The 72,089-nt window shown below is 44.4% G+C and overlaps 1 protein-coding gene and 1 pseudogene across 1 annotated transcript; one reads left to right on the top strand and one right to left on the bottom strand.

Moving 5' to 3' along the window:
• The first annotated feature begins 1,015 nt into the window (after positions 1 to 1,015).
• On the top strand, positions 1,016 to 46,865 carry RNF125 (ring finger protein 125). The gene is made up of 6 exons (XM_004606047.2): positions 1,016 to 1,590; positions 20,367 to 20,520; positions 24,329 to 24,423; positions 27,952 to 28,042; positions 38,132 to 38,239; positions 40,249 to 46,865. Exons 1-6 carry the CDS (start codon positions 1,427 to 1,429, stop codon positions 40,333 to 40,335), a joined length of 699 nt encoding a protein of 232 aa, XP_004606104.1. The 5' UTR covers positions 1,016 to 1,426; the 3' UTR covers positions 40,336 to 46,865.
• Positions 21,301 to 21,404, bottom strand: LOC129402712 (U2 spliceosomal RNA; annotated as a pseudogene).
• Positions 46,866 to 72,089: the final 25,224 nt, after the last annotated feature.

Genomic DNA, 72,089 nt, shown 5'->3' on the forward strand with positions numbered 1-72,089 from the left:
ATTTGGACTGATTCAGTAGCTTCCTGACTGGGCTATCTGCCTCCTCTCCTGTATTGTTCCTATCTCTTGAAGCGGCACAGCCGTCAGAGTAAACCAATCATGGCACATGGAATAAAAGTCACACTCTTGGTACTGACCTGTGTGTAGGTAAGGCTTTACAGGGTGCCATGTCCTAGCTCTGCTCACCCCACCCCTTCTGCACCCTGGCACTCCATCCAGCCTCCCTTTGCTCTTTGTTCTGGCTTCTCTTGCTGTTCCCAGTGCTTAGCAAGCTTTTCTTCAATCTTTGAATGGTTCCGTCTTTTTCATTATTTATGACTCTGCTCAAATGTCATCTCATCCAAAATATCTTCTCTGACCTTATTATCTTCTTCCAACTCTGCTTTCTTTTCCTCTTAATGGCTCTTATCATCCCAAACGATCGCAATCATTTATTTTCTCATTTTTATAGTATATCCTCATTAAAAGTGAAGGTGGAGGGGACTGGGTGAAGTTGATGGGAGTATTAATATTGCCTTAGTTACTATTGTACGTGTCTTACGCACTACTGTGTCATTTCTAATAAGTTATACATGTGAGTGTATAGCTATCTCAAAATTTAAAAAAATTCTTAGTTCTGTGGACTAAGATTCGTCAGCTTGTGGGAACTATGTCCTCATCCTCAGAAAGGATACGGTTCCCAAGGCACGCAGAGACACCAAATAAGTTTTATTAAATGCATGCATTATTAAAGGAAAATGCGAGCGCCTGAGCAGAGGAAACTAAGGACCCTCATTCCTAGCATCTCTGTCCTGGACCTGAGAGCCGAATTCGGATCTCCAGAACCCTTTCCCTTCCACCCCTGCTGCTTGCCTCCGTTATCAGTGGAGCTCTGGCTATAGCGGATCCCCCGGACTGATTGGCACCAGCGTAGGCGATAAGCCCTCCTCGACGGTCTGGTGGTTGCAACAGCGCAGGGCAGATCGAACCACCTTCACAGCGGGCGTTCTCGGGCTGCCAGAAAGCATGACCCAGCTCCCACTTTCCTTCACTTGCTAACAGTTGGGTAAGAGGTGGCAGGCGTGCGCGGGCCTGGAAGGTTCCCTGCTCGCGCAGGTCGTCCTCCCCTGCAGCTGAGGTTTCGGGTTTCAATCCTCCCCGGACCTCGAGACGTCGCGGCGTGCGCTGTGCGGCTGCCGCCCCCTCCCCGCCAGCCTCCACCCCGGCGGTCCCAAAGCTAATTCCAGCGGCGCGGCGGGGCGCTGGCCGGCGGGGACCCGGAGGCCGGGCGCCCGGGTGGAGGCTGCTCGGGGGCCGCGCGAGCGGGGCGCGCTGGGAGGCGGCGATCACAGCTGGGCCGGGACTTCCTTCCTCCACCGCAGGACAACAAAACAACCCGGCAGCGGGCGCTGGGCTCTTGGCAGCCGTCTGGGCGGGAGGCGCCGCGATGGGCTCCGTGCTGAGCAGCGAGGGCGGCAAATCCGCGCCCGCCGCGGCCACCCCGCGGGCCCTGGAGCGCAGGAGGGCCCCCGAGCTGCCCGTCACGTCCTTCGATTGCTCCGTGTGCCTAGAGGTGTTACACCAGCCGGTCCGGACTCGCTGTGGCCACGTGTAAGTGCCCCCCGGGGAGCTCGGTTTGCGCGCCCACCCCGCGGCAGCGGTCGAGGCTGGGAAAGCCCCGGGGTGTGTGTCGTGGGGCGGCGGGTGGAGGGGTTCGGGCCGGGATGGGGGTCGTGGGGGGGCGTCTCAAAATGACAGAGCAGGAAGGAGGCTGCTGCAGATGCCTGGACCCCTTGGGGGTGGACCCCTAGGGAGAGCTGAGCCTCGGAGAGTGGAAGCCGCCGAGACCCCGGGCTCGCCTGCCACGGGGCGGGTGCCCTGAAGCCAAAGCAGAGCCCTCCTGGGCACCAAGGCAGCGGGGCTGCCCCCTCGCCAGCAGCTGCAGCTGAACCCCGGGTGGCCGCGGGGTCCCTCTCTGCAGCCCCGAGGCCGGGTGGGTTTTGTTTTGCAGGCTCTGCGCACGTGTTGCAGAGCACCCGCCCGAGCGAGAGCAAAACAGGAATCTGTGACGATTCCCCCGCCCCCGCTTCCCAGGCCCTGCTCAGAGACACTCGGACCCCTCCAAGGCCACCCTACAAGACCCAAGTGCTTCTCTGTAGTCGTTAGCGTGGGTGGGGTCTGGGGCTTGAACCTTAGCCCCGAGCGAGGAGGATGTTGCTCTTTAAGACCCAGCCACAAAGTAACAGGAGATTGCAAACTACCTGCTTCACTGCACCGCCCCCCACAAGTCTAGAGTCGAAATAAAAATACCTGTCTTTAAAAAGATGCACCGTTACGGGAAAACTCGCTGCTGGCACGAAATGTTGGTAGTCTGCAAGAATTGTAAAGAACAAATTCTCAAAATCGTCAGGCCCATCGCGTGTGTTTAGGTAACTTCGTAGCGAGGAGTTGGATCTGTGCATTTATTTGAGTTGCCCGGTTACTCAGAGCTTTCTTGTTACGGATGTACGGGAAGGGGGGCTGAGTATGTAGTGGGGGAGCCTGTGGGGGAGTTGGATCGAGCTAGAACGGAAGCCCACTTAATGCCTTCTTTGGAAGGCTGACTAGTTTGATGCAGTGCCAGGCAAAAACCACAATGGCTAGTAAGTGCTCATGCCTTTCCAGGAAAATGTACCATATTTGAAATGCAAGTGATGCACACTGTTTTGGGAAAGGGCTTAAGTGTTCCAGACACCTATAGTCTAGTAAAGGAGAAGTTTTTTACCACTGAAAACCCATCAAAAAAGTCAAGGAGACACGTCCACAGCCCATACAATGTTGAGTATCCAGGGTATTATTTGGTGGCTGTATTTTCAGGTCTGTCCTTTTCGGTGTTGTACTTTAAACTCAGGGCTAATTTACCTTCTCTCTGATGATTCCTGATGGTGTGTGGCACAACTGACCAGCTGCAACTCATTGACATAATATCCAACCAAGGCCGGTATGAATGCCAAAGTACTGTTGTGTAACTAGGAAATGTATTGATTGGTTCAGGGGAGTAATGACCTTATAGTCACACTTAAATTTAGTCCATATTAACATTAAACTTTAACGTTGAACCTAGGAGGCACAGTGGGTTTCAAGACTTGAAGATTGTTTTTGTAGAACTGAAGTGGGCAGTTTCGCTGTCAGAAATTGTTTCCTCTGGTTTGAATTTAGTATGCCACAACTCACTGTTTGGGCTTCTGCTAAAGGACAATATAACTTTGCAAATGTTAAATCTTCTGTTTAATCTTTTTCTTTGTTAGAATGAATAGGAAACCAGCAACTGGAAAAATTGTCATGAAGTAACAGGACAAGGGCAGGACAAATTGCCTTCCCTCGTTTTACTGTTCTTTGTTTTGACAAATCTGTGTCCATTGTTCTGATTGTGGGCAGAATTTCCATATTCCTCCTTTTGGCAAATTTACTTGGGTCCCTTCCACTTTATAAATATTAACTAGAGTCCTTTCTGCACTGGAGGTGAGGAGTGCTGTTAACTCCACGTGTGCTTCCTAAATGAATTATTCTTTTCCATTGAACATCAATTGGAAAATGAAGAAATACAAATGAAACCTCTGATATTATTCCATATTGAGACTAATTCCGGATTTGTTAGACTAGACTTTATGTTAATAAGTTCATAAACCTATTTCCTGTTAAATGCTTGTAATGATGGCAACAATACCTTGTATATGCCACTTTATATAAATTGCATAAAGTAAAAAACAGTGGGCTTGATAGGGCAAGATTTGATCATTAACTCTGCCACTAGCCAAATGTGTGACCCAACCTTACTTAATCTCTTGAATCTCAGTTTCTTCATTTAAATAGGGTGAAGAATGGAGTTTTGAATGTATTTAAATGTAATAGTAACCCATAAAAATGGCTCAAACATAGCTTCTATTTTTGTTCAAAGTAATTCAACAAAACAAAGACTCATGAACAGATACTTTTTTTTTTCTTTTTGGGTCACACCCGGCGATGCACAGGGGTCACTCCTAGCTTTGCACTCAGGAATTACTCCTGGCGGTGCTCAGGGGACCATGTGGGATGCTGGGAATTGAACCCGGGTCAGCCATGTTCAAGGCAAATGCCCTACCCACTGTGCTATCGCTCCAGCCCCGAACAGGTACTATTTCTTATCTCTAGATGTGTCTTATAATAAAACTGGGCCTCAAAAGATTGATCTATGATGTTACTACAATGTCCCAGATTGCCTTCACTGTGCTTTTGGTTATGGACTGGAAGTAGCATGACTAAGCAGGGGTCGAGCTGCCGTTTGTCCAGAGGCTGTAGTTATGGATGTATTTGACCCCATCATTTTTCTTGATTAGCAATTTCTCAGCCATCCTGTCTTCAGCGCATCTACATTAAACTTGGTAAAGCTCCACCCACATCTTGGAGATTTTGATCTTAAAGCAGCAGAGACCCTGTCCTGGGCTTCCTTAGGGTCTCACTCACATGCCCCTTTTCTTGGTGTGGATGGATATCATGACCTCACCAGTGTGGACTCTGGTAGCAGTGCCCTCTGTGGAACCTAACGTTGGGAGTTGCAAGGCCACTGTGAGGTCAGGCATGAATGTCCCTTGAGAGAGACAACCCGTACAAGCAGCCAGCCGCACACACTTCCTGAGAGGAAAGGCTGCCATGCGGCCGTTTCACACCAGGCCACACAAGAGGACATATAGCCTTGCTTTGAGATGAGTGACAGATAGCCTTGCTTTGAGATGAATTGTTTTGTTTTGTTTGGTTAACTTTAGGTTAAGAATTTGCATGTTTAGCACTTTATTAAAACTTACTTTCTTCACCCCTGTGTCAGATGTATAGACAAATCTGAGGTCAATGACTTCTCTCCCTGACATCTTCTGGAGTAGATATGTAGAAGCTCTATGATTGAAAATGGAAGGAACTAACTTCGCTTTTTTTTTTTTTCTGTGTGTTGTGGTGGTGGTGGGGGAGGAGGGTGGTTTGGGCCACATCCAGGGGTACTCCGGGGTTACATCTGGCTCTCCACTTAGGAATTACTCTTGGCTGTGCTTGGAGAACCATATATAAATTGAGCCCAGGTCGGCCCATATGCATGCAAGGCAAACGCCCTACATGCTTTACTATTTCTCTGGCCCTTCTCCCCCCCCCTCCTTTTTCCTATACCTGCCTGTACTTAGGACTTTCTCCCGATGCACATTTCTGATGCACTTCTGGTAGAGTGCTCAGGGACCCACCATATGTGGTACAGGGATCAAATCTGGGTAGGCCATGTCAAAGCAAGTACTTTATCCACTCTTTCTGTGGCCCCAAGAATTTACATTAAAATAAATACTCAGAACCGTGGATGTGATTTAGCTATAGAGGACGTATCTCAAGTTGGTGAGGCCTTGGGTTCTATGTTGGCTTGGCAACATTTTTTTTTTTTAATTTAAAAATAGGTGAAAGAACTAGGGAGTGCGAGATAACTCAGAGTTAGGAGTATGTGTTTTCAAACCTCAATACCTTGTTCCCCCAGGATCACTGGGTATTGCTCCGGATGTTCTCTGTGCACCATTTTCTGAAGTGTTCCTGGTGGGCCACTGAACCACAGAGCTTAAGAAGTACTGTGTTCCGGGACCTTAGCATTAAGCTGCCCAGCCTGGTTGGTAGAATGTGATAGTGACTCTCTCTCTCTCTCTCTTGGTTTGCTAGAGAGCTCCCTTACACTCTCTCTCTCTCTCTCTCTCTCTCTCTCTCTCTCGGTTTGCTAGAGACTCCCTTACACACACACACACACACACACACACACACTCACACACTCTCTCTCTTTCTCTCTCTCTCTCTCTCTCTCTCTCTCTCTCTCTCTCTCTCTCTCTCTCTCTCTCTTAAGTATTTGCTAGAGAGCTCCCTGATCAATCATGTTTGGGCCTGTTTAGTTGACACCCATCTGATAGAGATTTTTTTTTTTTTAATGAACTCACAATTTACATGCTTTAGGGTTACATGTTTTAGGGTTACAGTTTCACATCTCTTCATAGTATATATTACTACACAAATGCCACACCACACGCTCTACCTCCACTGTAGTCTGCTGGAACCCTGCCCTTCTTCCTTCTCTTTGGTGTCCTCAGTTCTGTGGTCTCAGTCAGTCCCCAGGCTTGTGTTCGTTGGTTTTGTCTATTTCCCTGCTTTGCTTCTTCGTATTGCATGTAAGAGTGAGCATGGAATAACTGTCTTTCTCCTTCTGACTTATTTAACTTAGCATGACCCTCTTCAGTTCCATTATGTTGGTGCAAAGACATGGTTTCATTGGGTTTTTTTCTCATAGTTGAATGGTATTCTACTATGAGTATAGGACACATTTTCCTTATCTATGCATCTGTCTTGAGGCACTTACACTGTTTTCAGATCTTGGCTGCTGTTAATAGCTGCAATAAACATAGGTATGCATATAGCCTTTCAAATTAGCAATTTTTGTGTTCTTGGGAAGATACTTAGGAGCAGAATTACTGGTTTATACTGTAAGTCTGTTTTTAACATGCTGAGAATTCTCCAATCAGTTTTCCATAGAGGCTGGACCAGTCTGCACCAGTAATAAATGAGAGTTCCTGTTTCAACACACCCCACCAACTCTTGCTTCTGGCCTTCTTGATGCAAGCCATTTTCACAGGTGTAATGTGGAATTAGGGAGATATCTTAATGGAAATACCCCAAAGTCCCTGGGAGAGTCCTTTAGATGTGAAGCTAAGAGAGTTTTCTTTAAAAAAATGTGAAGGGGCTAGAGCAATAGCACATCGGGTAGGGCATTTGCCTTGCATGTGGCCGACCCAGGTTCGATTCCCAGCATCCCATATGGTCCCCTGAGCACCACCAGGGGTAATTCCTGAGTGCATAGCCAAGAGTAACCCCTGTGCATCGCCGGGTGTGTCCCAAAAAGAAAAGAAAAAAAAAAGTGAAGCGGTTAATAGGCCTGTGTCATAAGTAGTAACAAAGCTGCAAGTATCATATTATAGGGCGCTAGAAGCCACTGAATTAAGTTGGATTAAACTTCACTAAGCCACATGATTTGTCTGATTTTTGGTTTTTAATTAAAAAAAATTTTTTTGTTGTTTCCTTTTTGTTTAAGGACACACTTGGCCATGCTCAGGGCTTACTCCTGACTCTGCATGCAGGGATCACTCCTGGCAGTGCTGGGGGACCCTGTGAGGCAATGGGGATCAAAACTAGCTGGGCTGCGTGCAGCTCTACCCTGTACTCTCTCTCCAGCCTCCTTTTTTGTATGATTTTTTAAGAATGAAATTGTTGAGCATTTTCTAAGTGCTTTCAGGTAAATGGACAAAAAGATTGCACTAGTTGTTAAAAATAAGCACCTAGGGGCTGGAGCAATAGCACAGTAGGTAGGGCATTTGCCTTCCACGCGGCCGACCCGGGTTCGATTCCTAGCATCCCATATGGTTCCCTGAGCACCACCAGGAGTAATTCCTGAGTGCAAAGCCAGGAGTAAACCCTGTGCATTTTTGAGTGTGACCCAAAAGCAAAAGAAGAAAAAAAAAAAAAGCAACTATCAACCAAGTTAGTACTTTTTGGATTTTGGAAGTAGGTTTCTAGAAGGGAAAGAAAGAGAAACAGCTCTGCCAGGGAGGAACTTAGTATAGGGCTAAGTTTCCAAATTAGTAGTTCTTAAGGGAGTTTCCTGGTGATTTTTATGATATTTTTGGTTTTCATTGTTTGGCTTTTGGGCCACATTACGCCCATGCTCTCAGCCTACCCCAACTGGGTGACAGCAGGATCCCTATGGCGCCAGGATTAGGCCTCTAACTGGCCTCAAATAGAGTCCTTGTTTTGTTTTGGCTTTGTCCTTGTTTTGTCCTTGTTTTGTTTTATCCCGGTCTATCACAGACCAATGCTTTTCTAATATGAATAAAAAGTATAGAAAAGATAAATGTTAAAATACCAAAAATGGGCTGGAGTAATACTACAGCATGTAAGGTGTTTGCCTTGCGCACAGCCAACCCGGATTCTGTCCCCAGAACCCCACAGGATCCCTGAGGCCACCAGGAGTGATCCCTGAGAACAGAGCCAGGAGTAAGGCCCGAGCACAGCTGCGTGTGGCTCCCCCCAGAAACAAAATAAAGTACATAATAAAGTAAACAAAATAAAGTAAAATGCCAACAATAAAATCAAAGTCCTTCATTGGTCATGAAATTACTCTTTCAGGTAAAGCGCACTTGTACGCCTTCAAGTTCTCTGCCCAGAATTAGTTGATTTTATTAAACGGGTCATGAGCTGGCCAATATTCGAGCTAGCAGCTGGACAGATGGTAGAAGAGGGGACCAAGAGAACAGTACAGCAGGAGGATAGCTTGCCTGTCTAGCGTGTGGCTGACGCTGGTTCAATTCGCAGCGCCCCATAGACTACCCCGGAGTGATCCCGGAGCACAAAGCCAGGAGAAAGCCCTGAGCACAGCCCATGTGGCCCCCAAAACTAACAAAAGCAAGATGCTAGAAGAGGTTTCACAGAACAAAAGGTTTTTACAGTGAGAAATAGCAAAGGTTCTTCAGACAAGGCTGCTCTCGCTTGGAGGTAAGGCCGGAAGTTGGGTGGGGGCTTGTGGCGCAGATTACTTGCTATTGTAAATAGTGAGTGGTTGGATTTATTCCACCAACACCGTCACCACCTCCAAAATAATTCGACTGCTTTTAGATTTTGTGTTTGTTTGGAGGCCACACCTCGTGGGGCTGGGTGGATATTCCCAGCTCAGCTCAGCTCAATGCTTTTGGGCTCTCCCAGTGATGCCAGTGCTTGTACCCTTGTACCCAGTGCCTTTACACTATTCTACTCCCCTATCCCAACCCAGCATGAAGATTTCATTATTTTGTTGTGGAGGCATTGAACCCAGGGCTCCATACTGGATAGTGAATCTTGGGATGGAGCGGGCTTGACATAATGACTTCACTTTGGGTCTTCTGTTTGCTTTTCTTTTCAGTTTCTAAATATATCTTTTAATTTTCTTACTTAATTAGCAAACACCGTTAATAAACAGGGCCTCACTTTATGTTTGTTCTAGAGACAGGGAGTACCCAACCCAAGAGCCATATAAGGCCCATGAAATCATATAGCCTGGCCCTGGTACAGGAGAGGACAGGACACACATGCTTCTGGTTGGCTTCCTGTCCCCCGTTGCCTGTGCTATGTGGCTCATGAAATATCCAAATGTCCATTGGCAGAAAAAAAAATAGTGTCCCACCCATTATCCAGAGGAAGGAAGAGGTGAGGAAGCTAGGATGGAGAAAATAAGTGAGGGGCACAAGGTATACAGGGCATTTGTAAGAACTTTGGTTTTTTCTCTGAGCTTGTAGCATGATCTGATTAGAAAAGATCAGAGTTAGAGAAGTTAGTAGACCTGTAAAAATCCTGGTAAGAAAAGTCCGAGATTACAATGAGAACAGTGAAGGTGGTGAGAAAGGCAGGGTATTATAGATGATGGTGTTGCTAACAAGATGTATTTAATGTGAAGCACGGAAAAAAGTGAAGAATCGAGAATGACCGCCATGGGCATGGCCTGAGAAAAGGCCAGGTAAAGACTGGAAGTACGGCAAGGGTGGAATGAGGATCAGCGTGAATTCAAAAGTTCATTTACTGCAAAATCAAGTTGAGACAAGCATGTGGCAATGTTGGATAACTAGTTGACTCTGGACTGGAGAGGAAGCTCTGGCTCTGGGCAGATAAATTAAAAGTCATAGGCTTAGGACTGGATGAATTTATTAAAGAGCAAGTGTAGTTAGGGAAGTTGAGGCCCACAGATTGCTCGCACCTCTGCTTTTAGAGCTCTAGCAATATTTTCAGTAATATTTAGAAGCTGAAACATAAAAAGTTGAAAAGTTTTAGTCAAAGGGAGTCGGAAGAAAATCAGGAAGGTCCTGGAGGCCAAATGAGTATTTCAGGAGGGAAGAGGAATCCACTGAATCCATTGCTGCTTTAAAATCAAGTAGATGAGAACTGAGAATTGATCATTGGGTTTGGTAATATGGTCCCATTTGTCATCTTTAAGGTCCCTTGAGAAGAATAGTTTCAGTGAAACAGTGGATTGCAAAGACTAATTTGGAGTAGATTTCTAGTCAGTTGAGAAGCATGCAACAGAGGTTGGATAGAAATCCCTTTTGTGGAGGCTGGAGCTGTGGGTGACCATGTCTGACCCCCAAACCCCATCAGGAGTGATTCCTGTATATAGTGTCAGCAATAAGCCCCGAGCACTGTCAGGTGACCCCCTATCCCCCAAAACAAAAACAGTAACAATAAGAAACCCCTTTATTAAAAACTAAAAAAAAGAAAAATGGGGCTGGAGCGATAGCACAGCGGGTAGGGCGTTTGCCTTGCACGCGGCCAACCTGGGTTCGATTCCCAGCATCCCATTTGGTCCCCCGAGCACTGCCAGGAGTAATTCCTGAGTGTGTCTGCCGGGTGTCACCCCCCAAAAAAACTAAAAAAAAAAACCTTTCATGAAATTAGGAGATAAAAGGGATCAAGAAAGTTTTAAGAGGGGCTAGAGAGACAATACAGTTGGGCAGGGTGCTTGCCTTGCCTGTAGCCAATTCGAAGTCAAATCCTGGCACTGAATGTGTTACCCTAAGCTCCACTAGGAATGATCCCTGAGCACAAAGCCTGGAGTGATCCTTGAGCTTCACTGCATATGACCAAAAGTGATAAAAAGGAGAGAAAGTTTTAAAAAATAATGATATAGGGACTGGAACAATATTAGCACAGGGGGTAGGGCATTTGCCTTGCACGTGGCCGACCTGGGTTTGATTCCCAGCATCCCATATGGTCCCCTGAACAACTCTAGGAGTAATTTCTGAGTGCAGAGCCAGGAGTAACCCTTGTGCATCTCTGGGTGGGTATGGCCCTCCCCCAAAAAGCAGAAATACATATATGTGTGTGTGTGTGTGTGTGTGTGTGTATGTGCGCGCACACACATATATATGTACTATATACATACGTGTATATAGTATGCTAATAGAGGTGAACCAATAGTGAACGAGAATTTGTGCACAAAAGAATAGACAATTATAGAAACAATGCCCTTGAACATAGAAGAGAGAAACAGAAATTGACAGTGGGGGTTGGAGTGGGAGGGGTACCTGTCCTCAGGGGGTAGAACAAGTTCATCCATTGAGCAGCATGTGACGAGTTAAATTATACTGATGCAGTTAGTTGAATTTAAGGAGTAGGAGCATGCGAAGTTTCCATCTGACTGCAAGTTATCATTTACATAATATTTGACCTGTGGTTATTAAAAAATAGGGGCCACCTAGTAGTGCAGGAGAAGTGGGGAGAAGTGGGAGGCTCCAGTGGGTCCCCCTGTCCCCCCCCGCCACTGTCCTTGAGTGTCACTTAAAATGGAATGAGTGAATGGGCCTTGGGGATGTTGCTCAAAAGACTGGAGCACATGCTTTGCATGCAGGAGGCCCGGTTCTGCTCCCTGCTACTACCCTGGCACTGTGGTTTCCAATGAGCAGAACCCGGGGTGGCCCCTGAACGCCACTGGGTGTGACCCACAAGCAGACAGAGTAAAAGGCAGTAGTGAAGTCTTGTCCTAGCAAGCTCCACAGACCCTGGAGAGCCATCACTCACGTAAAGGAAGGCTATGTTTCCAAGCTGTCGCCTTGGTGGCTGTTAGCTACTCAGAGAATTAAAGAATAGATGTAAGCTGCAGTTTGGATACGAAGCGGAACACCCTCTAGTGAGGACAGCCACTCTAGAGTTCCAGCCACCTGTGGTTGTGTTGCGGGTTCGTTGGAGACAGAGAGAGGTATGTGTCTTGGAAGAGGTTTTGAGCTCCAATTCTTTATATAAGATTCCTTCTCTGTATCTGTATTACTGAGTAATTTAAGGAAGATGTAATTACTTTGACCTAAAATTTTGCCTCCTCGGGTGTTTGTGCTTACTTAGCAACTTTATATTGTAATAAAACAATTAAACACTAGTGTTCCATTAAAATTACACCTTCTCTAACAGAGAGGATCTAAATTATGTAGCGGGTTATGCCCATCAAGATTCTGTTTTGAACCACGGTACTGACCCCTTTGATGAGCAGCATTGTATAACCTTGGGCCCTTACATTGGAGCTACTGAATTGGAATTTGCATCTTATAAAGATGAGCAGGTCATTTAGAGTCACTTTCAAGTTTGAGAAGCACAACCTTTAGATAATAATCTGCTTGATTGATAGTAAGTAAAGGGCCTTGTTTGGGACTAAAGAGAAGCACTCCTCTAGGATTTTAGGTTACAAAAATAATTTTTTTCTTAGAGACTTCAATTTAATATCAACACAGAATATAATATGAAATGTGATTAGTTTTGGAGCTGAAAGAGTGCCAGAAATGGACTTTAAGTGCTTTCCTGACTATACAAACACATCAAAGGAAGACAGATGAGAGGCTTAGGTCATCCATTAGCAGAGACAAAAAAGAGGGTGTGTCTGGGGTGTGTGTCTGTGTGTGTGTATGTGTGTGTGTGATCATTATAGTGTAACATGTTAGCCTGAGGTTTCTGTCACATTAACACCAAATTTTCCTTTGGGGGGTTTTGGGTGTAACATGTTAGCCTGAGGTTTCTGTCACATTAACACCAAATTTTCCTTTGGGGGGTTTTGGGTGTCAGAAACACATGCAGTGGTGCTCAGGGGCTATTCCTGGTTTTGTGCTTAGGAGTGACCCCAAGGATGCTCTGAGACCATGTCTGGGATGTACTTATGTTAGGCACCTTACCTCTTGGACTGTCTCTCTGGCCCAAAGGAGAGAATTTGAAATTCAACCTCTTTTTGGTTTGTTGGGTGCGTGTCATAGCCAGCGATACCGAACATACTGCTGGCTCTGAGCTCAGGGATTACTCCGGGCAGGGCTTGGGGGATTATATACGGTGCCCGGGATCAAACCCAGATCAGTTTCGAGCCAAGTGAGCGCCCTGCGTGCTGTACTGTGGCTCTGGCCCATACCTTCAAAATCCCTTTGAATCGAGCAGTTCTACACGGTTATTTCTTCTGTAGCCCAGAAGGTGAGACTTAAGCAATAGTCACATCCGGTTACTTTGGGTTTTCAAAGTTAGTTTCAGAGTGGGTGTTCTCACAGCCAGTAAGTTGATGTGTTTTCTCCATTTAGTAATCACTTTTATTATAGTAAGTGCAGGGACCAGAACCTATAGTACAGTGAGTAAGGCGCTTGAAAGCAGCCTACCTAGGATTGATCCCCAGCACCCCATATGATCCCCTAAGCACTGCCGAGAGTGATCCCTGAGCAAGTCAGGAGTAAGCCCTGGTCACCTCCAGGTGTGGTCCCATAATCTAAAACAAAACACAGTTAGCTGACTTGCTGGATTTGCACATAGTCTCACGAGTGTGATACCATCTCTCCAGTGACCTTTTGAGAGTTTTATGCCACACGTGGGCTGGAGCGATAGCACAGCGGTAGGGCGTTCGCCTTTCACGTGGCTGACCTGTGTTTGATTCCTCCACCCCTCTCAGAGAGCCCAGCAAGCTACCGATAGTAATCGCGCCCGCACGGCAGAGCCTGACAAGCTACCCGTGTGTACTGGATATGCCAAAAACAGTAACAATAAGTCTCTCAATGAGAGATGCTACTGGTGCCCACTCGAACAAATTGATGAGCAACAGGATAACAGCATGTCACACGTAGTATCATGGCACAGACATGGGAGAGTTGTAGTGCGGCCGGGCAGCAGGAGCACAGCAGAGGCCTGGCCCGGACTGTGTGCTCCAGCCCTGCAAAGAAGCCCAGTCGCCAGAAAGAGCCGGGGCTCAGTGCAGGGGACGGCTGCTGCTATTTGGACAGTGGGGGCTCAGCAAGAACTGATTCCCGAGCCATTCAACTAGCCAAGAAAACAAGGCAGAGAGGACCTGGGAGCAACACAGGAGCTGCCGCGTCTGCTCAGAGAAAAGTCAGAGGTGGCAAAGCCAGTCCCACTCCCTGCCACGCTGACCAGAGCGGGTGGCTCTGCGGGAACCTGGTGGCAGCCTGCCGGGACCCGCCACAGCTGCCGGCGCGCCATGTGTGCAGGTCCAATCACCGCAGGATGACTCCTCAGGGGAAGGAGTCTTGCCGCTGGCCCTGAGCCCACAGCCGTCCACCTTCCACCCGTTCTATGCCGCCGCCGTGGACCTGCTGGTCTACGTGCTCCAGGAAGTGTCTCCCACCGCCGATGCCGCCGCTGGGCCTCAGGACCCGCTGAGCACTGGGAGCACCATTAACCTGCAGGACCTGCACTGAGGCGGCCTCAGGGCAGCCAGCCTGGGGGGACGCCCCGGTTTCCGCTCAGCCCGCCAGCCTGTTTTTCAGAGACTCCGGTGACATTCGTCCAGGACGCAGGGCTCACATTTAGGAAGCTGTATGGCAGGAGCAGAGCACAGGGAGGCGCCAGGCCCGCCTTGGAGTGCACCCCCCGCTCCCCGCTTGCCTCTGCGGACAGCCCTGGGCCGGTCGACCTGCTCCCGGGAGCACAGTTGGGACAGAGCACAGTCAGGGCTCGGCTCCAGACCCGCAGTCCAGGATGCTTTCTCCCGAGGTCAGACTGGACGGGGTCTTTGTGTCCCCGTGTGTGATGGAAGCATTTGCCTGGCCCACCGAGTGCGAGAGGGGATGTCTGCCCTTCCCGGACCATTTACACCTCGGGCATGTGGAATTCTGGAGACAGGTTTGCACTTGCCGCACCAGGGATCAGCAGCGGCCTTGTCACCGTGCTCATTGCAGGGCAGCTATGTCTAGTTTGGGTTCTGGGGGACCAGGTGGGCGCCTGATGGGAGGAGCCAGTAGTGGGACAGAGAGGGAGACCCTGTGGTGAATCTCAGCACAGACTTAGCTTAGAACTCACCCTCCAGAGAAGATCCAGTTCGTGCTTTAATAACCATTTTTGACGCTCCGTCTTTAGGTATTAACATTTGCTAGTGATCTGGCCCCAGGCCCTCGAGTTCCGGGTGCTATAAGTGCTGTGAAGAACTGTGGTACTGGCATCCTTGCTGAGGGTGGGGACAGCCCTCTCGGCTGTCCCCGCATACTTTGAAGGGGGAAGGTCTGTCTTGGAAAAGGAAACGAGTTGGATAAGCTTGCACGTCTGTGTCTTTGTTGATTCGACTGGTGCAGGTTTCTCCCTCCCCTCCCCCCTTTCGTGCCTTTTGAAGAAATGTTTATTCAGACACTATTTTGATTCTCAAGACTTGGAGTCATCCAAAAAAATAAAAAAATAAAATGGCCAGCGCCAGCCTCAAAGAATGCCTCAAAGGTTACTTTTCATGAATATTACTAAGAATTTCCTTTAGAGTTTTCAATTGTAGCTATAAAACCGTGCACAGTATTTACAATATGACAACACAGATGTAGTCTGTGTCAAGTCCTCGGTTTATGCAGGTAGATCGTGAGCCTCTATTTGTGCTGTTTCCACTTGTCACTGGAAGGAATTGGCAGGACTTGAAAAAGGAGACTAGATTTTGAGCCCCTTGGAGGAGCTGAGCACTGCTGCCTTCTAGTCATGTGACCTTGGAACATTCCGTTTTTCTGAACTTTGTTCAACTGTCAGTCAAGTATGGGGAAGCAAGTCAGCTGGGTAGGATTCCTGTGCGAGATCAGGGAGATCATGGGATTTGTGTCCAACACAGGGCTGCTTCCCAGTATTGGTCTGACATTTGCATTGACCTCAAATTCATTTAAGTACGTTCTGAGAAAAGGGAAAGACTTTCAATTGTTTAAAAAATAAAAAATAAAAGTGTTGGGGCCAGAGAGATGGCTCAGAAAACTGGAGTGTATGGAAGACTACCAGGTTCAATCCTCAGCACCTCCTGGGGTGATCCCTGAGCACTGTGCAAGGGATAGCCCCTGAGCACTGCCAGGTGAGTTCCCAAAACCAAAGTGTTGGGTCAGCTTTGTAGCTCAGCAATAGAGTTTCACGTGTGTGAGACCCTAGGTTCAAAAACAAAAGTTCCACAATGTGTGGTTTGTTTTTTCTTAAATTGTATAAGCAACTAATTCATGTTAGAACCGTAGGTGTTGTTAGAAATTCGATATTTTAATTATGACTTGAACATTTGAATGAGCTGTGAAACGTTGCGTCAAGGACTGGGCCTCCTCCCTCCCCACCCCCACCCCCAGTTTTCCAGTAGCTTGGCAGTCACACCCACAAACTGCCCCTGGTACCATGTAATCTCATCAATGGCCAAGACCCAGGGACTATAAACTAAAGCACCTGGAAGAGAACAACACAGAATTTCCTGGACATTATAGTCTATCTATAACAAGAAATACAAAACAAATCGTCTAGCATTGCCTTTTGGCAGGTTTGAGTGGTGGTGGGACTGGTGTCGAAATATCAAATGTAATGGAAGTAGAGAGAGAGTATGGGGGAAATTGTTGGAAGGGTTGGAACGGATGTGGGGAGCAGAATAGTGGGGACTTCGGTGGTGGAAAATGTGCACTGGTGAAGGGATGGGTGTTTGATGATTGTATGACTGAAGCACAAACATAAAAGCTTTGTAACTGTATCTCATGGTGAATCAATAAAAAGGGGGGTAATTAAAATAAATAAATAGATAAATAAAGTCTGTCAAAAGAACCAGTTCTCTTGAAAACTAAAAGGACAGGAAAGGGCAGACTGTGTTCTAAAACTAAATCATCAGTCTCTTGAGGCAGAGAGGTAAAAGAAAACTGAGAACCAAGAACTTTTGATTCTGAAACTCTTTTTCTTTCCAACTGGGGCAACTTGGTGACAAAAAGAAAGGTTACTGAATTTTGGGTGAAAAAACCCAGCTTAAGTCCAACTAAGCACATGTACCTGTGTACCTGTGTGTGTGTGTGTGTGTGTGTCTTAGTAGAATACCCTTAACCTCTATAGACATCAGTTTCATCATCTAGAAATAGAAGTCTTTGGGGGTGGGGAGAGGTAGCACAAGGAGTAGGCTGCTGGCCTTGCATGCAGCCGATCTGGGTTCCATCGCTAGTACCCCATATATTCCCTGAGCACTGCCAGGAGTGAGCCCTGAGTCCACAGCCAAGAGTAAAAACCCTGAGCAGAAGTGCGTGTGGCCTTAAAACCCCAAAATTTCTAAATATTTTAAAAGAAATTTTAATGTTTGTTAGGGTTTTTTTTTATTAGTGGATCACCGTGAGGTACAGTTACAGACTTACGAACTTTTGTGCTTGCATTTCAGTCATACAGTGGTTGAGTGCCCATCCCTCCACCAGTGCCCATTTTTCACCACCAATGGTCCCAGCATCTCTCCCACCACCCGCACCCCATCCCCTCCACTCCACACCGCCTCTGTGGCAGGGCATTCCCTTTTGCTCTCTCTCTCCTTTTGGGTGTTGTGGTTTGCAGAAGAGGTATTAAGTGGCCATCATGGCCAGTCTATAGTCTACTTTCAGCCCGCATCTCCCATCCCAAACAGACCCTCCTAGCACCCTTTACTTGGTGGTCCCTTCTCTATCTGAGCTGCCTTTTCTGTTAGGGGTTTCTTAAGGTTAAATTAATTAAGGCAGATATGCATGTTTTCTTTTTTGTTCTTTTATTTGGGGATGCTTTTGTCTCAGTCTTTGGGGGTCATTCCTGGTGGAGGGCTCCCTGGGTGGTATTAGGGGACCGTAGGGTGCTGGGGATTAACATGGAGTTACACATGGAAAGCATGTGCTCTTGCTGGTTGAGCTATATCCCCCGCCCCTTTGTACATGCTTTAAAATTCACTTTAAAAACTATATCACATCTGAAATGATATCAAAATAAAAAGTTGCTACAGTGTTGAAAAGATCATACGGGAAATAAGGTGCTTGCCTTGCATGCAGCCGACCCTGGTTTGGTCCCCAGCCCCACGTGTGCTCCTCCATGCACCGAGCAGCAGTAACTCGTGAGCACGGAGCCAAGAATAGCTCCTGAGCTGGGGCTGGAGCGATAGCACAGCGGGTAGGGCATTTGTCTTGCACAAGGCTGACCCGAGTTCAATTCCCAGCATCCCATATGGTCCCCCAAGCACCGCCAGGAGTAATTCCTGAGTGCAGAGCTAGGAGTGACCCCTGTGCATTTCTGGGTGTGACCCAAAAAGAAAAAAGAAGGGGGGTGTGGCTTGAGTGATAGCACAGCGGATAGGGTGTTTGCCTTGCTTGTTGCCGACCCAGGTTTGAATCCCAGCATCCCATATGGTCCCCTGAGCACCACCAGGAGTAATTCCTGAGTGCATGAGCCAGGAGTGACCCATATGCATCGCTGGGTGTGACCCAAAGAGCAAAAGAATAGCTCCTGAGCACTGTTGCATGAGATGCAATGCCTCCTCGCAAATTATTGTACAGTGATAATAATGAAACAGCTAGAGAAAAAACAGGCAAAAACTCAGGCAGATATGGACCAAATTGTTGCTGCATCAGTCTCGATGTCAATGTGTTTTGTGTTCAGCTTCCAAGAGGTTTGCTTGGTGCTCCTGCATCAGCAGGCCGTGGCTCTGGACTGAGCTCCCACCAGACTGTATGGAGTATAAAAGATTTAATTCTGCAGAGCAAAATCTGGATACTCCTGCAGAGAAAAGAAAAAAAAAAACAAAAAACAAAAAACAAGGCAAATTGGGCAGGCTATGAATCAAGTCATTTTTTCCAGGACTGTGCAAACCCCAGCATCCTCCATTACCTTGTAATAATTTTTATAACAAATGAAGAAGAATCGGTCATGGCTAATGTTTTTGTGAGTCCAACTTGTGCTGTTTCACTGAACTGTATGCCTATGATATAGGAAGTTCTCATTATGTAGCATCTACTTTCATTTTTTTTTTCCTGGTTTTTGATCCATCCCCAGTAGTGCTCCGGGTCTACTCCCAGCTTGGCATTTGAGGGCTCCCTCCCTGTCAGTGCTGGGATCGGACCCAGCCTTCTGTGTGCAGAACATGCCTGTGGAGTGATCTCTGGACAACTTAGGTTTTTTATTTTATTTTGCTTTTAGGTTTTGGGGCCACACCCAGCAGTGCTCAAGGCTGACTCCTGACTGCGCTCAGGGATCACTTCTGGCAGGGCTCAGGGATTATGGGGGGTGCTAAGGATCAAGCCAGGTCTGCTGTGTCTAAGGCAGCTGTACTATTTCTCTAAGCACCTTATTGATATTTTAAATTTTTTATTTTTTAATTGAATCACAGTGAGATACACGGTTACAAAGCTGTTCATGATTGGGTTTGAGTCATGTAATGTTCTAACACCAGTCCCTCCACCAGTGTATATTTTCCCTCACCAATGTTCCAGTTTCCCTCGTGCCACCCCCTCCCCGCCTCCCTTGGCAGGCACTTTTCTCTCTCACCCTCCCTCTTCCCCCACCCCCTCTACTTTTGGGCGTGAAGATTTGCAATACAGATACGGAAAGGTGATCAGATATGTCCCTTTACCTACTTTCAACACTCAGTTCCTGTCTAAAGTGATCATTTCCAACTATTATGTCATACTGGCCCCTTCTTTATCCTAACTGCCCTTACTCACATTTGTGAAAAGCTTAGCTTCTGCCGGGAAGAAACTCCATACATTGGAGCCCGGGCTTTGCTTGTCAGAGCCCTGGGGTCAATCCTTAGAACACATATTTCCCCATTGCCACAAGTGACTCCCCAGCAGTGAGCAAGAAATAACTTTTCCTGTGGTCCCCCTAAACTACACATAAATACATACATCATATACACTGCAAATAAACTACGTATAACACATATGTTATAGGTAATTCATGATGCACAGTGGTCATGTTCTATTAGGGAAGGCTTTTAATTATTCTGTGAAGCTGATGTGACTGCTATTTTGACCTCGATTTGCTGCTCTTATCTAACACACAACTTTCAACATAGCAAAGACCTATCTCCTCAAAAAAAAAAAAAGTTAGGTATAATAATATTAAAGAAAAGAAAGAGCACAGTAGATATCCTTTTAATTATAGTTGAACTCTTATTTATAGGAATGTTGAAAAGTGTTTAGATGCCTACAGTGCAGTGCAGGTCTGTCCCCAGAGAAGGCTTACTGGGTAAGTAAAAACCTCCTGACATTGGGGCTGGAGCGATAGCACAGTGGGTAGGGCATTTGCCTGGCACATGGCTGACCCAGGTTCTATTCCCAGCATCCCATATGGTCCCCTGAGCATCACCAAGAGTAATTCCTAAGTGCAGAGCCAGGAGTAACTGCTGAGCATCGCCGGTGTGACCCAAAAAGCAAAAAAAAAAAAAAAAAAAAAAACAAAACTTGATGCTGTGCAATGCCAGTGGAGCATTTATTTGATAAGACTTGCTGTGTGTGGACAAGGTGTCAAGGAAATGTAGTTTACCCCCAACAAATGCAGAGGAGTGACTTCTTTTTGCTCTTTATGTAAAATGACATGCGTTTGGTTTGTTCCGGTAGGTTCTGCCGTTCCTGTATTGCTACCAGTCTGAAGAGCAGTAAGTGGACCTGCCCGTACTGCCGGGCCTATCTTCCTTCAGAAGGCGTTCCGGCGACTGACATAGCCAAAAGAATGAAATCCGAGTACCAGCACTGCACGGAGTGTGACGCACTGGTAGGGAAGCCCTCGGTGCTCAGCTTCCTGAGCTGATCATTGCATCCCCCCTTTGGCCTCAGCCTCTCCTGGCTTTCTAAAGTGCATTGTCCCGCCTCTCCCCTACATTTTGCCCAGTTTCATACTCTGGGCTGTTGAAAAGTGGTCACCCGGCTTCCGCCATCCCCTAATTTTTCCAGTGCTTTCTTTGCCTCCATTTCCTCTCTTCTCATGACTCCCTTGAACTTCATGCCCGTTACTCTAGTGCTGCAAACCAGTAGATAGCTTTCTTAGCCTGTCTAGTTGGCATGTTTCCAAATCCAGTGGCATAATTCTGCTATGTTCATTGGGATTTGGCAATATTTCTCTTTACTGATCACATCCTCCTTCTGGCTTTTCTCATTTGATGCTCTGCTGGTCTGGTCAGATCATGTGAAATCCGGAAGCTACGTAAAAAATGCTAGATTTTTATCCTAGGTCTTGTAGTGCAGGAAAAGTGTAAGCTTTGCAGTGCAATGCTCAGGTTTATAGTTTAAAACTGTCCCTTTAGAATGTGGGTGGAGAATGGTTTAAAGTGATGTGTGAACTGAAGTCGATTAGGTGCCTGGAGGGATGGCTCACATTAGGACAATGGATGTGTTTCTAGGTGTGTTTAGTTAGGAGAGAATTGAAGGAAATGGGCCATTGACTTGGATGGGGTGGGTGGAGGGAAGTGAGACAGTGTCAAAATCCCTCCAGGATTTCTGGCATGAGTAGGTGACGGTATTAATATGAGAAGCATATTCAGAGTAGAATCCAGAGTTAAGTTTTAAGCATATTAAGTTTGAACTGTTAAGGGAAGGATATTTAGACATACCAATCTAGAGATACTACACTTGATCTTAGCCAAAAGGCCGAGAACAGATGGGCTGGAGCAATAGCACAGCGGGTAGGGCATTTGCCTTGCACTCGGCCGACCCGGGTTCGATTCCCAGCATCCCATATGGTCCCCCGAGTACCGCCAGGAGTAATTCCTGAGTGAAGAGCCAGGAGTAACCCCTGTGCATTGCCGGGTGTGACCCAAAAAAGCAAGAAAGCAAGCAAGCAAGCAAGCAAGCAAGAATGAATGAATATGATACTGCTTGGCCCTGATGGTGCTCAGGGGCCTCTAGGCCATACTCAGTGGTGCTTGGGGGGCGGGGCGGCCTCTGGGGCTATATCCATGAGTTCAGGGGACAGTGTGTTGTTGGGATTGAAGCTTGGTCCCTACGCAAAGCACACACTGGACCACTGGGCTGTCTTCTGGGCCCAGACTGTGTCTGTTTTTGGCAATTCCCTACCTAGCACTTTGAAAACTGCACACAGTATGTGATTAATGCGTGTTTCTTAAACATTGATGTTAAGACTATACATAGCCCTAACTACACATTTGTTGCCTGGACAGGAGAGAGAACTCCAAGGGTTCAAAAAATGTTTTGTGTGTGGGAGTACCCAGGTATAGCACCACACGGAGTGACCCCTGCGTGTACACAGCCAGGAGTTACCCGAAGCACTTCCATCTATGTCTTAATCCCCATTTTGCCCCTGATTTCTTTTCTTTTAAGCCTGGGACCCAGAGAGATAATACAGTGAGTAACGTGCTTGTCTTGCTTGGGCTGACCCGGGTTCAATCCCCAGCACTGAATATGGTTCCCATAGAACTATCAGGAGCGTTCCCTGAGTGTAGAGCCAGTAGTAACTCCAGAGCATTGTTGACTGTGGCCACAGAACCCCCCCCCCCCCAAATGTTTAGGCCTGGTTTCAGAATCAAACATACTGGGATCAACCACTTTTTGATTTAGGTCATATTACTGAGCCAAGTTTTTGTTTAAGATAAATGATAATCACATAGTTCTTTGTACTGTCAGGAACATGGTAATTGCTCAAAATCAAAAGTTTGGGGTTTTTGTTTTGTTTCGTTCATTTTTTTGCTTTTTGGGTCACACCTGGCAATGCACAGGGTTTATTCCTGGCTCTGCACTCAGAAACTACTCTTGGTGCTCAGGGGACCATAAGGAATGCTGGGAATCTAACCTGGGTCGGCTGCATGCAAGGCAAATGCCCTACATGCTGTGCTATCACTCCAGCCCCTCAAAATCAAAAGTTTTTTAAATTCATGTTTTGTTATCGTATATAAACCTCAGTATGTACAAAATCAGCCTTATGTCACTCCACCACTTGACTTTTGATCCTTGCATATGTCTGTCAGGACTGGAAACATTTTTTTAATTGTTCTGGTTGGAAAGCTTTCCTTTTTCTCCCTTTCCATTTCTGATTACCCACCAGGTCATTTGGTTTCTCCTTTGAGTATTTCTTGTCTCTCTTCCTTTCCATGTTTTCCTGTTGCTAGGAATGCAACAGCTATTTTAGCCACCACTTCTTTAGAGTTCAGATCAGATCTCCATTCCTTGGCTAGTATACTTGGTCTTGGTATTTCAGTCCCCAATAAAAAATAAGTAGATGAATCCTATCTACTTATCTCCAACTCCACACCGCCCCAATTTGATTATATTTAGAGCAAGCACAATTATGAAGACATTTGCAATGTCTTCATAATTTTGTCTCTATAGCAGATATTCTCTCTATTAATCTACTTACTGGTCAGCATACAGTCTCCAAAGGGCTAATCTATATGATCTATATGAGAAATGCTTCTCTTTGTAGATCAAGGAATACAACTGGCAAAAAAGTGCCTGAGAAAAGTAGTGAAGATGTGATTGGAGTGATAGCACAATGGGTAGGGTGTTTGCCTTGCACGAGGCCAACCCGGGTTCGGTTCCCAGCATCCAATATGGTCCCCTGAGCACCACCAGGGATAGTTCCTGAGTGCAGAGCCAGGAGGAACCCCTGTGCATCACTGGGTATGACAGTAGTGAAGAAATTGGAGCACATTAGAGAGCAAGTTGGATGTCAAAGGTTCTGAAACATTCCATTCTAGGATTGCTATTTAGATCTGCCCCTAGTCTTGACATCTGTTAGGTGGTCATCATAAAAGCAGGAATTGTTTTCACATTTCCACTTGCTCTGATTTTTTCGTCTTTGGTTAAGTAATGAGAACTCTTTTCTTGACTCAGGAGATTTCTGTGGTTTGACTTCCCCTTGCCTGGGCAGCCATCTTACTGCAGATACACAAAGCTTCCTTTAGCACAAGATCTTATCAGAGTTTCTGATGAAACATTTAGTAGAATATGTGCTGCTTAGTAACAGAACCTTCATGGTTAGCATCACTGGATGTATATCTGGAAGGACAAGGGCTCTTTATTCGGCCTTGATAAAAATGGACTGTAAGCGCTCTCTTTTATGTTTGCTCTTAATGGAGCCATTAAGTATATTGTGTATTGTGAATTCATGTACTAGTAGCGGACATGCTATTGAAAAACCGTGGTGCTTATATCTTTCTCTGAGGCACTGTGTTTACTGTGTGCATCTCTAAAATCCATTCATTTCTTCTTTTTATCACTCTTTGTTTCCTTCCTTTCTGTCTCTTCTTTTTCCTATCTGCCCCCAGCCCCTTCCTTTCCCCTTGCTCTTTTCATTTTGGGAAAAAAAAAAATGTTGTTTTCTAAACAAATTAAATTCAAGGGTGCAATATTGGGGTCTTCTAAGTTTTAGAGAAGTAGAGAAAAGTATCTTTTTTGATATGCCTTGTTTGTTTGTACTGCTGTCATGAATGCATCCTTTCAATCAACAAATCCTACACTGTGGCCTTTTTTGAAATACTAAAAGTAGTAAAGCTGAATTGCATAAGATTCCAGTGATTCCACTGAACCGCTTCTCAACAGTTAGCTTATCTTAGTTTGTTTTGATACAGGTTTGTCTCAGCGAAATGAGAGCACACATAAGAACTTGTCAGAAGTACATAGACAAATATGGACCACTGCAAGAACTCGGGGAGACAGCGACAAGGTCAGTTGCCATCTACTGTACCTCACTGCTAAACACCTTATGCCTATATAGGATTTAATGGGCTGGATGATTGACATTTTTTGGTTGTTTGTTTTGGGGCCACACCTGTCAGCCCTGGGGAAGGTGGGGATAGAGCAATCCTGACTTATCCGCAGGGGTTGCGCCCAACAGTATTTTGCTCATCAAACTCAGCCTACCATATGCACAGCCTTCACTCCAGCCCCTTGAGCTGTTTAAACTAGTTGTTTAAAATCTTTTTTTTTTTTTTTGGCTTTTTGGGTCACACCCAGTAATGCTCAGGACTGACTCTTGGCTCTGCACTCAGGAATCACTCCTGGCAGTGCTCAGGGGACCATATGGGATGCTGGGAATAGAACCTGGGTCGGCTGCTTGCAAGGCAAATGCCCTACCCGCTGTACTATCGCTCCAGCCCCAGTTGTTTAAACTCTTAATACCTATTATTGTGATCTTTTATTAATAGCAACCATGATGAAATAATGTTGCTTTCTCTAGCTTAAAAACCACATGGGAGGTGCCAACAGATCACTGGAGAAACTGGGAACTTCCCCCGACAAGTTTGGATTGAGGAAGGTTCCAAAATAGATCTTTTTTTTCTTCTCAGTGTCTGCTAGGCTCTGTGTTCTGACTCATACTTCTTAAAGGAGATCATGGTTAAGAGGTTACTCATTTCTGCTCTTCCATCACCACTGCTCTATTCCCCAGCTTAATCCTCTTTATTTTGCTGCTTTCTCTGTAGAAAGTACATGCGTGTATTCTAATAAAACAAAAGCAGCCCCAAGCCAGCAAGCTGGTTGTAGTTGCATTTTGATCAGTAATCTTATTAACCTAGAGCTAGAAAAAGTGTGGATGAAGAAGCTGGAGCTATAGTGGCTAGGCCATTTGCTTGCTTGTGCCCGACCCGGGTTCAATTCCTGGCATCCCATTCCCCGAGCACTGCCAGAAGTGATTCCTGAGTGCAGAGCCAGGAGTAACCCCTGAGCGTCGCCGGTGTGACCCAAAAAAGAAAAGTAAAGGGGCTGGAGCGATAGCACAGTGAGTAGGGCGTTTGCCTTGCATGCAGCCAACCTGGGTTCGATTCCCAGCATTCCATATGATCCCCTGAGCACTGCTAGGAGTTAATTCCTGAGTCTCTGAGCCAGGAGTAACCCCTGTGCATCGCCGAGTGTGACCCAAAAAGCCAAAGGAAAAAAAAAAAAGAAGAAGAAGAAAAGTAAAGAAAGTGTGCATGAAGGTGGCTGGTTGGCGTAATGGAGGCTGTGGGGCATTGCTCTTTGATGTGTATGTGCTCCTGAGGATGAAACCCAGAGGCAAGTGCTCTACTGTTGACTGTACCACAGTCTGATCACTATGTTTCTCTATAACACTGAAGGGGAAGAAGGGCCCAAGAGACAGTACAGAGATTAAAGGACTTGCGCACCTTACATGCAGCCAATCCTGGTTCAATCCCTGGCACCATATACAATCCTCTGAGCACTGCCAGAAGTCCCTGAACACTGACAGGTGTGACCCCACCTCCCCCCCACCAAAAAAAAAAAGAAAAGAAAAAAGGATGGGGGATAGCTCAACAGACTTTAACTCATGCTTTGCATGCAGGATGCCTGGGTACTCTGCGGGTCTCCTTGTTCCCCCAAGGGCCACCTGGAGTGAACGCCAAGCACCGAACCAAGAATAGCCCCTCCCTCGCCACCACAGGGTGTGGCCCCAAAATCAAAAGAAGAAAAGAAAGGAAAAAATCTGAGTCATTAACTATCCTAGCTAGATTTCCGGAGTAATTATAAAGTTTGGGCTCTATGTTAAGGAAATAAGGAAATGATTTTGTGTTCTTCTGCCCAGGCTTCAAAACCATTAAATCTGCTTTTAATAAACTCAGTCATCCAATAATGGTATTCAGTAGAACTGTGATTTTTTTTCTCTCCCCTAAAGGAAAATGTTTATTCTTCTGATTTTTGAAAAATGCACTCAAAATATAGTTGAAATTTTCCTAACCTTAAAGCCTAAATGATCAACCCATACTTCTTGTATACTAGAAATTGCTTTGCTGATGTACCTGCTACTCTGGGATTAGTTTCCTGCCACAACATTATAAATTCTAAATGAGTACGAAGTATAGACTCCGATAGATTAGTTTTAAAAACTAAAAAGGAAAGATAATGAATGCATTGAAAAAGTGTGGAGATTTGATGCAGGGTAAATGTATGAAACAAAATGATATGAAAGCTAATTAAATGTTGATTTAAATATATATATATATATACTTTTTTTTCCCTTTGGGTCACACCCGGCGATGCACAGGGGTTACTCCTGGCTCTGCACTCAGGAATTACTCCTGGCGGTGCTCAGGAGACCATATGGGATGCTGGGATTCAAACCTGGGTCAGCCGCGTGCAGGGCAAATGCCCTACCCGCTACTGTACTATCACTCCAGCCCCTGAATGAAATAATTTTTTAAGAAAAGAAACTGAGGGGACCTGGATCAGCAGTAGAGCACTTGTTTTGCCTGGGCAAGGCCCTGGGTCAGTTCCAAAACTATCAGCACAAAGAAGGGAAAAAAATGAAAAGATTGTTGCTTACTTAATTTCACAGCAAAGATTAATATTTGCATGTAAGATAGAAATCGTTGCTTTGAGAACTGGAGAGAGAGAGTGCAAGGGCCTGGAGCACGTGCCCTACATGCGGAGCCCAGGTGTGATCTCTGGCACTACGAGGCCTCCTGCAGTGCCACAAGTGCTCCTGAGCACAGAGCCAAGAATAGTCCTGAGCACTGCCAAGCAGAGTCCGAAACAAGATAGACAGACACAGAGAGAAATATAATGCAGAACTTATTATTTACAATGTTTAATAGCCACACTTCTAAAAGGAAAAAAGAGTTTTTTTAAAGTCAAATTAATTCTCAATATATTTATTTGAAATATATGAGAGTTTTTGCTTATTTTATATTTGGTTTTTGAAATTCACTCTGTATTTGATACTTTCAGACATACTTGCCGAGCATTTCTCTGTTGGAACTAGCCACATATAGCTAACAGCTCCTGTATTGAACTGCACAGATGTAAGATTATAAATACATCATACTTGTCTTATATAAACATATAGCTATGCTTAGTGAAGTTGGAGAAAAATTAAGAACCGGTTCAGATATTACCCGTGTTAGGAAAGAGCTGAGGACAGGAGACAGAAAGGGTAACCAAGGGGCTGCAGATAGAGATCAATGAACTTACCTCATGCTTTGCATACAGAATGCCCAGTTTCCATCCTCAGCACCACATGGTCCCCAGACCTCTTCTAGAAGTTACCCCCCGACCCCAGCACTGCACCAGCAGTAACCTCGGAGCCCCAAAGAGTAATGTGACCCAGCCCAAAAGCAAACAAGCAGAAAGATAGGAAAAAATGCTGTCAAACCAGGAGGAACGAGAACCAAAAGCTAGATAAACCTCTATCCTAGTGTTTCTAACCTCTAGATTCTTGGCTGGCAATTTCAGTACTTTTTGTATTCTGTACTGTTTCCAGGTGTGTGTGTCCATTTTGTCAGAAGGAAGTGGACGAGGACAGCTTGCTAGATCATTGTATTACTCATCACAGATCTGAAAGAAGATCCGTGGTAAGGATTCTTGTCACTTTTTGTTTCTGTGGTGTTTAAATTCAGTATACAGTAAAAATTCATTTACTAGCCTTCTATTTATAGTAGTATTAAAAAGATACTAAATTGTCAAAATCATAGTACTTCTACAACAGTAACCTATATATGAAAGGGTTGATTGAAACTGATAAGAATTACTGATACAAAAAGAAAGAATTACTAAGGTATCAGTCACTCATATATTAACTTGGAGAACATCCTTTTCTATAGATAATCATGAACATGGTCAGCGTAATAAGATCCCAAATGTACATACTTTTGGCTTTAGTACTCTATGGCCACATCCTAAATTAAAAACATTTCAATAATGCAAGTAGAGTTTCATGATAGTACATCCTGAAAAAAAGTAGAAAGACACTCACTTTCATTAATCATTCTATTTTATTAGTCTGAATATTTATACATATGTGTGCATATTTTGGCTAGAGAGATTTCAGTGGGCTGAGCATGGTTGGCATATAGGAGACCTGGGTTTGATCCCCAGTACCACATGGTCCCCCTGAGCACCACCAAGAAGACCCCCAAAGAGAGCAGGGGTAGCCCTCAAATACTACTAGTATGGCCTAAATTGTACATATGCTTTACTGGAATTTCACATTGTTTTAGATCCTCAGTGAGAAACACAGATTAAAAACTCTTGTGAGGTCCCAGACAAGGAAAGCAGAGTTCAAAGTTGATTTTGGATTGCTGTGGATGTTTGCAAAGAATCACTGCTTCCAAGGATGGGATTTCCAGTTTTGCTTACAGAAAAATCAGTTACATCATCTGACTTAACCTGACAGAAGAAATTTTCATGGCAGTTAGAGATGAGTCAAAATTCTGTTTTCCAATAATTCAGGGATCAAGCCACAAACTGCTAATCTTTTATTCTGACTTGTTAGGACATCTGGAAGTTTTTGCTCTCCTTATGTGTTGCCTTAAGACCAAAAGCTTTTTTGTAGTGTTTTGGGCCATGTCCAACAGTGCTCAGTATGTGCAGTGCCTGAAAGGCCTCCTACTTGCAAAGCACTGCAGCCCATAGAACCATTTATCTGGCTCCCAGCAGCTTTCTTAGTCATAGAAATTATATGCTGTCTACGGCCATACCAACCTTTACGTGCCTGATCTTGTCTAATCTTAGAAGCTAAGCAGGGTCAGGCCTGGTTAGTACTTGGATGGGAGAAATTATATGCTGATGCATTTGGTATTTTATTTCACTTATAAAATATTGGGTCTCTCTGCCCTTGGAGGAGCCCGCGTACTCTCTCTCTCTCTCTCTCTCTCTCTCTCTCTCTCTCTCTCTCTCTCTCTCTCTCTCTCTTCCTCTTTCTCTCTCTCTCTTCCCCCCCACTTCAAAACCCCTCCAGATATGTTTTACTTAAAGAAAAGGTGGAGTATCACAAAAAATTAAGTAAAATATTGGATTCAAAAGAGGCAAGTGATTGCAGTCACCATGCTTCAGATTAAATTATGAGAGAAATCAGTTTCTTTTTGGTTTTGGGTTTGTTTTTTTTTTAACTACTGAGCAGTGCCCAGGAGCTGCTAAGGATCAAATCTGAGCCTTCCACATGTAAAGCATACACTGCAGCCCTTTGTGCCTGCTCCCCAGCCTAAATTTGGGGGTTTTATTGTATAAAGGGAAGAAGGTATTTCAACAAAAACTGCACTTTCTATTGAATTTCTCTATCAAGAGTGCTCTTTCACTCCTTTTGTGCTCTTTCACTCTCCTTTTTTTTTTGATTCAGTTTTGATTTCAGTTCCTTGGAGAAACTCTCACTGACACCCAAAAAAATTTCATCTCCTGCTTTTCTCTCTCCTTTCTCTCATCACTGGTAATTGAGTATTCAAGTCATGAGTGTCTCTCCCTGTCCATTGAAATGCCTAGAGTCAAGCAACTTCCTTATTCTTTCTGTATTCTGAACTATTGGGAGAGACATACATAGTCAATAGTGGATGAGTAATGTGAAAAAGTGGGATATTAAAGAAAAGCACTGGGCTGGAGAGAGAGTGCAGAGGGCAAGGCACTTGCCTTGCATGTAGGCAACCGTAGTTCAATCTCCGGCACTGCATATGGTTCCCCAAGCGAGCCAGGCTTGATCCCGGAGCCCTGCCAGGTGTCACTCAAAAAAATAAATAAATAAATAAATAAGAAAGAAAAGAAAAGCATAGTTCTATTCACCCAGGTTCAAAGATTCCAGTAGACTTACTTTTTGCCTTGCGTCTGTGATTCACTCCTTAAAAGAAGAGACACAACTTCAGTTGTTTTTAAATAAGTCAGTGGCGATGGGCATCTTAGCCCTCATACTTATAGTACTTTATTTATTTATTTATTTTTGGTTTTGGGATCACACCAGGTAGTGCTCAAGGGTTACTCCCGGCTCTGTACTCAGGAATCACTCCTGGCAGTGCTTCCTTGGGGGACTGACCAAGTGGAACTCTGGGGGTGCTGGGAGTCAAAACTGGGTCAGCCGTATGCAAGATAAAAAACCCCCACCCGGGTCTATGGGTCTTTTTCTTTTTTCTCTTTGCTTTTTGGTCACACCCAGCAATGCTTGGGGTTATTCCTGGCTTTGCACTCAGGAATTACTCCTGATGATACTGGGGGACCGTATGAGATGCTGGGGATTGAAGGCAGAGACGAGGCAAACTGGCCCCTCTACTATCACTCCAGCCTGAGGGGCTATGGGTCTTTAAAAATGAGTTTCTTGGGGCTGGAGTGATAGTACAGCGGGTAGGGCGTTTGCCTTGCACGCAGCCAAACCGGGTTCGATTCCCAGCATCCCATATGGTCCCCCAAGCACCGCCAGGAGTAATTCCTGAGTGCAGGAGTAACCCCTCTGCATCACCAGGTGTGACCCAAAAAGATTAAATAAATAAATAACGAACAAATGAATAAATAAAAACCGAGTTTCTGGACTGGATACTAGGAGTGTACGTTTATACATGTTTAACAAAGAAAAAAATTCATTAAATGTGCTTTAAAAATATCGCAAAATTAGAATTTGAATTGCAGTCTGCTATCTTAATTTTATTAACACACTCTCCTCTGTTTTCATTGTGTAACTTCTCTGCTTTTTTGTATTCTTTAATCTTCAGTGTTTTTCTCAGGTGACACTTGCCAGCATATAGAAAGCATGCAGAGCCAGAGCGAGAGCTGAAGGCTTTGCATGTCACTCAATCCTCAGTACTCCTGGCCCCTCCAGAACTGAGTGACTCCCAAGCATGAACCAGCATGTTAGAGTAACTGCTAGCACTGCCAGGTGTGGCCCCAAAAGAAAAGAAAGTGTTCATTAATTTGGGGGAGGGGGTGGTGTCAGGGCTCAGTGCTTGGGCCTTGTTTTTGCCAACGCTAGAGGAACCATGGGGTGCTGAGGATCAAACCTGGGGTCCTCCATGAGAGCAGACACACTCGCGCTCTGAGCTCTGCCCCTCTCCCCGAAAGTGCCTCTCAATTGGCTGAGTTGTTGGGAGGTTATTCCAAACTCTCGTCTCTTAAGCAGCATCCAAACTTCATATGGGGCCGGAGCGATAGTACAGCGGGTAGGGTGCTTGCCTTGCACATGGCCAGCCTGACTTTGATTCCCGGCATCCCATATGGTTTTCTGAGCTGGCCAGGAATGATTCCTGAACACAGAGCCAGGAGTAATCCCTGAGCACCACAGGGTGTGGCCCTAAAACAAAAACAAAAACCTCCATATGGGGCCATTTAACTGCATGTGGGGCTAGCAACAGATTTGGCAATAGTGAAATGTTTCTGAATATGCAGTGCCCAAAGTTTAATTCAAAATCAAATCAATATATAATGAATCCAAGTACTTGCCCATGTTGCATTTCTCAGGCAGTCAAGGGTCATGAGTGAATAAAGCTAGAAAGCCTCCCTAAACTAAAGATAGTGCTGGGTATATGCTTTGCAATAAGGTTTTGAAGGGTTGAAGTGATGTTAGCTTTAATATTCAACCATTTCCATTTACCATTAGGTAAAGTCCTTACTGAGCTAGGACATCTTTTGAATGTACTCTGTGTAATGTTTTCTGACATGGCTATCATGGCCTAGAGCCAGCGAAGAGAGATATAAATAATACAGAGATGAGCAGATGCCAGGAGATTGACGGTGTAAGGGAGAGTGGAGGTGAACTTTTAGGTTCTTAGCACAGTGGGTAGGGCGTTTGCCTTGCATGCGGCCATCCTGAGTTCGAATCCTCTGTCCCTCTCGGAGAGTCAGCAAGCTACTGAGAGTATCCTGCCCGCACGACAGAGCCTGACAAGCTACCTGTGGCGTATTCGATATGTCAAAACCAGTAAAAACAAGTCTCACAATTGAGACGTTACTGGTGCCCACTCAAGCAAATTGCTGAACAACGGGATTACAGTGCTACATAATGATCAGTCTTTCACTTAGCAGTTCCCTCCTTCCTTTGATCACCCTTTTTCCCCCTTTTCCTATGATCATCTTTTTTTTTTTTTTTTTGGCTTTTTGGGCATACCCAACAGTGCACAGGGGTTACTCCTGGCTCTTCACTCAGGAATTACTCCTGGTGGTGCTCAGGGGACCATATGGGATGCTGGGAATCGAACTCGGGTTGGCTGAGTGCAAGGCAAACACCCTACCCGCTGTGCTATCACTCCAGCCCGATCATCCTCTTTTTAATTCAGATCCCCAGTTTGAAAAGCAAAAGAAATGTTTGGAATAACACAGACTTTTAGCCTGACTTTCACAATGTCCAGGAGGTAGAAGGGAGAAGCTCTTTAATTACACAACTAAATTTTATGTAAATTTGATGGCTAAATCTCCAATAACAACATCAGACTAAAAACAACCCTGCATTACTTAAAGTTCCAGACTGACTTTCTTCTCCACTAGATTCCAAGGTCCTTCAGGGTTGGTTTAGGATTTAGTCATTTCATTACCTCTGGCTCTTGGGCATGGGTCAGGAGGAAACCATAGTAGGTGTACAGATGCGTATCCATTGAGTATACCCAGTCCCAATATATCCCTACAAACTTTTCCCGCTGCTTTCCCTAATATGCTCTGTTTTCAGCTTCACTGAGATTTTTCCATTGCCCAAGTCTGACTGTCCTTTTCAAGATCTGTGACCTTTTTCCAAATTGATTTCATTGCCTGCAAGTATCCTCCTCCTGGCTCATTCTTCAGATAACTGAAGGCTAAAGACTTGCTTAATTTCCTGGGGAAAATGAATTGTCTTTTCAGGCTTCAGCTGCTATTCGTGTCTTGAATATAGCATTTATTATGTAGTATTAAAGATATCTTCTAAAGTGATAATAGTAGCAACCATTTAGTATTTGTGCCAAGGACTAAGCTAACAAACTGACTGAACTTCATTGTATCAAACAGTGTATTCTCATAAGTCTGTCAATAGTCCTGCAAAGATTATTTTCATTTTAAGATTCATTACTTTTGGGACTGGAGCAATAGTACAGCGGGTAGGGCGTTTGCCTTGCACGCGGCTGACCCGGGTTCGATTCCCAGTATCCCATATGGTCCTCTGAGCACTGCCAGGGGTGATTCCTGAGTGCAGAGCCAGGAGTAACTCCTGTGCATTGCCAGGTGTGACCCGAAAAGAAAAAAAAAAAAAAGATAAGTTACTTTTGACTGGAGAGAGTACTGCAAGTAACTGACTCAATCTTGATCCCCCATACCATATGTGGTCCCCTAAGCATCACCAGAAATGATAACAGAGCCCAGAGCCAGGAGTTAACCCTGAGCAAGGCCACGTATAGACCTCAAACAACAAGAAAAAAATTACTTAGTTGCCCAGATTAAGTCAGTGAGAGTCTGGGAAGAAGTTGAATACTATTTTCAGGTACTGGGAATGCAGCAGCAGACACATTACATGTAATTTCTTCTCTCGGGGAGCCCCAACTATGCAGGCACAGGGATCAGAGGGTGGTAATTAGTCAGTGTTTATTAGATGTCTAAGATGTAACCCAGCTTTATATTAAGGACATTCATTCTGAATATTGTAACTACTCTAAAAGGTTGTATGTCCATTTACCAAACAGCAGATTTATATGCTAGACATGCAACTGGTAAGAGCTAATACTAGGATTTCAACCCAAGATTCTCTATATTTTCAGTCAATGCAGCACAATCTTAACTTACCGATTCCATATTCTACATGCTTAATACATAACAAATTATAATAGTGTTAAATAAAGAACTTCCTGTAACTCGTATTCCTTTTCCTACACTACATAAGAATAATGTTACTGTTCTGTTAAAGTATTCTTTTTCAGTTGCTGTGTTTGGGGGCCACATCCAGCATGCTCACGTGGTACCAAAGGTCAAACCCAGTGCTCTAGCACACACCCCAGCCCTTTAGGACAATATGTCTTTTTGTTTGCTTGCAATTTGGCCATAACCGTGTGTGCCCAGAGAGTTACTCCCAGCTCAGTGTTTGGGAGTCACCTCCAACAGTACTGAGGGATCATGCAGTATCAAGAATTAAACCCAGGGACTCTGTCACTGAGCCACAATATAAATGTACAGTCAGTCCAGTAAAATGTTTCTTGATTTCAGCTCTGTTCTCATAACTCACCACGTAGAAAATTCAGATGTTGGTTAAGTGTTTTCTTGAGATAACCAGTGTTGACAAATAACCAGAATAGCCAAGAAGAGCATTAGAGAGGCTGGAGCGATAGCAAGGTAGGGTCTTTGCCTTGCACACGGCCGGCCCGGATTCAATTCCCAGCATCCCATATGGTCCCCTGAGCACCGCCAGGAGTAATTCCTGAGTGCAGACCCAGGAGTAACCCCTGTTCGTCACCAGGTATGACCCAAAAAGCAAAAAAAAAATTTTAAAAATAAGAGCATTAGAAAAATCGAAAATGTCTATAGTAATATAGTACAATAGTAATAGTCACTTAAATGATATAATTTTTTTAAACTAAGATATAAAGATGAGTGAAGTTGAGAAAGTTGCCTTATTTGCAGAATTTTAGCACAATGAAACTAAGTCTTTCATAAGTCAATCAGAACCATCTAAAGACTTCATTTAAATTTATATAGCAACATTAGCTCCTTTGATTCTAATGAGAGAGTGGGGTTACCAAGCAGAAGCAGAATCCTGTGGTCAGTGGTATAGGGGATATTGGCACTTGGGTGGTAAATTCAGAATGGTAACATTATCCCTCTAAAACTCATGGTCATTTGCACTATTGTAAACCAGTACTACTTCAACATAAAAGAGGAAGTTGGAACCAGAGGAATAGTATACTGGGTTTGATGCTTCCCTTGCATGCAGTTGACCCCAGTTCCATCACCAGGACCTCATATTCCCCTGAGCAATGCCAGGAATGATTCTTGAGCATTGAACCAGGAGTAAACCCTGAATACAGCTGGCTGTGGCCCAACAATGAAAACCACAAAAAAGAACAAATACGATGCAAAAAAGAGAAAGAGAGAAATGTTGTCTCCCAAGCCAACAATTTAGGTACTGTTGGAATGTGAAAAGAACATTGGATTGTCTATGAAAAGACCTAGAGCCCTATTCATGCTTGTGGTCATGTTAATTTTATCTTTTTTTTTTTTTCTATCTGAAACTGGGTTCATGTTCCAAGGATAATAATCCACTAGGTTGTTTTGAAGATCACAGAAAAATACTACTTCATTTAATACCTGACACATATTTGGTACTTGGTAATGACTCTGCATCTCATATATACTTGGTAGGGGTGAGAAGAGGTTCGGAGTCATAGTTGGAAGTATACCTGAGCTGCTCCTGGCTTTTTGAGTACTGATGAATGTGCTTGGCCCTTGGAGTTCTCTGACTGTGCACCTCATGTTTTTAAAAGTGAATGCGCGAAGGGGGAAAAAAAATGAACCAGGCTTGCTCTTCAAACCCATGTTCTCATATCTCGCTTCCTTGTGTCTTTGTTGCTTTTTCCACTCTAGAGAAGTCCAGTTCCTCTTGAACACACTGTTCCTCTCACTCATGTTTTGCTACACACACACACACACACACACACACGTTCGATTCCCAGCATCCCATATGGTCCCCTGAGCACCCCCAGGAGTAATTCCTGAGTGCAAAGCCAGGAGGTAACCCCTGTGCATTGCCGGGTGTGACCCAAAAAGGAAAAAAAGAAAGGCTGGAAAACATGCTTTCCATGTGGGAGTCCTTGGGTGATCCCGGGCAACACCTGGTCCTCCAGCACTGCCTGCAGTGGCTCATGAGCACTGATTTGGGTGCAGACTCTGAGCAGCACTTGGGTGTGACCTCTCTTCCAAGCAAAATTAGTAAGGAATAAAAGTAGCATATGCTTTAAAAATGCTATACTAGGAAAGTATAAATTACAATCATGATGACATATCATAATACACCTATGTCAAAAGACATATTTGTTGATGAGAATGAAAAATTGTACAACCAAACCCTTGGGGAAGATAGTTTAACCATTTTTTTGTGAGTGAGTAGGGGCTGGAGTGATTCAACCAACACCTGGTTCAATTCCCAGCCACCACATATGATCCCCCAAACCTGACCAGGAGTAATCCTTGAACAGAGCCAGCAGTAAATCCTGAGCACCAATGGCTTTGCCCATCACCCAGAAAATAATATTTTTCCCAGGATGCAAATAGTTAAACAAATTGTGGTGCATGCATACCATTACTCAGCAATTTCTGGATATTACTCAGCAATAAAAAGCAATGAAACTGAAACTCAAATATGAAAACTTTGTAACTATTTCTCACAATAATTCAATTTAAAAAAAGAGAGGGGAAAAAAAGCAAGGAAGTAGTAGGGGGAAATTACAAAAAGATTAACACTTTATAATCTTACTTAAATATTCTTAAATGAGGGTCAGAGAGCTAGTGCAACAGGAATGATTCAGTTATAGAAGCAAAAAACAGATCAGTGAGTGACAAGTTAGGAAAAGAAAAATAAAGAGGTAATCCGAAGGAATTCCTTGGCAATGGCAATTTGTTTTGTATCTTGATTGTACTGGTGGTTATAAGAACTATATATGTTGAAAAATTAAGCCTACAGTTACACACAAATACCCTAAAAGATTAATACGTAGACCGGGGAGAATGTTCAGAAGACTAGAGCATACGGCTGGAGTGCAGAATGCCCCGGGTTCCATCACTGCACCGCATGACCTCCTGATCACCGTTGCTTATATCCCTGTGGTCCCCAGCACTGCTGGGGAGGCTCCCCTGGCCAAGAAAAATTTTAATAAGATAATAACAATGAAGCTATTTCTTTGGGAGCCAGGGAGATGATTCAAAGGGCAAGTATGCGTGCTTGAAGTCCAGGTTCGATCCCTGGTACCATGTGATCCCCTGAGCATGATCAGATGTAGCCCAAAGAAACTAAAGATGAGTTCATGCTAAAACTGGTGAAATCTTATTAAGGTCTGTAGACTTATTTAGGTCTGTAGAAATTGCCAGTTTCCTGATTTTGATGAGACATTTCAATTATGTAAGATGTTATCATTTGGCTCTGATCATAGGACCTCTGCTTTATTTGTCTGGTTTCTTGTGAGTTTATCAGCATCTCAAATGAAAAAAGAATGTAAGGGCTATTAATGTCCATTTAATTAGAAATATACATGTGCATACTAATAATTGAGGCTGGAGAGCTATAAACTATTGCTGGGCAATAGAAACTGTAGAGCCATGATGTTATGAATGTCCATAACTTTTGAACTTCTAATCTTCATTCATGGTCATTTATTATAGAAAATAGTCCTTCAAAGGTAAATTCTAGGGGCTGGAGCAATAGCACAGCGGGTAGGGCGTTTGCCTTGCACCCGGCCAACCCGGGTTCAATTCCCAGCATCCCGTATGGTCCCCTGAGCACTGCCAGGAGTCATTCCTGAGTGCAGAGCCAGGAGTAACCCCTGTGCATCGCCAGGTGTGACCCAAAAAGCAAAAGAAAGGGGAAAAAAAGGTACATTCTAAAGATAATGTGATCTAAGATAACAATCTTAAAACATTCTGAGGCATGGCAGTTGATACATAAAGTTAAAATTCACTTTGTTGAATGTTTATTACTTATTTTAATTCTGACACTAATAAGTTCTTTCTTGAACTCTGTTTACTTCCAGTTCTGTCCTCTTTGCCGTTTAATACCAAATGAGAATGCAAGCAGCTTCAGTGGCAGTTTAATAAGACATTTGCAAGTTAATCACACTTTGTTTTATGATGATTTCATAGTAAGTGTATTTTTTTTTACTTTCACGTGAACTCTTTTGGTGCTATATTAGATTACCTTTATTAATTCAAGTGGGTGAAAGTATAGAAAAAATGTATGTATAACTGAAATAAATATGAGCATTAACTAGGTAATCATTTTTAAAAAATGCTTTATAAATGTGGCACCACTCGGAAGAATGAGTAAAGAGAGGTGGCTAAAATCTAAGGGTGAGGGGCTGGAGCAACAGTATAGCGGGTAAGGCATTTGCCTTGCATGCAGCCAACCCGGGTTCGATTCCCAGCATCCCACATGGTCCCTCGAGCACCACCAGGAGTGATTCCTGAGTGTATGAGCCAGGAGTAACCACTGTGCATTGCCGAGTATGACCCTAAAACAAAAACAAAAAATAAATAAATAAATAAATAAAATCTCAGGGCTAGGATGAATGGAGATGTTACTGGCACCTGCTGGAGCAAATCGATGATCAATGGGATAACAGTGACAGTGATACAGTGATAAATTTGGCTGTTTATTGACCTGAGTCCAGAGGGATAACTCAAGAGGCTGAGCATGCTTTGTGCAGGATCCTGGGTTTGCCGCGTAGTACCCTCGAAACTGCCAGGGGTAAGCCTGAGCACAGAACCCAAGTGGCACCCCTATCGCACCCCTCTCCAGAACAAAACCAAAATAGTTGTCTGCCTGAGACCAAAAAAAAAAGAAGGATATTTTTGATCCAGAGAAATGTTTCTCAACCATGGGACTGCGTGGTGAAATCAGCATAAATGAGGACATACAACGTGCTGTTCGGGGGCTTGACACTAGGGCAGGGTGGGGGCCACAGGATGAATCTTTTAAGTTGGGATGTGACGCTAGTGAGGAAAAGTTGAGAAACCGTGATCTTGAGAATTAGCCAGTTTTCATTTTCACGTTATTTCAATTTCTGCCTTATTCCTTCCCAATATGTAGAGCTCTAACTTTTAGGAAGTTGAAAAGGTTTTTGCTTCGGGTTTGGGTTTGGGTTCAGAAGTTTTTGTTGTTGTTTTGTTTTCGGTCACACAGAAGGTACTAGGGGCTACCAGAACGGTGCTCTGGGCATTCTGGTAGGTGCCTGGGGATCCTACAGGAGGGGTTCAAAAATTCTAGCTCAAGGTTCCTGCTGAGAGGGAACAAATAGCCCTTTGAGCTATCTTCATGGCCTTAAGTTCAAATCATCTGCCCTACAGTGCTTAAGGGCCTTTTTGACTTTGGGTTTGTTTATTTGCTTTGGTGTTTTGGAATGAACTTTTAATAGGGATTTTACTTACTCTATAAAGTTCACAGAAGGAGATGGGTTAGAGAGAACAGGACTGACTTTAAATAGTTTTTGTGTTATTTACAGAATGTGCAGATCTAGGGTTTTTATGTTGATTTAAGTTGGATCAGATAGAAACTTGAAATTCCAGGACAAAGGGCTGAAGTGTGCCTGCTTTGCATCTGGGAGGCCTGGATTTGATCCCTGGTTCCTCAGAGTTATTGAGCAGGAGAAACCCTGGAACACAGAACTGGGCGTAGCACTGTAGCCAAAAAATACAAAACACAAAACTAGACTTCAAATTCTAAACAAGGCTTTTTTTTTAACTGTGACAATAACTTGTTCATTTACAGACATAATACAAAATATAAAATGCAGAGATAGTAAGTACAGTGGATAGGAGATTTGCTTTGCATAACATGACTGATACAGGATCGATTCCTGGCACCTCAATTTAATGTCCCCTGAGCCCCATCAGGAGTCACCCTTCAGTGCAGAGCCAGGAGTAAGCCCTGAGCACTGCTGAGTAACGTCCCTCTATTCGCCACCCCCCAAAAAAAATTAGCAAATGGACTAACCCCAAAGTAAAGGTACTTAATGTTTTATAGCAATTTTGTGAAATTAAATCCATGTTTTTACTGGCCTGCAAAATAAGAGCATTTGCATTGATGTGTACCCTCCAGTTTATGCAAACAGGTCATTTATTGTATGGTTCTAATTACTTTTCTTTGTTGTAGGATTTCAATATAATTGAGGAAGCTCTTATTCGAAGGGTTTTAGACCGATCACTTCTGGAATATGTGAATCATTCGAATACCACATAATTTTATTACAAGGAAAAGAGAAGAGACCGTATAATGTTGCACCATTTGTTAGGATGCTGCTTGCACAACTGAAGGGAAATTGTTACTGTTGATGGACCAAAGTGGACAACATAGGTGTATGCTTCTTCTTGTTTATTTCTTATACTGCATTTAAAAACTGCTTTACATTCTTGAGTCTCAGGCACTTATCAGAAATAATCATCATTAGACATTCTTATATGGATGAGAACATAAAGATGGCTAAGTGGGTGAAGGATGCCTATTTATGAATTAAATAGCTGTATGTAATGCTATGTATTAATAACTACCACCATGGTTAAGCAAGTAACTAATATGTGTTCTATGTAAAGGAAAAAAAGCAGAAATATGGACGTATAAGGAAATGCAAAAATCTTTTCTGATATTCGTTTTAATCCAATCTCTAATAGAATAACATGAATCAGTTTGTATAAATAGATATAGGAAAAGGAAACTGAAGTCAATGAAGTCCATTTAACCAAATTGTATTACATAACAAATAAATTTTGTGTTAGGAATGTGAGCTTAATACATTGACTTTTTATAACTGCACAGTAAGAATTTAATATTATATTTTTCAAATATTTGTAGTTTGTTTAGGAGTCTTTCTATATTATAGTTTCTTAACCATAAGCTGAATATTATAGCAGGAGTATTCATATCTATAATTCTTAGTGGAAAACTTGAAGGGCTTTGATTTTTATTTTTAGTCTTATCCTTTAGCAAAGTTGTAAATCAAATACTGAAAACACAAAATAGAAATGTATCCTATTATTATGAGGAAACTCTTTTAGACCCCGCCAGCTCCCTGGGATCACCTGTGTTCGTCTTGTTTTTGTTAACAACCTTACTCACCAACCCCGCAGAAGTAACCACTATAGTGATTTCAGTAGTGACAACTTTGTTGCATTTCTTTAGTTTATCACCCATATGTGTACCTGTCCTTGGGTGTTGGGGGTTGCTCTTGGCCGTGCTCCTGGCTGTGCTCCCAGACCATTTGGTATCGGAATTCAGACCCGACCTCCTGCATGCAAGCATGTGCTCAGCTCATTGAGCTATCTTTCCAGCCCTATGCCCAATATTTTAATCTTATTCATTTTTAAGTGTTTTATTAGATCTGTGTCTTATATTTCACATGAAAAGAAGGTTCCTCCTTCTTTTTCCTAAAATTAACCTGTTAAAGATCTTGTTCTTGGGACGTGAGAGAGAGGACAGCAAGTAAGGTGCTTGTCTTACAGAGGTTAACCTGGGTTCCATCCCTGGTACCCGATATGGTCCTCTGAGCCCCACCAGGAGTGATTCCTGAGTGCAGAGCCCTGAACACCTCCATGTGTGGCCTCCTCTATCCCAAAATAATTAATTTTTTTTTTAAAGAAGACAACTTGGTGCTGGGACAATAGTACAGTGAGTGAGGCATTTGCCGCGCACATGGTTGACCTAGGTTTGATCCCTCCCTGGCACCCCGTATGTTCCTGCAAGCATCACTGGGAGTAATCCCTGAGTGCAGAGCACTGTCAGGTGTGGTGCCCTCCCCCCAGCCCGAAAGAGAGAAACCTAGCCTTGGACTCGAGAGACAGAATGGGAGGTAAGGTGCTTCCCTTGATGCAACCAACCCCAGTTCAATCCCCGTCATGTTTGGACCACTACGCATCACCAAAGATCACTCCTGAACTTAAGAGTCAGGAATAGCCCCTGAGCATCACTGTGTGTGCCCAACCCTTCCTTTCCCCACCCCACAAAGGAACCTGACCTTATCATCTGTGAAGTTCCTCACATGCTGATCACATACTAATGACCAAGTTCAGCATGTTTCTTTTTCCTCTGAATCTTAAAGGTACATGAATCCAGTGTCTTGAGCAAACTTGGATTCATCTCGTTTTGCAGGACTGTTTAAGTCCTGGTGGATTCGAACTCACATAACATCTGTTTTTCTCTTTTTGTGGCATCAGCTGAAGTGGATACCCAGTGCCATAAGTATTCATTGATTCACTCTAGGTTAGAGAGTATTCTATCATTTTTTTTCAACATTTGAAACATTATTATAAGAGCTGTTTCTCCACATTCATTGTTTGCTTAACCAGCAGTAAAGCCTCTGTGACAGAGGAAAAACAAAATATTTGAATAGTTTCATTTATTAACCATTTTTTGATACAGCAAACTTGTCATTTTCCAAAGATCACTTGAAAAATGTATTAACAGCACATTCTCTATCTGCAAGATTTGCATGCAGCTTCACTAGAGACTTATGCTCTCAGCTTTCCCCTTTGGAGAGACCTGTGTTTGCTCTCTTGAACACAGATCTACCCCTGCCCCTCCCTTTTCCTTCTCGTTCTCTTTCTTGTCCCTTTTTGTCTCCCCCACTCTGATATTTCTCTAAATAAAAGTGTTTTATTTCAGAAAAAATATCATTAACTCATGGATTCAAACATCTAATGGGTTTTAATCCACTTCAGATATTACCTTATTAAAGTTCAAATTGTTAAGCCTTTGCCCTGTGGGAGACTCATTAAGCTGGCTCTGCATCCTTTTAACACTACTCTAACTGTCTTTAAAAACCTCCTTGATGTCTTCTATAACAAGATCTTCCAGCCTCAACTTGTGTATTTCCAACTTGTATAGAATCAGCCATTTGTCTAAGAAGCCTGGTTACTTTCATCTGCTAAGTGGTATTTTAAAGCCATAATCTAGGGCCAAAGAGATAGTACAGGGCTTATGACATTTGTCTTGCATATGGCCAACCCTGGTTTGAACCCCCATGCCAAATATGCACCCTCCCCCATCGTGCACCGCCAAGAGTGAGCAGAGTCAGGAGAAAGTCCTCAAATACCAGGTGAGGCCCCCAAACAAAAAATTAAACAAAATAAAAGAATACCATATTCTAAGGATGCCCGTTGCTTCTAGATTGGTCATTATTTCTAACAAGAAGCTAGGAGATATCTATACAATGATAAAACAGTTCATGAATTAATTTCACTTCCAAATAAAATTGAGTATGGCAGCGTATTTTGTTGTTTTGTTTAGTCTGGTTTGGTTTGATTTTGGTGTCATACCAGTGGCGCTCAGCGTTTGCTCCTGGCTCTGAGCTCAGGGATCACTCCTGGAAGGCTCCGGGAATCATGAGGGCTGCAGACCACCTGCAGGTGCCCTATACTCTGTTCTGTTGCTCAGGCCCCAACAGGGATTTAATCTAATCCTTCCTTTTACTATCTTCTCCACATTTTTCTAATCTGAAAATTGTAGTTTTCAGATATGTTAAAATATTTCACATTCGGGGCTGGAGCGATAGCACAGTGGGTAGAGCGTTTGCCTTGCACGCGGCCGACCCAGGATCGAATCCCAGCATCCCATATGGTCCCCTGAGCACCGCCAGGAGTAATTCCTGAGTGTAGAACCAGGAGTAACCCCTGTGCATCGCCGGGTGTGACGCAAAAAAAAAAAAAAAATTTCACATTCATTTTCTTTCTCTACGTTAGACATGCAGCAGATTTGTAATAAGATAGATACAACCATCATGAATAAACGGAAATAATAGAATCATTACTCATTTGCTCCCCCCATTTCTCCTATTTCTATTATTATTTATAAAGCAAAATAATTTTATTCAAAGAAATTTACTTAGAAAAATGTGAGAGGAGATGTCAGAGAGATAGTATAGCGGGTACTAGCTATATAATAAGCTATTCAGCCGACCTGAATTCAATTCCTGCCACTCCATAGGAGTGAGCACCATCAGGAGTGGTCCTTGAGCACAGAATCAGAATCCCTGAGCACAGCAGATGTGGCCAGCAACAAACAAGATAAAGAAATGTGAGAAGGTTGGAAAGATAATACAGCTGGTAGGGTGCTTGCCTTGTACGCTAACCACCAGGGCATCCCATCTGGTTCCCTGAGCCTCCCAGGATTGATTCCTGAGTGGAGAGCCAGGAGGAAACTCTGAACACTGCTGGGTGTGGTCCAAAGACAGAACTAGGGGCCAGAGCAATAGCACAGTGGGTAGGGTGTTTGCCTTGCTTGCGGCTGACCTGGGTTCAAGCCCTGACATCCTATGTGGTTCCTCAAACACTGCCAGGAGTAATTCCTGACTGCAGAATAAGGCCTAAGCATCACCAGATGTGTCCCCCAAACAAAAATGAACGGAGAAAAGAGCTAAAGGGAGAGCTGGTGAGATAGTCCCTTACGTCAGCTCCCTCTGCTGCAACTCTGGTTCAAATCCCCAGCATCACACACATATGGTCCCCATTGTCAGAGGTCATTATAGAACCAGGAATAACCCTGTTGTTTCCTGGATCTGGTTGTTTTTTTTTTTTTTCAGATCCAGTTCTTTAATGATAAATCAAGAAATAGAATAATATTTTCATATTGAGTGAAAGCAAAAACAAATAACGAAGAGTGATATTAATGCCTAAGAATACTTTGGTTTTTTGTTTTTGTTTTTGCTTTTTGGGTCACACCCACCATTGCACAGGGGTCACTCCTGGCTCTGCACTCAGGAATTACTCCTGGTGTTGCTCAAGGGACCATATGGGATGCTGGGAATCGAACCCGGGTCGGCCACGTGCAAGGCAAACACCCTCCACGCTGTGCTATTGCTCCAGCCCCAGCCTGAGGATAAACTTTTATTTGACCACAGTTAGATTATTCATTGTTACCATTTATAAAGTTCTTTGTTTCTTACACAATAGTCATTACCCCAAATTTTCTACAACATCCATTACTTCATTTTGGGGCGTGGTATTTCAGTGGATCTTGGCTTGGCTCCCTGTGCGAGCCTGAAGGTTCAGTACTCTGGTCCAGAAAAATACAGTGCTGCTAAACTTGGAAGTGCTGGCAGCTCCCGGGGCTACATGCAGTGCTTGGGGGCCAGGTGATGCCTAGGATCAGAACTTGGAACTATATCCCAAACCCTATCCATTACTTCTTTTACTTCAGGGGTGGGGGATGGAATTTGGGGTGTCACACACACTGGTGCCAGGGTCTAACCCTTTGAGCTATCTCCCCAGTCCTCCCATGAGTCTCAAAAGTTTTGCTCACTATTTCGTCACATCCACTCTGAAATAATTAGGAAAACATAAAACCTGGGGTCCAGAGAAGTAATTCAAAGGACTGAGCACATACTTTGCATTCAGAGGCCCTGGGTTCCTTTCTGGACACTGCCGGGAACAACCTTGAACACTGCGGGGTATGGCCCCCTTGGTAACAAACAAAACAATTAAATCTAGAGGACTTGATTTCTGCCCTCTGAGATACTAGTTTTACAGGCTGCTTTTCATGGCTGCTAATAAGTGAAAATGGATTTTTAATTTTACATTTTGGTTTCCTCCAGTACATATGAGTCATGAATGAAATGAAAACCTAATGGACAGGCAGGAAATTTAGCTCAAAGGATTAAGCACATGCTTTGCATGCGGGAGACCCAAGGTCAATCCCTGCCATCTCATGGTCCCTGGAGCACTGCTAGGAGATCCCAGCACTGCCAAAACAAAACAAATATTGGACAAGTACAAAAGGACTGCATTTTTTTTCAGAGATAATTCATCAGACTGAAGATACAGTTTGTGAAAAGTAGAATACAAATTTCTCAGCTAGAGAGATATTTTAGGATACTGACCATCTAGAATATATTTGTATATCTAGAACAATACAAAAGTATATGTAAATCTTAGAGGGTTGGGGATCAAAATTTTACAAACTGTATTTTAGGTAAGTCACCTACCACTGTTAATCTCAGTGTAGCAGTTTCACAGCCTGTCTCTGAATTGTCACCTGTATTGTAGGTGATAATTTTGCCACTTATAAAACAAATTAGGTGCTGGTTGCCTCAATTATTTTTCCTTCTGAATTATTTTGAGTTCTAAAATGGTGAAGTGCAAATACTCATTGTTTCACTGTGCCTTTAGCCTTTCATAAAAAGGAATTTATTGTTCATTGTTTTTAAAATGTGAATAGCAGTATTGATGCTATTAACTACAAAAATGTGTCACTCTTCATAGCACCTGTGATACAACTTTTTCAAACTCTGATAAAGGAAAAAAGATTTTCATGTTATCCTTCAAAGATAAGTATTTCAAACTTTACAAAAATCTAGGTAGCTTTTCCTTTCGTGTAAGTTTTCAATTACAGGATTCCAAAACATAGGTTGAAAAACAGGGTTGGAAATCTTTGGTCAAGAGGGTTTCAGATCAGGTTTCCTAAGAGATCCCGCCTCTGGTTGTGACACTGTACTTGTTCCGGGTGCTAAGTGTCTGTGACTTAGAAGTGAGCTTATTCCAGTGACATCATCTTCAAATATGATATAGTTACATTTATCACATCCTAATATGTACCTTGAAACATTGAAGGTATATTCACATCACTGAAATTCATTCTTTCCTGGAAAACTGAAACATCTAGCATGTATTGTGATCAGGATTTTAACTGTACAATTCTTTTTCTCTGTAAATATGTTTCATTGTGAGAAATAAAGAATGGCAGGACCATTGCTTTCATTAAAATACCTACCACATCTGTTCTCAGCTATTGGTCTTTATCATTTTTTAAACAAACAGTTGGACTGGAGCAATAGCACAACAGGGAGGGCGTTTGCCTTGCACCCGGCCAACCTGGGTTCGATTACTCTGTCCCTCTCAGAGAGCCCAGCAAGATACCGGCAAGGATGCTGTGAGTATTCTGCCCGCACAGCAGAGCCTGGCAAGCTCCCCGTGCCAAAAACAGTAACAAGAAGTCTCACGATGGAGACGTTACTGGTGCCCGCTCCAGCAAATCAAACAACGGGACTACAGTGCTACACAAACAGTATGAGAAAATTGTCATCATTCAGCGTTATCTATCACAAAATGTATCAAATGGGGATGGAGAGACAGTACAGCAGGTAAGAATTTTACCTTGCATTTGTCTGACCTGGGTACATTCTCTGGCACCTCATAAAGAGCCCCCAAAAATGATCCCTGACTGTAGAGCCGGGAGTAAGCCCTGAGCACCACTAGATGTGACCCAAACACCCCCAAATATATATGAGTTCAAAAAGTGTAGACACATGACACGTGCTTCAGTGGCCGAGAACCATCTCCCCAGGCTGACCAACTGATGAAAGGGGGAAGGAGGGAATAGAGCCATAGACTGGTTGGTAATCAGTCACCATTTGTTTCCATCACAGCAGGTGTTATATAGAAATTGTGAAGGGTGGGGATACACATAGGTGGGGTTTAACATTATTACAATAAACAGATGTAAAGCCCCTCCTTGGTGGGGGAGGACTCCAAACAATAATAGTGAGTTTTTTGTTGAAATACTGAATGTAATCAAAGTAAAGAGAAAGTAAAGTGAAATTTATCAGCTACACAGATGGAGTAGGGGTCTTGGGGGGTGGGGGGAAGTTTACTGTGGTTCTTGGTAGTGGAATATGTGCACTGGTGAAGGGATGGGTGTTTGAGCATTGTGTAACTGAGACTTGAGCCTGAAAGCTTTGTAACTTTCCACATGGTGATTCAATTAAAAAAAAAAAGCCCCTCCTTCAGGGGAAGTTCTTCTAGGAGATTAACTCAAGGACAAAATCTCATCTGGGGTTCAGCATTCTAGATTCTTAGGAGATTCCCTCAAGGGTGGGATTACATCTAAGGGTATATTGCTTTCTCCTTTCCTTAACTAGTAATCCATTTAAACAATCATTAAATACTAACATTTCTCATTATTTTGTATGAACACAGTAAGAGACATATTAAGCTTAAAAGTTGGCTCTTCCTGAGGGCATCTCACTATATATCCCAGACTACAGTCCTCAGGCCAGGTTAGCCTCAACCCCAGCAGGGCCCTTATTCAGGTACTTCTATTTGGGTCATGACAGAGTTTGTTCCAGGACCATGCTCTTAACTTACATTTCTTATAGTGCTTAGCTTGTCCCTTTTCGATGCCAGGGTAGCTTACTGCTTGCCCTGGGTCCATCCTTGTCTCTCGCTGAGATATTTTGGGGGTGTTAGGAAGGGCAACTGAGGCTTAAGTAAATATGATGGATGCCCAGGAGTAAATATTCAGAGTCAATTAACTCTCATGTTACAAAAGCATAGCATCAACTGTCTTCCTTTGTCTATACAAGGATATTGCTAAACCACGCAAAGGACATAGAGTAAAGAGAAAAGCAATATAGGATTGTTAGTGCCTGGTAGAATTGCGTGTACTTCGGGAGCACTTTTGGTGGGAGTAACAAGCCTAAGCTCCCTTAGGGAGGAGCAAGGACAAACCAATGTTATCCAACACACGCACATACCAAGAGTTCAATAATAGCTGAAATACAGAAATGCAACTTTTTAACTGACATCCATTAAATAGACTGATATGTCTTTGCATTTTCTGGCCAAGTGATGTTGATCTAAATATCAATTAAGCATCAAAACAAGCAAACAAAAATAAATGAAATCAGTTGTCATAGTTATACTACTATTACCTATGGCTAGTTTAACCCAAAAAGCAGTTCTGTTTCATTATTTCCAAGTTCTGAGGAAACACCTTTTTATTGCTGTAGGGTCTCCATCCCCCAATACATTATGTCGCCACTGTAGCTCTGTTCCTCGACCTAAAATAAATTTCATAATTTTACTGAAAAAATTACTTTGAGCCATCTCAGTAGTCACTCATGCCATCTTCTATATTCCTGCCCACACTTTCATTGCCACAGTTATCACATTGCATTTTTTTTTTTTTTTGCTTTTTGGGTCACACCTGGCAATGCACAGGGGTCACTCCTGGCTCTGCACTCAGGAATTACCCCTGGCAGTGCTCAGGGGACATATGGGATGCTGGGAATTGAACCCGGGTTGGCCGGGTGCAAGGCAAACACCCTACCTGCTGTGCTATATCACTCCAGCCCCTCACATTGCATTTTTTTGTGTGCGTATAACTAAGTTTCAGAATAGGGGACTTCTTTTTTATTGCTTTTGCTTGAAGGATGTAATCAGCAGTGCTCGGGACTTACTCCTGGGCTGTGTACTCAGGCATCACTCCTGACTGGGCTCGGGGGACTATACGTAATGCCAGGGATTGACCTCAGGTCAGCCACATGGAAGGCAAGCATGCTACCTGCTGTACTATCTCCCAAAATGAGGTTTATCTTTACTAACTTCACAAAACCTAACAAGAAACTCAATATTTGTGACAGTCTTTTACTGGTATTATAAAAACAGACAAACGATAGACTTGAGTGGCTTTCTCACAGTTTTCTCAGAGTTCTTGAAGATGCAAGGTCTTTCTAAAGTGAATTTGTTTTTTGTACTTGCAGACAGTACCTAGCTAACCCAGTCACCAAGTCCAGCATACTCAGGGGACCATGCAGTGCTGGGGGCTGGGGTAGGGGTAGGGTGGAGGTAAAAGTCAGAGACTTTGCATAGTTAGCATCACTATGGCCCTTTGAGCTATGGCAAGCCCATCTTTTAAGGGTAACATTTGTAACATAAGGACTCCAGGATGGTAATGTGATCCAACCTGTTACTTTCTAAAGTCATTTTCAAATACCATCACAGTGTATTAGGTTTCACCATAGGAACTGGGGGTGGGGTAGAGGACTTTCAACCTATTAACAGCGTGTTTGTTATCACTGTCACTGTCACTGTCATCCCGTTGCTCCTTGAGTTGTTCGAGGGGGCACCAGTAACGTCTCTCATTGTGAGACCTATTGTTAATGTGTTTGGCATATCCAACACACCACGGGTAGCTTGCCAGGCTCTGCCGTGCTCGGGCACAATACTCTCGGTAGCTTGCTGGGCTCTCTGAGAGGGGCAGCGGAATTAAACACGGGTCGGCCGAGTGAAAGGTGAACGCCCTACCACTGTGCTATCGCTCCAGCCTGTGTTTGTTATAGGAATGTTTTATGAATGGAAAGGTGAAGGGTTGGCAAATGAATTAGAAAAATCATACTAGGGAGGCTGGAGATGTATACAGCTGGTAGGGCATTTGCTTTGCACTTGACTAATTCAGCTTCGATCCCCAGCATCCTATATGGTCCCGAAACACTGCCAAGAGTAATTTATGAGTGTAAAATGTAAAGCGAGGAATGACCCCTGAGCATCACTGGGTTTGGCTCAAAAAAAAGAAAAAGGGGGAAGAAGAAAAGGAAGAAGTAAGAAAAAGGAAATTCATGCATTCATGTTAGCGTCTCAGCATATTCTATTTTTTTGGGGGGGAGGGTTACACCCGGTGATGCTCAGGGATTACTCCTGGCTCTGCACTCAGGAATTACCCCTGGTGGTGCTCAAGGGACCATGTGGGATACTGTGAATCAAACCCGGGTCGGCTCTATGCAAGGCAAACGTCCTCCCCCCTGTGCATATTCTTTACTCGTTAATGAAGGTGATACAGGGAGCAAAATCAGCATAGCTCTATGCCTGAATTTCCTATTACTTCCCAGATTTATAGGGTTATGCTTCTGTAGCTAGGTAAATAGCTAATGCATAAATTAGTGAATAAATTATCATTTGAGAACCAAACGCAGCTTGTTCTTTTTATTTCCTTTGACTTTAAAAACGTTTTAAATTTTATTCTCCTAAGGTTGTTCACATTAATTGATTACATTCAATATTTCAACACCAATCCCACCACCATTACGCCTTCCCACCACCATTCAAACCTGCCTGCCACAGGCAGACGCTAAATAATTTTTTATTGCTAATATTATGAATATCATGAAAGGTGGCACAGCCACACACTCCTAAAATTCTAAAATTGTAAATGATTGGGGTCCAGAGACGTATCTGTAAGGAGTTAATCCATTTTGAGATTCATCTGTGAGTCTCTGAATCAAGGCAGTTAATGCCCTGAAATGGTGCCTGGAGGCAGTTCGTGGGTGTGACAGCCCGGACCCTGGGCCAAGCGGGGAGATGAGAAGGGGCAGTGGCCGTCCCTGCCATTGCCATGTGGCCTGGAGTCTTCAGTCCCTGGCCCTGCGTACCGGGGTTTGTCTTCTGGAAGTTTGTGGCCACCAGGTATTTATCTGGAGTGGGCAGAGAGGGGGCACCCGCTCCATCTGAGGTGCCATGGTGGAATCAGCTCGGCACTGGGTCCGAGAGATCTCCAGTGGCAGCTTGTTCTTTTTAAGTCGTCATCAAACCAGGTGCATTGCTTCTCTTTAGAGTACACACGACTGGGGCTGGAGCGACAGTACAGTGGGTAGGGCTTTTGCCTTACACGTGGTCTACCAGGGTTCAATTCCCAGCGTCCCATATGGCCCCCAGAACACTGCCAGGGTTCTGGCAAAGTCAGTGCAAAGCCAGGAGAACCCCTGTGCATCGTCGGGTTTGATGACCCAAAAAGTTAAAAAAATTAAAAATTAAAAAAAAAAGAATAGAGTACACACGACAAATGAGCCAAACGGCTAGCTAGGTTCTCTTCTAGGAGCTCTAAATAGAGTCTTAGGGCCTGGGTGTAGCTCAATCATAGATTTTTTGCCTGACATGTCTAGGCTACTGGGATCAGTCTAAAAATAGTAGAGTCTTGGGGGCTGGAGCGATAGCCCAGCGGGTAGGGCGTTTGCCTTGTATGCGGCCGACCCAGGTTCGATTCCCAGCATCCTATATGGTTCCCTGAGCATCGCCAGGGTAATTCCTGAGTGCAGAGCCAGGAGTGACCCCTGTTCATCACCAGGTGTGACCCAAAAAAAGCAAAAACAAAAAAACCAATAAAAATAATAGAGTCTCTGGGTTGGGGAATCAAGCCCAGGGATAAAATTCGAAGACCTGGGTTTGGTCTCTTGCAACACATATTCACATATTCAACCTCTTGGTTTTTATGCCCAACACTTTATTCACTTGCATATAATTTTAAAGTGAGCCCCAAGGAAAACAGAGAGTATACCAGCTTTCTGTTTATTTTTCCATTTTACTGTTGACGTTCAAATAACCTCTCTCCTGCATAGTTTTTCTTTACTCAAATGATATATTAACCTCAAGACGGGAGAGAGAAATGACTGAGAATAATGTCTTTACTGAAAGATGAATAAATTTGTCAAATCAAATAATTAGAGATTCAGGACCTGAAAGGAAAACAAGGGCTTAAAGCCAGTTACTTGTAAGCATATGGTCAGGAGTTCAAATCCCTAATGTCTGAGCATAATCCTGGCAGCTCTTTCTACCATCCTGTGCTAGTGTTACAAGCAATTTTTAATTGTACCAGGTATGAGTAAGTACCACAAAAAGTGGTGCAACCTCCAGAGAGTACCACAGTGAAAAATATGTGAGCACCACGGCCAGGAAGTTTGACCTCTGATAAGTATGTGTGCGAGAACCACAGAGACCTGGCAAGCACCACGTAATGGGTGCTCATCAAGTAAGAGCATAAGCGCTGGTGATCACATGTGGCAGTCTACAGTTAAAGGGTCACTCATGGGGCCAGAGTGATAGTACAGAGTGTAGTGTGTTTACCTTGCATGCAGACAACATGGGTCCAATCCCTGGCATCCCATATGGTCCCCCAAGCTCCACCAGGGTTAATTCCTGAGTGCAGTGCCAGGAGTAACCCCTGAGCATCATTGGATGTGGCCCAAAAAGGAAAAAAAAAACAACACCCAGATCACTCACCTTGGTGATTGTTTTGGCCAAGTGTGCAAGTAGCACACTGATGTGTAACCCCCAGCAAGCACCACAATGGAAATTGCACAACCACCGCCATCAGGTGTGTGGTTATCACAACTCCCGCAACCACCTGGAGCAGCAGCAACGAGACAAGAGGCAGCAAAACAAGTGTAGGGTTTGCCTTGCGTACAGCTGTAGGTAGCTTGCTGGGCCCTGCCATGCGGGCGGGATACTCTCGGTAGCTTGCTGGGCTCTCCGAGAGGGACAAAGGAATCAAACCCGAGTCGGCCACATGCAAGCTACCCGTGGCATATTCGATTATGCCAAAAACAATAACAAGGAAGTGGCAGGCATTCTGGTGAGCAACGCGGCCCGGACAATGCTCCGGACCCGAATCGGGGCCAGCAACACCGGGGGGCCGGAAGGAGGAGGTGCCGCCAGCACACCTTCTCCAGATGGAGCCCTGGCGACACTGAGCAGCAACTAACACGGCTCCAGGATTCGGGACTGGGACACATCTGAGCCGCGCGGCCGCTAATGCGGCCGCGAGACCTGTTCTAAAACCTGAAAACATACTATCTTTTAATGGAAAACTAATTATCAAATGCTTCCTTATTAGGGTTGTCTTGTTTGAGGGTATAAATCCCACAACAATTGTGAGTTTTGTGTTGAAATATGGAACGTAATCAAGGTGAAGAGAAAATGAAGTGAAATTCATTAGTTATACAGTTGGGATGGGGGGCGGGGGGTATACCGGGGATTTTGGTGGTGGAATATGGGCACTGGTGAAGGGATGGTGTTTGAATACGGTATAACTGAGACATAAACCTGAGAACTCTGTAACTTTCCACACGGTGATAAAATTTAAAAAAAAAATAAAAATAAATATATAAAAAAATAGTTTAAATAAATAAATAAATAAATAGGAAAAAAAACAATAACAAGTCTCATAATGGAGATGTTACTGGTGCCTGCGTGAGCAAATCGATGAACAACGATGATGACAGTGCTACAGTGCTACAGTGCTATAGCTGTAAGTGTGTGACCCCAAACCAAACAAAAAAATAAAATAACATATTTTAGTTGCTGTCTTTAATTTGCTCTAGATTATACACTGTAGTAATTTGCTATAGTTAGCCTAGATCAACCTTTCCCAAAGGGGGTTAAATCGTTCCCTCACCTACGGGCGTCGGGGGGGCGGGGGGGGGCGGCAGTATTAGCCTTGGGTAGAATTGGGGATGGTTTCTATTTGTTCACTTTAAAAAGGTAGATTTCCAGGGAGGTGCTGAGTGATTTTGCATTTGTTTTTTTTGATGAGGAGGCAGCAGAGGGGCCAGAGAGAGACAGACAGACAGACAGACAGACAGAGAGTGTACAGGGTTTTGCCTTGCATGCATGCATGCAGCTGATCCCAGTTCAATCTCTGATACCAAAGATGGTTTACTGGGTATTACCAGGAGTCTCTCCTAAGCACAGAGCCATGAATATTCCTGGCTGGATTGTTCACCCACCCCCCAAAAAAGGTGGGGGGAGTGGAGTAAAGAAAATACATTTGGGATCCTCTACCTGTTAGGGTCCAGTGTTGATAATTTCCCCCTCTCCGAACCTGCACAAAGAGTTCCGTCAGTAATGTAATGCACAAGCGGAGTTTATTAAGCCAGCGAGCTGGGGTCAAGCTTCTAGGCACGCAGACCCAAGCAAGACCCTGAGCAAGGGAAAAGCTGCAAGTTTTATAGTTATTGCTTACATCATAGCCCGCGCTTACAAATTCAAACAAAAACGTAAGTGAAAATTGCAAGTTCCATTACTCATCTCAAACAGTACAAACAGTTACAGATGGGTCAGTATGCCATGCATCAGACCATTCCGGCAGTTGTTTGTCCTGCCCACTTCTAGGTGGCTCCTACGGATAGCGGCTAGCGGTGATGAAACTATTTGCCAAGGCAGAGTTTCCAGCCCAGTTGTCCTTCCCTCACAGATGGCCAGGGGGGAGAAGCGGAGTTTTAAGAAAAACAAAAAGGTGTGAGTAATACAAGATGTGAAGCAGGAACCAGGCATGATGGAGTTGCTCCTGGCCTGCTCCGTGTCCAACATACCTAGATTTAACATACCAAATTAGCTAAACCAGGTAATTAGATCAATTCTTGCTTGGATGTAGAAAACTCAGTAATAAAGTATTTAGTTATTTATTTTATTTTAATTAAATTTTGGTTTTTGGGCCACGCCTTGTGGTGCTCAGGGTTTACTCCTGGCTCTGTGCTCAGGGATCAGTCTTGGCAGGCTCAGGGGACCATATGCATTGCCGAGGATCAAACAAGGTTTGGCTCGTGCAAAGCAAGTTCCCCTATCTGCTCTGGCCCCTAATGTGTTTGGCTTGCATATATTGTGCCTTGGATTTGATCCATAGAACAACATGTATTTAATTCCTATGTCTACTGTATTTCAGTATACCACTTTACCACATCCCAAGTAGCATATGCAAAAGCTTCATTAAAGCCTTTTGTTTGTTTGTTTGTTTTTGCTTTCGGGTCATGCCCAGGGATGTTCAGGAATTACTCCTGATTGTGCTAAGGGGACCATATGTGGTTCCAGGGGTCAAACCCAGATTGGCTTCATGCGAGGAAAGCGCCTTACCCACTGTACTATCCAACCTCTGAAAATTACAGTCTTATGTGTAAGATCTGACTGCCCATTGGCAATATTTCAAAGGGTATGTTTTCCAGAAATTCCAGCCTTGAGACATGCCGGTTTAAACTACCTCATGGGGGACTGAGGCTATAGCTCCAAGGACTGGATGCATCCTCACTTAGAGAAGCCTTGGCGGTGGTCTGTGTTGTGTGGAACACTGCTGGGAGTGACACTTGGCACCACACTCTGATTCAAAAACCCAGCCAGGGGGTGGCGCGATAGCATAGCATGTAGAGCGTTTTCCTTGCATGCAGCCGACCCAGGTTCGATTCTCAGCATCACATATGGTCCCCTGAGCACCACCAGGAGTTATTCCTGAATGCAGAACCAGGAGTTAATAATTCCTGTGGGGGCTGGAGTGATAGCACAGCGGGTAGGGCGTTTGCCTTGCACACAGCCGACCCGGGTTCGATTCCCAGCATCCCATATGGTCCCCTGAGCACCGCCAGGCATTAATTCCTGAGTGCAGAGCCAGGAGTGACCCCTGTGCATCGCTGGGTGTGACCCCAAAAGAAAAAAAAAACAGGCCAGAGAGATGGTACAGGAGGCAGGTAGTGTGCTTATGTGTGGCTCACCCCAGTTCAAAAGTTGGCACTCAGGAAGTGGGTGACTGGGGGATGGTTAGAAGGAAAATGGGGACATGAACGTTGGTGGTGGAAAATGTGCATTGGTGGAGGGATGGGTGTTGGATCATGGTATGACTGAAACCCAATCATGAACAGCTTTGTAATGGTCTATCTCATGGATATGCAATAAAAAAAATTTTTGAACTAAATATATAAAGTGGGTGTTCATTGGCAAAAACAAATGAACAAAAATCCTACACCACAAATTGCCCCCTGAAGACCATCAGGGATCACTCCTGAGTACAGAATCAGGAGTAACCCCTGAACATCATAGCGTGTGGCCCCAAAACTATAAAAACTACCTTAAAAGAAAGAAAGGATAAACATCTAATAAAATATACATAGTATATATTATGCTGGAAGAAATAGGATAGAAGAAAAAAAAGAAAAGAAAAACTGAAAAAAAAAAAAGAGGCTGGAGAGCTCAATGGCTAAGCATGCACTTGGCATGCAGGAGGCCCACATTAGATTCTGACTCTGCCTGCTTCCCTGAGCACCGCTGGAACAACTCCTGGGCATGGGACTGAGAGTAGCACCTGAACACTGCCAGGTAGTCCCAAATTCTCCATCCCCAAGTTTTAAGGACTTTGGAGATGATTCAAAGGAATAAAGCATGTAGCACATGTTGCATGCAGGAGCCTCAGGTTTGAAACCTGGCACGGTGGATCCCTGACACTGAATCAGAGGAAGCCCCTGAGCATCATCATCTGGGGTAGCCCCTAAGCCCAAACAAAACAAATGTAATTGAGGTCACTTTAGTCTATAGTGACCTTTAGCACAACATAAATTTTAGGGATCAAGTTTATTTATATTTAGTAAGAAAAAACGATTTTTTGTTTAGTTTGGTGGTGGTGGTAGAGGGGTGAGAGCCAGTGGTGTTCAGGGCTTATTCTTGGTTCTGTGTTCAGTAGTCACTCCTGGTAGTTCGTAGGGGACCATCTGGGGACTGGGAATAGATCCAGGTTTCAGCCAAAGCAGCCACATGCAAGGCAAGTGTGTGACCTGCTGTACCATCTATCCAGCCCAGAACATTTTTTTGTTTGTTCGTTTTAGGGCCACACCAGATGGTGCTTAGAGACTGCCCCTGAGTTGATCTCAATAGCGCTTGAGGGACCTTATGGTGCTGGAGGAAGAACCCAAGTCCTGTACTTTCAGCTCTTTGGGCCCTAAAAAGGTATTTTAACAAAGTAGTTAAACTTCTGGTAGCAAAACATAGTGGTGGTTGCCAGGTGCCTGGTGGGATGGGTAGAAGGCGGTTTTCTGACGTGTCTGTTTCCAGTTTTCAAGGCAAAAGGACCTAGGCACCTATGGCACTAGGGACACAGCGCGATATTGCTAGGATTGCAAGGTACCACTGCACATGTAAAATGGTAAGTTACACATATAAATACATAAACTTATAATTTTATGTATTCTATAACAATATGCAAATAAGTAAGACTGCTATGTGGGTAAAGCAAATACCATGGTGTAAATATAGATCTATGCCACCTAGTTTGGGAAATTATAATTGTCAGTAGACCTTAGAAATGAAGCATTGCCTCCTGGGAACAGTCTTAAAGGTTTCGAAAACAAAGTATTTAAATTTAGAGACTGAACAATTCTCATCCTATGACTATTTTTCCACCCCTGGTCTCCCTCCAGACGGCTGATGAAATTTGAAGCCTGCAGTTTGCCAGTTTCTTCTTCTCTCTCTGCCACTGGCAGTGGCTCAGGTAGTTATTGCTTTGAGTTGCCAGGCTTGGTTGGTATCACTTAATTGTGCAATCTTTGATGGAACTCTTAGAAGTGAAGGTAGCTTTTTTTTTTGTTATTAGTCCTCTTGCTCTTGTTTTTGACATCGAATATCCTGAGCTGAAATAATTTAACATTTGGAGACCACCCAGAGAGCAGGATTTGCTTGAGGTTCAAGTCAAACCAAGGGAACAGCCAACACCAAGTGAGAAACAAATTCTGATGCTACGTTTTGAGATTTTGCTTTCAAAAACATTCATTATCCCAGCTATTCCATTGGAACTATGTGACCAAAGGGAATTCTGTTTATTGCTTTAACTTGGATTTTTATTCCTTGTAAATCTAAAGAAGTCTGAAACATTTCTTCACCTTGAAATGCATTTCTCCTTTTACAATTGGGCTCAATAATGTACAACCTCAGCAACAGTCCTATGTGATATAGAAATCAGTACCAGGGGCTGTAGAGAGTACAGCAGGTAAAGTGCTTGCCTTGCACACAGCTAATTTGGGTTTGATCCCCTGGCACCCGAGCTATCAGTGAACCCTTAGCATAGAGGCAGCAGTAAGCCCTGAGCACTGCTAGGTATCACTCAAAAAATAAACAAAAACACACACAAAGAGGGGTGTGTTGGGGCTGGAGATAGAGCTCAATGGACTGAGCTCATGGTTTGCATGCTGGGGACTTGGATTTCGTTCCAGGAACTGCATGTGCCCCCAAACACAGAACTGAGAGTAGCCCCTGAGCACACATACAATCCTTTAAAGAAAGACAAAACATTGTGGTTTACAAAATTATTCATGATGGTTTGTTACAGGCATTCACTATTCCAACACCAATCCCACCATCATCACACCTTCGCTCCACCATTGTTTCCAATTTTCCCAACCACCCCTTAAGCCTGGCCCCATGGCAGTCCCACAATCATTTATTTTATATTGCTTGTTGTCAATAATTTGCTAGGGCTTGAGCAATAGCACAGCGGGAAGGGCGATTGCCATGAATGTGGCCGATCCGGGTTCAATCCCCAGCATCCCTCCCCTGAGCACTGCCAGGAGTAATTCCTGAATGCAAAGCCAGGAGTAACCCCCGAGCATTGCCGGGTGTGACTCAAAAATAAATAATAATAATAATAATAATAATAATAATAATAATAATAATAAATTAAAATCTTTTAAAAAAAAGGGGGGGTGCTGGAGCGATAGCACAGCGGGTAGGGCATTTGCCTTGCACGCGGCCAACCCGGGTTCAATTCCCAGCATCCCACATGGTTCCCCGAGCACCGCCAGGAGTTATTCCTGAATTCAGAGCCAGGAGTAACCTCTGAGCATTGCCAGTGTAACCCAAGAAGCAAAAAAAAAAAAAAAAAGTGAAATCTCTCTATGGGGCTGAAGCAATAGCACAGCGGTAGGGCGTTTGCCTTGTACGCGGCTGATCCGGGTACGATTCCCAGCCATCCCATCTGGTCCCCTGAGCACCACCAGGGGTGATTCCTGAGTTCAGAGCCAGGAGTAACCCTTGTGCATCTCCAGGTGTGACCCATAAAGCAAAAAAAAAAAAAATTCTTAACAGAAAGATAAAACATGTTTCTTTAGAAGAAAATTATAGTGTAAATTGTTGTATCTCAACATGGAGACATTAAGTCCTTGCATGAGAGATTACTAAGATGTTGTTGCAGGTTAAGTTTTCTGTTGTCTTCTACTTTACATCCCATCCAATCTGGTCTGTGACTACTGGCTTAACCGTGTTGTAAAGATTGAGATGTCCACAGCCAAAGGTCACACTTGTGGTGTCAGAATACGAAATACTTGAAACAACTGTATAATGAACAACTTTGTCAATCATGATGTTTCAAATTAGAATAAAAATATATTTAAACAAGAAAACTCCACAAAAATGTCAATGATCCAGTTACAAACTTAGTCTAAGTGAACCTCTCAGGGATCAGTATTAAAACAACTAAAACAACGACACTGTGCTTGCCTTATCCTTGCCCCAAAGCTTAAAGGTAAGGACGGTTAATCCTCAGTTTACCCTCCCCCAAAAATCTAGGCCTCTTTTTATTTAGGTTTGCAGACTAGACATGAGTCTGCCCCAGGGAACCAGCCATGAGGAGATTTCACTGGTCATTCTAGCATTCACTGGCCTTTTTGTAAACCAAACATTTAAAAAAAAAACAAAACAAACATGTTATGGTCTTTCCTTTCTGTGAAAGAATCTGTCTTGCAACTGTACAAGAAAGATGGCTACTTTGAGGACATGTCTCCACCATCTTCCACCCTGCCAGCGTGTTGCCAATAAAGTTTTATCTCAATCCTCCAGTGGCAGTGAAACCGAACTTCAAGATTCTATCATAGGCTGGTGAATACAGGGGCTAAGGCACTTGCCTAATCCCCAGCACCATAGATTGACCCATGAGCACCTCTAGGAATAACCCCTGAGCACCCATGGCATAGCCCCAAATAAAAATCAAAAAATTATGTTAAAGTGATCTATACTCATTTCTATATCTGCCTTGTGGAAATCGACCTTGAACCTTCAGGTCTTTTCCCTAAACCAGAATGTTCGATATGATTTGCCCGAAAGGGCACTAGAAAGAAATCACAGAAGGAAAATGGCATCACTTCCTATCTGGGGTCTTGGTTTTATGAGGGTACGAGGGCCAGGCCCCAGCTCCCTAGTCTGGGGATACCATTGGTATCAGCTTTGATACCAACATTGATACCATTGGTATCAGCTTTGATATCAGCATTGGTATCAATGGCAGCAGCTTCCTACAAGGTGCCCCAAATGGTTTTGTTTCTTTTGTTTTTCCATCTCATTTCGGAAATGCTGAAGGAAACTCCTGGCCTGGTGTCAGGTGTGTTGACAAAGCAGAGCTCAGGGGAGAAGTGTAGGGGTGGAGCCTGGGGTTGCCACAAGCAAAGCGAGTCTCCAGGCCCTGAAGCAGATATGCCCACCTCTCCCCCATGGTGGTTATGTAGCAGAATCCCCCTGGGAAACGCTTGTCTTGGAACAGCTGTGATACCCAGACACCACCTGGCATTTGTCATTGATTGTTCACTGATGTTCAGCTGAACCTTCATCACATAGGTCGGGATCCCAGTATGACTGATGTAGGCAGATAGATAGGGAAAGGCCCTCGGCAGTGAAATTTAGGTCAACAGAAATTCTAAGACTGATCCACCCTGTGGATACGGAAAACAGAGACCTGATAAGATCTTCCGCAGTGAACCCTGAGGAGATTGGACCCCTCCCCAAGAAGTTCCTCAAACCCTTGGACCTCTCCCTTAATCCAATTAACTTTAGTGATTCAGCTCCGAGAAGACTCCAGAATGTTCCGGACAAGACAACTCGAGAAAAGTCTATGAAAGCCACCTTGAACAAAGAAAGCGCACACGTATGCTGCCCGAGCCCATGTGCTGCTTGCACCTGCTGAGCACATGTGGTGCCTGAGCACATGTGTCTCGGCATCTCCCCTCTTTTTTTTTTTTTTTTTTGGCTTTTTGGGTCACACCCGGCAATGCTCAGGGGTTACTCCTGGCTCTGCACTCATGAATTACTCTTGGTGGTGCTCGGGGGACTATATGGGATGCTGGGAGTTGAACCCGGGTCAGCAGCATGCAAGGCAAACACCCTCCCCGCTGTGCTCCAGCACCCCCGCATATCCCCTCTTGAGATGTGAGCTTTCATGCTTTCCTGTCTAATGCTGGGATATGTGTAGATGCTCTTTCCGTCCTTGGAGAAGCCCGAGTTCTCTCTTGAGCATGTTATTCTCCTCTCTCTCCCACGTTCTCTCTCTCCTTCCCTTCAAACCCTCCAAATAAAATCTGTTTCACTTCACTGCTTGTCTACTCCTGAAATTCTTTTCTGTGAGGTGAGACAAGAACCCAGTAACCCTGGGTTCCGGGTGGCAGAGGCGGATGGAGAGAAAGGGACCTTTCTCTCCTCCCTCTCCTCCCGACTCACGTGAGCCACCCGTGGGGTCCACCTACATCACAACTAATAGTGACGGAAGCCCACTTAAGCTAATCTCAAGTATGTGTGTGTCTGTGTGTCTGTCTGTGTGTCTGTCTATTCTCTGTGTATGCACATTCACACACTCATGGAATTGAAGTAGGCAGTTGGTGGGGGCAGGGGGGAGACCTTGGCAAGAGATTTCAGGAAGCCACAAAAGTCATGCAGTTCTGGAGTTATCCTACTCTGCTCACAGCCTCTGAGGAAGCCCCTGAGAGTGATTCAGCTGGAACAAAAGACTTGATGAGACTAATCGAAGGAGCCCACCAAAGTTCAAGGTCCTTTTTCTTCAGCAGTACCGTAGCAGGGGGCTGAGAAAGGCCCAAGGCAGGGCAGCTTGGCAGCGGATTGTCCCATCAGCTTTACTGCTCTTCTTCTCCTTTAAACACTGTGTTCTGCAGCCCCCCCATATTCCTCCACCCTGAGCACGCAACTTCCCCCCTTACTTTATGGGGCACCCCATTATGGAGTCTCAGACCATGCTATTTCTTTTATCGGATTCTCTTTTCTCTCTCCTAAATTTTCCCTTCTTTTTGGGGGAGAGGTGGTTCTAGGGTCACAGGGTCAGCTGCATGCAAGGCAAGTACTTTAACCCCTGTATTAAGTCCCTACTATTTTAGAGTAAATCTCTTTACTTCTCTCTCTCTCTCTCTTTTTTTTTTTTTTTTTTTTGCTTTTTTGGGTCACACCCAGCATTGCTTGGGGATTACTCCTGGCAGTGCTTGGGGGACCATATGGGATGCTGGGAATCGAACCTGGGTCGGCCGCGTGCAAGGCAAATGCCCTACCCGCTGTGCTATCGATCCAGCCCCTCTTTACTTCTCTTTTATTGGAAGTGGCTTGTGAAATGGGGAGCAAAGGAGGGTGACTGGTGAAAAGGGTTTCAGCTTCCGTTTCCCCACCTCAGCCTTTAGTGCTCCGGGAAATGCGTGGCCTGGATCTAGCCAGCCCTACCCTTGGCACAGGCATGCTGGGTCTGTTGCTTTTCCTCCACAGAAAACTGCAGGAGGCAAAATGGTGAAGCAAGAAAGTTTTTATTTGAAATTCGTTTGGAAAACCATGAGGGGAGAGAGAGAGAAGTACTTGTTCGAGAGAGAACACGGGCTTCTCCAGAGTGGAATGATGTCGGTGGGCTCCACGGATGATTTATGTGAAGCAGGAGGAGAAAGGCGGTCACTTTCTCCCCAACCGCTTCTGCCACCCGGAACCCAGGGTTACTGGGTTCTTGTCTCGCCTCGCAGAAAGGAATTTCAGGAGTAGACAAGAAGTGTAGTAAATAGATTTTATTTGAAGGGTTTTTTAAGGTGTGGAGGGAGAGAGAGAGAGAAAGAAAGACAGAGACAGAGACAAGAGACAGAAAGAGGGAGAAACGCACTCAAGAGAGAACACGGGCTTCTCCAAGGGTGGAGAGCCCCTACTTATATCCTAGCATTAGAAAGGAAAGCATGAAAGTACCCCTCTCAAGAGAGGAGGGGAGGGTGACACATGTGCTCAGTCGCCACATGTGCTTGGTCACGTGGGCACAAGCAGCACGTGGGCTCAGGCAGAATATGCATTCCCTCCCTTTGTTTAAGGTGTCTTTTATAGGTTCTTCTCAGGTTGTCTTGATCCGGAATGTTCTGGAATCTCCTCAGGGCTGAATCACTGAAGTTAATCAGATTGAAGGAGAGGTCGGGTCCGAGGATTTTCTCAAGGAGAGGAACTTAATGGGGAGGGGGTCCTATCTCCTCAGGGTCTGCCAATAGTCTTATGAGGTCTTTGGTTTTGTATCCACAAGGTGGATCGGTCTTAAGATTTTCCTTCCCAGAAGCTTTGTTGACCTAAGTTTCATTGCTGAGGGCCTTTCCTACCTGCCTACATCAGAAATAGGCAAGCAGACACAGAAACAAACGAGCCCCCAAACAACTACTAGGGGGATCTTTTCTGCTGTTCTTTCAAATCAATGCTTCTGGAGCTTTTCATATGTAAAAGTTCATCTGGGTCTTGTCACAGGAAAGCCAGGCACTGTTAATGGTCCTTTCATCATCTCATATTTTTCTCCAGTTTCTCCTTCTGAGGGGTTCATCCTTCTCTGGGTGGTACTTGAGATTTCTGCATCAGGATGGATGGTGCCTGGTTCCTCTTCAAAGAGCTCAGGATTTAGATTTCAAAGCGCTGTGCCTTGTGTCCTTAGGCTATTGCAGGGCCAGAGAACGTCTTTCAAGTTTTATTATTCCCTAAAAGTTACATTTACCAGCTCCAGCCCAGCCCACCTATCTGCCTACAGCACTTTGACGTACAAATCTAAACTCTCCGGAGAGAAGAAACTAAGGCTCCCCCAGATGTAGAAATCAGGGCCCTGCCCAGGGAAGAGTGGACCCCTCGGAAAAGGAGACGCTCAGAAGAGTCAACAAGATTATGAGGCGAGCCCAACCGTGCAAGGCTTTCCTGTGACAACGTCCAGAATAATTTTTATGTATGCAAAACTCCGGTGGAAAAAACCACGTCATAGCTTCTTCAAGCCCTTGTTTCTCCTTGAACACTATCTTACCTGCTTGTCACTAGGTCTCTTTCTTGCTTTTTCCACTTCGGAGAAGCCCAGGTTCTCTCTTGAATAGTATTTCTTCTCTTTGTCTCCCTTCTCATCTTTTTCAGTAAGTTTGTTTGTTTGTTTTTTGCTTTTTTGGGTCACACCTGGTGATGCACAGGGCTCTGTACTCAGGAACTACCCCTGGCGGTGCTCAAGGGACCATATGGGATGCCAAGAATCGAACCCAGGTCGGCCGCATGCAAGGCAAACACCCTGCCCACTGTGCTATCGCTCCAGTCCCATTTTTTCAGTAAGTTTTGTTCAACACCATGAAGCTGTCTTCAAAAACTATCTTGCTTCACTATTTCATCTCTTTCTGAAATTCTTTTGTGAGGGAAAGTGAGGGACCCAGACGGCTTTGCTGAGATAAGGACTGACTAACCTTTCCTGCAAAAGGCAAGTCCTCACTCCCGCCTGAGTCCACATCCCCCCCCCCCCCAAGAAATCAGGTGACAGGAGCCATCTCTCCCGTTGGGCGGAACAGGTGGACTCCAGGCACAGTTTGATGGCTGTCTCGTTGGGCTGGCGAACATGAGTGTCTATGCTGTGTAGGTGCTCGGAGCTGACTTGGCCGGTCTGGACCCAAACCAGGCATTTCCTTGAGTGCAGGTGGCTGAGGTGGGCTGAGCAAAAAGGCTGGAGTCACTGTTCTTGTTCCCCACTTTCCTGAGTCACTGGCAACAGTCCTCTGCATGGGAGTAGCTTCTGACCTACGTCCACTCCCCCAAGTACTGTTTCAATGAAATGTTCCACAAAACCATAAAATTCAGGGGCTAGAGCCATAGCTCAGTGGTAAAACATGGGCTTTGCATGCCGGCGACCTGGGTTTAAACCACAAATTATTAAAAAAAAGAAATCTTATCTATAACATTTGCGAAGGAGTTGAAACTTGACTGTCCTCAGCCGGGTGGGACTAAAAAGGGTAAATTCCTCTATTTTCCATACTTCGTTTTACTTTGATTTCGATTTGTCCTGATTGGCAGAGAAAATTTAAACTGGAATGGCAAGTAGCTTGGGTTTTGCTCTTTTGGGAAGAGGAACTATAAATTACAAAAGGTTTGATTCTGCTCTACCTCAACCTAATAAGAGACTCAGTGACAGGTCAAGAGAGGCCACAAGGCCACAGGCCACAAGCCAGGAGACTAAAAGGCAGCACTCACGCCTGAAACCATATTGCCTAAACAGCCACAAGGAGGAGTTTTTATAGGGAAATAGAAGGAAGAAAGGTGAAAGGTGGCTGACATCACCCGGGCAGACTGTGGGACAGAGACAAGTAAAGTGGAAAGAAACAAAAAACAAAAAAACCGGGGCTGGAGCATTAACACAGCGGGTAGGGAGGCTGATCCAGGTTCGATTCCCAGCATCCCATATGGTCCCCTGAGCACCACCAGGAATAATTCGTGAGTGCAGAACCAGGAGTAACCCCTGTGGAACACCGGGTATGACCCAAAAAGCAAAACAAAACAAAACAAACAAACAAAAAAAACAACCCAGGAGCTGGGGCTGGATCAATAGCATAGCAGGTAGGGTGTTTGCCTTGCATGCGCTGACCCGGGTTCGATTCCCAGTATCCCAAATGGTCCCCTGAACGTCACTACGAGTAATTCCTGAGTTCAGAGGCAGGAGTAACCCCTGTGCATCGCCGGGTGTGACCCAAAAAGCAAAAATAAAAGCAGGAGTAATTTACTGAGTTGTGCTCTGGGGCGGGCCCTGTAGCCCTCTAGTGAGGTTAGGGGCAGAGCCTTGCCCTGAGCTCAGCTGGGTTTTGAAGTTGTCTTGGGCTAGAAGGGAACAAAGACCCGTGGGCATGGTGCGCTTGGTGTGGCTGCTGTTATCCTTAGAGGGTGGATGGAAGGAAGCATGGAATGCAGCCTGGGGGCTACTGGCTCCCTCCGGATGGGCCAATGGTCCTGCCAGTCTTCCGCCATAGGGAGGGGGAGAGGGGTGCAGGCAAGAAGAGTGATCTTTGATTCTGAGTGTGTCATTATTGCATCAGTAGGCAGCCATTTGGCCCAGCAGACTTTACAAAAGGGTGGGTTGCAGACCAGGGGGCACCAGAGTGATCAATAAAATCCTCATGTGGGCTGGACCCAAAGGCACACTCCATCTTATCTATAAATCTAAAGTGAGTAAGCGTTAGGCTTCATGTGGGTGGTGGGGGAGGGGGAGATAAACTAGGGACAAACAGTTCTTGTCTTTTTTTTTTTTGGTAATTAAAAAAAAAACCAGTAACAGTCTCACAATGGAGACGTTACTGGTGCCCGCTCGAGCAAATCAATGAGCAACCGGAAGACAGTGACAGGGGCTCATAGTACAGTAAGTAGGATCCTTGCCTTACAACACATGGCTGGCCAGGTTCAACCCCTGGAATCTCATATGTTACTCCAAGCACCACCAGGGAATAATTTCTGAGTGCAGAACTGGATGTGGCCCAAAAACTTTTTTCTTTTGGTTTACGATACTATTAACAATAGTTTTTCATGGACAATTCAAACACCACTGCCATCACCAAGGAAATGCAAGGAATGTGCTTATCTATCTTTGGTCCTGTTTCAAAACAACTTTTGCGGCGCTTCTTCATTGTTAGGGTTCCCACGTCATAAACTTTGTAAGGGTCAACTTTAACAATGTAGTTGGACCAGAGGGGATGGGGACACAGCTCACATAGCCAGTATGCATTCTTTGCACGTGAGAGACCTCAGTTCTATCCCCAGCGCTTCCTGGTGCCTGGACACTGCCACGCAATCTAGCAGTGAAGTCTGTGTGGCAGGAGTAGTCCCTGAGCACTGCTAGGTGTGGCCTCCACAAGCAAAAAAATAAATAAAACAGACCAGGGCACGGAAGGAAACACCTGATGGTCCGCAAGTAAACATCTAACCCAAGTAACAAAACAGTCAACTGAGAATTCCTTCAATAAAAGGGGTTTAACAGGGAGGCACTTTCAAGGTTGGTTAGTTGAGTCAATTGTATCAAAGGCCTATAATCTTCTGCCTTTCAGCTCTGTCATTTTAGCACATGGTTTGTTCTTTCCGTGTGTGTGTGTGTGTGTGTGTGTGTGTGTGTGTGTGTGTGTGTGTGTGTGTGTGTAAGTGTAGAGGTGGTACAAATAATCCAGAGACCAGAGCTGAGACAGAAGCCAGCAATAAGCCAGCAGGTTGAAAAGGAGTAGACTGTCTTGCCTTCACGCTCACAAGCAGTTTAGACAGAACAAGAGCCAGAAAGTCTATTTTAGAAGGGAGAGGATACTGAGAGGTGGAAACCAGGGGGATTTTATAAATTTCCAGTGCACAGGTCCTCTGAGACTAGGGCTTCTGACTGCTTGTTACTCCCTTGTACTAAGCTTTTGAGGGAAGAACAACAAGATAAGGGCAACAGACTTTACTTTCTCAACCTTGTTTTTATTTGGAGCCATACCCAGTGGCACTTGGGAGTCACTCCCTATGGCCTGGGCATGGGGAAAGTCACCTCTGTGTATTGGGACCCAACCAGAGGCTACCACAAGCAAAGCTAAAGTGGGGAGAAGAGTGGGAAATCTACTGTTATCCTTGCTGTCCACAGCAGTTACCTGGCAAGGGTGGGGTGGGTCAGGACTGATAATGTCTGCCTCAAGTACCTGCAGAGCGTGCATGCTTCTATCCACCAGCTCCACTCAGCATTCGTCAGATTACATCTGAATCCCACCTGATCTACATGGCATGGTGATTAATCACTTCATCCAAGTTTTAGGGGGAGCTGTGGATCTCAACGTGGAACAAGGAATTAATCTTTGCAGAAAAAAGGAAATCAATCCTATCTCCTACCTGGGTTCTTTACAGATATGCTGTCTTTCTTAGCAGAATAGAATTTTAAGAGGAAACAAATAAAATAGTGAAATAAAACACTTCTACAAAATATGTGGAAGCAGGGAGAGAGAGTGACAGACAGAGACACAGAGAGAGAGACACATACACACATACAGAGAAACATTCAAGACATAACATGGGCTTCTCCAGAGGGGAGAATGCTGAGGGCACCCCACAAAGTAAAATAAAGAAAACATATCCCAGGTTGAGATATGGGCAGCCCCCAGAATGGGGAAGTGCCTTGCCTGGTTGGCAGAGTTAGTTTTATGGGTTCTTCCCCAAACTGTCCCCATGTGGGAATTTTCTATGTAGATATAATTGTTTTGTAGATATAATCAAGGGGAAGAGTTTTGAACTTTTGGAAGTTTACCTTCATGTTCTATTGTGACCTTTGTTTCTGCTGGATCTCCTCTCTGAAGGGGATTCAGCCTTTTCTGGGAAGGTGCTGGGACCAGTCAGAATCTTCTTGGCCTCAGTTTTTGTGTTCATAAAGTGGGTCCGGCTTTCTTTTTTTTTTTGGGGGGGTTGGGGGGCTGCTTGAGGGCTGGTAGCTAGTAGGGTAACTTCGTTGACTCACAGCTTGGTTTTATTACTTCATGAGAATGCAGGGCACCCCTTTCACCCTGCCTTATCTGCCTGTCTGCTTAAGTTCTGTGATGTTGCAAATTCTAGACAATGTAATGACACAAAACATCTGGATATGGTTTGGAATTCTTATTGCAATATTTTATTTGTATAAAAGATTTACTTGCTTTTGCGGCTGGTGTGATAACACAGCGGGTAGGGCGTTTGCCTTGCACGCGACTGGCCCTGGGTTCAATTCCCAGCATCCCATATGGTCCCCTGAGCACGGCCAGAAGTAATTCCTGAGTGCATGAAGTAATCCTTGTGCATCTCCAGGTGTGACAATGAACCAGGAGTAATCCTTGTGCATCTCCAGGTGTGACACAAAAACAAAACAAAACAACAAAAAAGATTTACTTACTTTTATCCTTTTTTGCTTTTGGGGTTACACCCAGTGATGCTCAAGGGTTACTCCTGGCTCTGCACTCAGGAATTACTCCTGGTGGTGCTTGGGGGACCATATGGATGCCAGGGATTGAACTCAGGTAGGCCATGTGCAAGGCAAACGCCCTACTCACTGTACTGATGTTAGGGTCTGGTATCAATAATTTCCCCCTCCGAATCTGCATGAAGAGTTCAGCCATGTTCAGTAGTAGAGTTCAGTAATGTAACACACAAGTGGAGTTTATTAAGCCAGCTAGCTGGGGTCAAGCTTCTAGGCACACAGGCCCAAACAAGACCCTGAACAAAGGGAAAAGCTGCAAGTTTTATAGTTGATGTTTACATCTGCTTACATCCTAACCCGCACATATGAATTTTAACAAAAACGTAAGTGAAAATGCAAGTTTCATGATTCATTCATGATTCAGAAGAAAACATAATTTCAAGTAGTACAAACAAGCAGTTACAGATCGGTGATCTAGACATGTTTTCAGAACAATCTGGCAGCTACCCACCTTGCTTGTGTCTGGGTGGCTTCTATAGACAGTGAATAGCGGTGATGAAACTATTTGCCAAGGCAGAGTTTCCAGCCCAGTTGTCCTTTCCTTGCAGATGGCCAGGGGGAAGAAGCGGGGTTTTAAGAAAAACAAAAAGGTTTAAGTAAGACAAAACGTGAAGCAGGAACCAGGCATGATGGGGTTGCTCCTGGCCTGCTCAGCACCCAACACTATCGCCCTGGCCCCTGTATAAAAGATTTAACATATTGATCTTTGGGGAAAAAATTGATGCATCATGAATGTGTTACAGCTCATCTATTAATCCTGCAGCTTTATCAACAAAAACTGGCTTGTTTTTATGATGTTGCTGAGAAATCAACTGTTTCTTTAGAACCTCGAGGAAAAAGCCTTTGGAAAAATGTGTGACTTCCTTTTGTAAATATACCAAAGTTTTATTTGTGTTATTTCTACCACTCAAAATGTTTATCTTGGGGCCAGGCCGAAGCGATAGTACAGTGGGTAGGGCGTTTTCCTTGCATGCAGCCGACCAGAGTTCAATCCCTGGCATCCCATATAGTCCCCCAAGCACCACCAGGAGTAATTCCTGAGTGCAGAGCTAGGAATAACCCCTGAGCATTGCTGGGTGTGACCCAAAAAGAAAAAAAAATAACAAAATGTTTATCTCTCTTTTTTTTTCTTGCCTTTTGGGTCACACCTGGCTATGCACAGGGGTTACTCCTGGCTTTGCACTCAGGAATTAGTCCTGGCAGTGCTCTGGGGACCATATGGGATGCTGGGAATCAAACCTGGATTGACCTCATGCAAGGCAAATGCCTTACCTGCTTGCTATTGCTCCAGCCCCTGTTTATCTCTTTAAGATTACTGGTAACTTATTTTGCTTCATTTCTAACCTTTGCAATTTATTCGTTTTGCTTTATTAGGCAGGCTACTGAATTTAATTCCTGACTTTTATGCTCTGTTTTGTACGTAGTCATTGTTTTGGCCATCCTTGTGCTGCTGGCTCTTTGAAATTGACTCCAGATATATACGAAACCATCCACCAAGTTTTGAACTCCTAAGCGATTTGTTTTTGTTTGGGGGCCAACTCTGGTGGTGCTCAGGGCTTAATCCTGGCTCAGTTCTCAGGGATTACTCTTAGTGGTCTTGGGGGGGACCATGTGGGATGCTGGGGACGGAACCCCAGGTTGGCCTTGTGCAAGACTTTCACTTTGGCTCTTGTAGTGGATTTTTGATCAGTAAAGAAAAGTGCTTGCTGGAGCTCTCAGAAGAATCCCCTAATACCTCTTTAAATTTGATTAATTTATGTTCTTGTGTCTATTGACAAAAACTGAAAACGACCCATTGGGATGGCCCTCTCTCTATCATGGTTTTTCCTTTTGAACTGGGATACGTGCTGACTCTTAAGGCACATAGTTGGAGGAAAGAAAATATCTAAATAAAACCCATGATTTATTTGAATGGGTTTATGAATATTGTGAATAGGAAGATGTCTGTTATCGTTTCCCTTTCTCAGTCTTATTTACAAAACCTCCTTCCAGCTAAGCTTGAGACATTCATCTACTGCTGTATATACTGGCGTGAGATAGGAAAAAGGGAAAAGAGGTTGGAATTAATTTAATAGGAATGAAAAGTGTATTGCTCACTTTTTAAAATTCCCAAATTTTAAAAAAGTGAGAGAGGGGGAGGGGAGAGAGGAGAGAGGCCTTTTCTATTTTTCATGCATGTAGCCAATCCTGGTTCAATCCAGGCACGACAATTAAAAAAAAAAAAAAACGGCACTTTGTTTTGCCCGGAACAAACACCCACATTTTCTCCCTGTGCACCAGTAAGAGTGATCCTTGAATCTCATCAGGTGTGTCTTCCAAGCCCCCGAAAATAAATGAATAAATCATCATCATCATCATCATCATCATGCGGTTGATCGTCGAATTCCTTGAGCGGTCTCAGTAACATCTCCATTCGTCCAAGCACTGAGATTTTAGAAGCCTCTCTCTACTGGTCCTTCCAACAATGCCATACTGGAGGCTCTTACAGGGTCATGGGAATGAGACCCAGCTTGTTACTGGTCTTGGCATATTAATACACCATGGGGACCTTGCGAGGCTCTCCCATGGGGGTAGGAAACTCCCAGTGTTTGCCAGGTTCTCCCAGAGGGAAGAGTAGGCTCTAAGATATCTTCTGGGAGTTT

Source organism: Sorex araneus, chromosome 2, assembly GCF_027595985.1.
Source record: "Sorex araneus isolate mSorAra2 chromosome 2, mSorAra2.pri, whole genome shotgun sequence".
Taxonomy (NCBI): Eukaryota; Metazoa; Chordata; class Mammalia; order Eulipotyphla; family Soricidae; genus Sorex; species Sorex araneus.

Bases quoted from the DNA above. Each gene is read 5' to 3' on its own strand.
- RNF125 (XM_004606047.2), top strand. From the start codon at position 1,427: ATGGGCTCCGTGCTGAGCAGCGAGGGCGGCAAATCCGCGCCCGCCGCG. The intron at 20,521-24,328 runs GTAGGGAAGCCC...GTTTTGATACAG, and splicing joins GCACGGAGTGTGACGCACTG to GTTTGTCTCAGCGAAATGAG. The intron at 24,424-27,951 runs GTCAGTTGCCAT...TACTGTTTCCAG, and splicing joins CTCGGGGAGACAGCGACAAG to GTGTGTGTGTCCATTTTGTC.